Here is a 72089-nt window from a genome sequence, read left to right as displayed (position 1 = left end):
ACAAAGTACTGGTTAGTTCTGGCTATTGTTAGATGGTTCCATTATCTGTTTGGGTGGAAATCAGTCATACGTAAGAAATAAATCTGAATTTGCTAGTATCTCACAACAGATAATACCACAGGGGCCTTGACCAAGAGAAGCCAAATCGCATGTAAAAGTTACTGAATATAAACCATCTGTGTAAAAATAAAAAGTGAGCTTGATAGACATCATTGCTGAAGCTACCCACATATGCCTGTACTATACTTACATTCTCTAAATTATAAGGGGAAAGGACTCTTCTGTTCACCTGCATGATCACATGTGTGCCCCCTGGGTAGCCTTACCTACACCTTCAGTTGTCTTTTTTTTTTTTTTACATCAGCACTATTAATGATAAACACAATTTGTGACGCAGTTTACATCTGCATTTTCGAGTCATAAAACCTGCATGTTGTCTTTTTTTACATCACCAGTATTAATGCTAAACACAATTTGTGAATCAATTTAATTTGCATTTTCGTGTCATAAAATCTGTATAGCTTTATAACTATACAGAACTAAATAAGCAAAAAAAAAAAAAAAAGGGGGGGGGGCAAAAAGTCTAGTAATCATTATATTTCTCACATCAATATTTCTAATGGGTGGACACACTACTTTTTAGGTCTGAAATACGAACTGTCCCAGTCCATTTTGCATCAATTTTTCAGTCTTGCCGAAAATAAAACATTGCTAATAGTTTTAAAAACTGAATATTTGATCCAGAGTGTCTCAAGCACTTTTACATTTCAGACTAAAAAGTAATGTGTTCAACTTTTAGAAATATTAATGCGAAAAATATAATGGTTACCATTTTAATGTTAACAATAATACAACAACAGACCTTGTTCACAAATATGCAGTCTTGTTATATCAGTCTTGCTACTTTAAAATTTTTAACATGAAGGCACATTTTAGCAATGGCATTCCTATCAGGTAAGTTTTCCTTTTGGATCCACCTGATGGTGTTGTCTAGCACTTCATCCCGTACAAATGTCAGTTTATCACACCTTAATGACAGCAGGTATTCGAATACCCCCATCAGTTGTTGTTACACTAGCCTTTGTTATATATTCTTGATGGAGAACGTTGCGTGTTATTTACAATTTAATAAAACTTGAAGCTTTGCAAATACGGGAGTGCAACTAGCTGCTCTAAAAATGCGGTAGGGGCTTTATTTAAAGCCAGGTGAATATCTACTGCATTCTTGTGTGCGTTTGTCATGTTGGCGAAAAAAAAAATATCACAGCGAGAAAACATGCTGTATGTCACTTTGTTTTCATTTTGTTTACTGCCTATAAACTTCCTACAAAAGATTTCTGTGAAGGAAACACGTCTGAACTAACTGCATGGTTTTGGTTATCAATGGACTGAGCTTACAGTTACTGGTGTCTACTTAGCATTCAGGCTATCCAGGAAGAAGCACTATTCCACTTAAAGCACATCATACTTCTAAACTTTATTCTTCTTCTTGCTCTGCATACCTTTCCGGTGATCATTGCTTTCTATATTGTTAGAAAAGGACAAAAGCAGCAAATGATCACTTTACAATTGCTAAGCAAATTTTTATTTCTACGTACAATTGTCAGCAAGTTTCAGAAGCCATCTTTTTTTGGTTTCTGCTTCATTTGAACAGATCGTTTATGCTTGCTTGTGTATTTCTTTATCTTTACCTGTCTGTTGGGGGGAAATCTTCAAATTAATGGCAAAAGGATTGGTCATTTCAATAGTAAACTGCAGAAAGTTGAAAGTATCCTTTTCTGGTTAGGGAAAGAAGCACACGGTGTTGGTGCAAGTTACATCTTTAAAAACTGCACAGAAGTATTATAAAAGACTATCCCACTAAGCGGTGTGTTCGAGGAAGCCATAACCACCCAATTATACATAACGAGTTAATTGGAAGTATAGCATTTTTAAGCTGCATTTAATGGTTTATTTGTTTGTATCTGTAATTTGTTTTCAAAGGAAAAAAAAAAAACAAAGTTTGACAAACATTGCAATAATTACATCACTCTTTAATGTCTGTGCTCCGTGTGGTAACTTGGGCATACCTCGACACATTTGGAGAAAGGCATACCTTATATACTTTTCCGACCACATTAGACATAGTAGATGCATGCAGTCCTGAATGTCTATAGACTTGCCTTAAATAAGCAATATCCTTAAGGTGTGTGTGTGTGTGTGTGTGTGTGTGTGTGTGTGTGTATGTTAGTCGTGGGAGGAGGTCACTGAGGTCTGAGCACAATAAATTCTGGATACACCCTTTGCACATATAAACTGTAATTTCAATTTTGTTAGACATTATTTTGTGCTAGGCACTAATAAAATGAATCGTGGCCCTTAGGAATTGTAATGCATCTTACGTATAGCGCAAAATTTAAAGCTTCTAATAAACCTGAGCAAAATGTTTCACTATTTTTTGCTATTGAACTGCAGAACAGTCATGCAAATGAGACACTACCATATATCAAATTTGCTCCACAAGGTAGTGACACAAAGTATTAAAAGGAGCGCGTTATTATTATTATTATTATTATTATTATTATTATTACTTTGTTGTTGATTCAAACTGACCTCTTAAAGACAATCTGTATAAATACAGAAGACCAACAAATTATTAAGTTTGCTTCTGAGAGCGCCGAAGATTAAGGCTACCAAATGTATCTTGCAGTCCTGTGTTTGATCCCTTCAGTCACCATTTGCCGACAATGTAATTTTAAGCAATTCGGTTTGTTAAACAGAACACCCGGGCCCCAATCCATTTAATAAAGCATATAAATAACAATAGAGTGGAATGTGGAGCGTATTTTACTGTTTTGACGTAGGTAAAACCGCAACAAAAAAGAACAACGGATCCAGGTTAGGTACTGGGTCTCACACGATCTTCAAATCTGAAAGTACTATGGTAAGAAGTTATAAAACTAAGTGTGCGAGCGTGTATTTGTCTGTCTGTCTCTCAACCTTTCAGCGCAAGAATTCTGGATAAATCAAAATTTATAGTGGGACAAAGTGTCAAAACTGGGGACAGAATACAAACTTGGAAAGTTTAAGGAGTGCACATGCATGTTGTCCATTGTTGATGTTATTTAGGGCTAGTTTTTTCAACAACGTGTTAAATTATTCATACCTTAGCAGACAACGTGTTTCAAATGAAGAAGTTGAAGTGGCTTTCTTGTAAACTTACAACGTTATTCATGTGGTAAGGTATACCCTCTTTTCATCACAATTACTACACAACAGTTCTGCTGAATGTAACATTGGTTTGAACAAATGCGAAGTCATAATAGGTATACAAACCTTCTGAATAAAGCCCCAAGATAAGATAAAATATCTACATATCGTACTACAAGGACACGGTTTATGAACAAACTCGTTATGTTCAAAATTGTTTATTTCATTATGATTTCATATCACATACACAATATAAACTTACTGTTTCTAGAAGCTAGTTCTAGATAACAGCAACCAATACATTCATACGTTTTAACACACACAACTACGTTCAGTTTTATTAAAACAACAGACAATTTTCGAGCTTTGCATCAACAAGTATAACAAGACATTTAGGTATATATTCAGTGCATATAATCCTAATCTACGTTGTAAGCACATTAAAATAACACAATACTGTGCGTTCAACTAGGCAGTTTCAGTTGTTGGGATTTTTTTCAAGAAAATAAGCAGCAACATACAACAAAACCGCATTACCAATACTTTCAAAGTACTACTCCTTCTATAGGTAGTGAAAGATAGATCTAATTTCCCTTTTGTTGTGCTACGCAGTAGCCTTCATCACGTCCCATCTGTAACACTTAAGTTCAGAACACATAAGGTATCAAGTACATTTATGCCCCATGCTATTTGGGGGTTTATTGCAGATTCCCATTTAGGTAGTTCTTTAGACTGTTGAATGCTAACATGAAATGAAAATTATTAAAGAGTTTCAGGACAAAAAATCGTGCTACAATGTTATTTAAATGAGTCAGTTCCTTGTATTTAAACTGTATACAGAACAATATAGCAAATGAACTGTTTACTGCACAGACCCTTAAGAAGTTCGATTTGTATCTGACACGCAGATTATGTAACATGTGGTAGTGGAAAACAGAAACTGAACAATCTAGTGTGTGCAAATGTGTATTAGTGGGCTGCTTTTATTCAATCACATACTGAGACAGGTGTATTTTGCGAAACAAAAGTGGATCTACTACACTTATTGTGTTGATCTTTGTTTTCCTCTTAATCATTTCTATATAACAAGTTTTATAATACATCACTTGGTAATGCAATCAAAAACGTGCATTTAAAAATGCTTCTTCTTCTAGTGCTGAAATGTTTCTCAGTTGTGCAACACAAAACCATCTAAACACACATTTTCAAAAAGTCAGAAAGCGCAGAATTTTGAGACATTAGTTATACGTTATAAAAGGAAGTTAGATGGATTTAAGTAGGAATGTACAAAAGTCATACAGGTGCTGTTTAAGGAAACTTGTTTACGCTGTCCATTGACATGGTACTAAGTATCCTTCTGCAGGGTACCGAATGGTGGGAGACATCATTGTGGCATGATCCATTTGCCAAAAGAAACACATCGACTGCAAGTTATGGTGAAAGGTCACTTGAACCTAGCATTTGAATCTGACTTGACAGATTTGTAAGTGAGACGCCAGTGATAAGCTGTAAAACTGAAAGAACGTCATAAAAACCTCGCTTTAATCCTTTGCCATAAAATGAGACATGGAGGGGGAATCTCATTCCTTTTTGTCTTCTTTTTCTTCGTCTTTCTCTTCCTCGTCGTTTCCTTCCTCCTCTGTTTTCTCTTCTTCCCCCCTCGCCCCCGGGAGTTTATCTTTGTTGTTTTCTTTTTTCCATTTCATCCTCCTGTTTTGAAACCAAATTTTCACCTGTCTTTCAGTTAGTCCCAGGGCGTGAGAAACCTCAATTCGGCGCTTCCTCGTTAGGTAAGGGTTGAAAAGGAACTCCTTCTCCAACTCTAGAGTCTGATACCTGCTGTAAGTCTGTCTGCCACTGCGCCTTCCTGGAGCTATAACATAATTACACAACAGTTATATGTTTAAATTAATACACACTATTGATTTTGTGTGTGTGTGTGTGTGTGTGTGTGTGTGTGTGTGTGTGTGTGTGTGTGTGTGTGTTAAACAGGGACGCATTGTAATGTAATATATATATATATATATATATCTATATATATATAACTTTAAAGAAAACCCTGCCAAGCCAGGAGTAACTTATTTAAGCACTCTTCGGTGGACCGTACAACTAATACTAGGATTCTCGGCCACGCTAGGAATTAGAGACTTGAGTGTGTAATTCTGAAGAATGAAGTTTCCTTTAAATAGTCAGTCCGACTTAAAAAATAAAGGATACCTACACTGCTGATCCAAGAAAGCACTATTTCCAGGTCTATATAAAACAGCTTATTTATGTGTAACACAAAAAAGTAGATAATTTAACTGCACTTCGAATATTCTTAACGGTCAGTAAATTAAGAAGTATTATGGGTTTTGCTCTAGTCTGATACAAATCATGAGACCCACATAGCCAGTTATGCCATGTTTTCTGTAGAGGTGCTACATTTGCTCAATTAAACTTTACCTAAACATCTATTCAAGTAGATGTGCATATTTAAATATCGGTTTAGCTAAAATAACTACAAGGAGTGGGACTGTTTTCTTTCTAAATGAACTCAACTTTTTTTTACAGATTGAAACATCAAAATTCACATCTGGCGTGACTTGTCAGTAGTACTTTGGACTTAAATGCTCAACTCTTTGATCAAATGCTCTATAGGCAACTTCAAATGTTAACTGGACGGTTAATTTCAATGAAAGACTTTAGGAGAAAATACAACACACAAATAAGCAGTCAGCCACTCTTTAATGGATATAATAACAATTTTAGTGTCTTAAACAGTGTATCACCGTTTTGTTTTTGTGCCTAGTGTAGCAAAATGTGGTTGTTTTGACAACTGGTGTGTGTGTGTGTGTGTGTTAAGTGGCATGTTTGTTGTTGTTCTAAACTTATACAATAAAACCATTAGAGAACAGTACATTTAACTGAATTTTGCGTATGTTTGTTGGTCAAATTAATTACAAAAGACTCCTACAGTTGCTTTTGACTGCTTACTGTAGATAGAAACAAGTCATGAACAAATAGTAGAGTAGCAACTATTTGTGTGTTTCTTTTGGGAGGAGAACAACAAATGAAACAAGAACTAGTCAGTGTATACATATAACTTAAATATCTCCAGTGTATTGCAAATATATATATATAAAATGACTCCTAACCGTGAGGTCGCATCCAAGGAAACAGAAGACTAGGCGACGAATTTTGATTTAAATGGCCTTGTCCCTCGCTAGCATTACTGCTGGAAGACGATTTACAGTCAGGATATTGCACCACGCTCGCCTCTTGCTGGGAACCATAAAGCGATTGCCTCGGCATTGCTTCATATCCATAAAATTTAGAGGCGTCCCCGTGGCACGTCAGGGCACATGGATTCTGCTGATATCCCGAGTTTGAAAGGGTGGACGTTCCATGGTGGAAGAACTCCTGAACGTGGTGGGAAGGGTGCTGAAAGCTTGGGGCAGCAGTGCCTGGACCATAAACAAGAGCATGGCTTCTGCTGACGCTTTGTGGGAATCTGCAATCGTAGTACGTTGGTTCCAGGGACTCGCCGCTTTTGTACTTGGAAAACAGAGGATTGACAAAATAGGAACTCATTGTTGTCGAATAGCAAAGTATTTGGTGCTAAAGAAACTCGGTTACAAAGTCTCCCTGGACAGTCCCTGAGCTCGGTGACACTCAGATGTGGTTCATGGTGTCTGAATGTAGTGCTATAAGGTTGGTGGGGTTGCTGGATTGTCTTGCTTCAGTCGATAGGTAGAGCTCTCTCACAGTTTCCTCCCTGTTTCTTCCTTTAACACCACAGGCAAATTCTTCAAAATCCCGGCGGTGTTCCTTTCACACACGATTTGTACTCATCAGTCCAGAAACCCTAGACAGACTTGCAAAGTGTAGCAATGATTTGGGGGGGATTTTAGATGAAGGGTACGCAGAAAACCAGCCTTCAGACAAAAATATTAAATGAACGGGGGAGGGTTATGAAAGGTGCGCATTAATCTATTCAGCCTCTTCACTTATTTAAGAAATACATGCGCCATCAGGTTAGGCTGCAGGTAACTCGGCAGGTAGATGAACCGAGAAATACGACAATAAAACCCACAGAACCCCGGTTATTACTAATAAAAAAGGAAATGCCTGCTCCTTAGGTCGACGGTAACAACACATACCCGGTGACGTCATTCTTTTTACTGCTCTCCGTATCACGTTTGGCTACGTGCTTGTCACGACCTGGCAGCACATTCATTGAAACCAGCGGCAGTAAAGATTCCAAAAGAAAAAGTACAAAATAAAAACATTCTATACTTGGGCTATTTTTCCCAGGTTTCTTATGTATTTTTTTCCTTTTAGTCATGCATTTGGGTATGTGTTTTTGTTCATGACCTTTCCTGATGTTAATGTCCTTCGCCTTATTGGTTATGTTACAGTGTACGGCAGCAGTATGAACTCTGTACGTAGCCAAAATAATATCACTCACAGAACACAATTAGTTAACTTGTTGCTTATCTATAACTTTATTTAACATATATTGTTTTTCTAAAATTGAACATACCTTCGTGTTAAAAAAAGAATCAATGCATATATACAGTACTAACTGCGTTTCATCTTCGTATATATACATTTCATGTGCACCCTCCTATGTAAAAGTATTTGTATTGTATTATTTACTGCTGTCATAGACGACTGCCTTATCTGTACTGACATCGATATGTAAAAATGCCATTATAGTAATCCAGTCCTAAGAGCGCGTATTGTACAGTTTAAATGGTACATAAGTTACACTTCTCCACAAATCACGAATGCCCCCGAGTTATATGCAAGGTGCTTTGGAATCTTGTTTTATTCATCCTTAAGAAAACACACACACACACACACACACACACACACACACACACACACACACACACACACACAATGCAAGTATTCCAGTGCCTAAAGAGAACTGCAGTTAGGTTGCGGCCTGTATATCCGAAAGTAAGACAGATGAAACATTTGTCCAAGGGAGCTCGTGTTGACTATAAATGTGAACATGTATTAATATGCTATAAAGCCACATATTTGGGGCATCCACATACCCCGTCAGAGCAACTAGTATTCTGATGTTCAGACTGAATTACAAAACATTAACCACACGTTAAAGTACTGTGCTAGGTATCCCATACACATCGATTGTTCTCTTCTCCGTGTGCTTTCTGTCTAAATTACTGATGGATAAGTGCAATTTTTCTTTTTATCACATATTTACGAATTTACATATTTATGCATGTCTTGCTGCGCATGTCAAATACAACAACAGTGTACTGGGCATACTCAGTGGACTCAAGTGAGTACATTTTTCCTGAGCAATTTCTTTATTACTCAAAAACACAGACCTGTCCAAACTAGGTCTACTGTAAAGAGCTATATAAAACATGCTTATCTGGTGGAAATGCACTTCTAAAACTAGCCATTTTATGGGTGCAATTGGCAACAATTAAAAACATCGTGTCCCTTTCTCAAGTGTATGGGAACATTATTTGAAGTCTGAGTGCATTTTTAAGCAATACATTGCAGATTACTTTTCTGCGGGGCAAGGATGACAGAAACAGCATGAGGTTTGAGAATAAAATACAAATGTATGATTATACCACTGGCATGCATCACTAAAGATAATTTAATTAATTTTATAACAAATGTTAGACATAATTGAATATGTTATAAAACCAAAATGAGTACCAAAATAATAGCTACCCATCAGCCTGAAAATGCTCGCATTATTTCTTCTCAGTAATTTTGAACATTATATTGTTTGAACCGTGTATATCGATTTTAATAGAAGCAAGCAACATGCAATAATCGAATAATTTATTTTCAAATATTCATACGAGATCACATTAAGTATTACTAACTTGAAAGTTAAACCAGCCAGCAGTTATTAATTCAAGGGGGTCATAGTCGTGTAAACGTTAGCTGTTACGTCATATAACCCGCAGTCATTAACACTAACCATAAAAACGCACAGTTAAATACAATCACTTTTTATTTAATTGTGAAGAATATTTTATGCTCTGATTTAGTGTTTCTTTTACATGTTAATAGTATTATAATGACTTGCTTGCTTTGCAATGGTTACAACTTTGTAAAGCTTGCTTTGCAATGGTTACCGCTTTATTTATGTCGTGCGCAAGAGTGCGTGTGCTGTTAGTCCTATGGACTACAAGAAATGGAAGCATAATTTACCTGGGGTGATAAAACTGGCAGTTGTGCATGATGCTTGCCTGTATATGCATTATTTTTATAAGCATTGTTTTTATGGATGCATAATAGCTAGTAACCTCGAATACTATTATTTTTCTATGTATTATTTATTCTATTATTTTATCTATTCTAGTCTTTTTTTTCTGGCAGTCTTCGTGATTATTATTATTATTATTATTATTATTATTATTATTATTATTATTATTATTGTTGTTGTTGTTATCATTCACATCATTATTACTATCCCGTGTGCTATATGAGAAAGTGTAAAACGGTTTGTGCATTGCTGAATCGCTTCCAATTTAAGGTCCAATAAATGGAAGAAAAACATATCTCTATAAATTTTTACGACAGTGTAAATGTAAAAGGAGACAGTAAATTCAGCGTCCTCTCTTAACGTTACTCCTCTGGTTTGGAGTGCCCTGATAAAATGACAGCATGAAACGGGACTGACAATAGTCTAACATTGAACAACAGTGCCACCTTGCGACGACTTACTAGCACTGCATTCCTTTAGGCTTGGCTCCTACTGAAGTTTTATTCCCTTTGGAAAGAAATATGGTCAACTGCATCAGTAATCTGTTTTTAACATAGTTCTGCTATTCTGTTTATTTGTTTGAAAGACACATTGCTATATGTCTATATGTCTGTCTATCTGCCTGTCCGTCTATCTGTTTTTGTTAGCTGGCCTACGAACACGGATCCATTTGGACTCTTTACACTTTCAGCCACGAAGAAAATAAATACAACATAAAAAGTCAAAAACATACAGTGTGACAAAAACAAAAAACAAATTTAATAGAAAATAACATGCGTATTCACTTTTTGTGTCATTTTTAATTATATTGTTTGTATTTCTTGTAGCATTTCTGTCATATTTTTAAACTTTTACAAAACGTGCGATTTTATTACTGATCAGGAGAAGCTGTTGCCCACCCACACACACACACACACACACACACACACACACACACACACAAAAATGCTGCTTGGGTGACACTACAGTCTCCTACAAAAAGTACTGCTGTTATTAATAATTCTACTAATATAATGCTAACGACTTAGAAATGTATTGACTTGTAGATGTAAATTGTTATATTTATCGAAGTTTCCATCTGATTATAAAACATAACACTCTGCATACCTCTCAACCTCTTAGCACAAGAAATCTGGACAACGCCTAAAATAATGAGGGGACAAAGGCCAAAAATAGGGACACATTTTAAATGTTGCTCTTATAAACTTAGAGAATTGCTATAATAATAAGCTTTCTGTTAGCATATATTTTCTGAAGGATGTGGTCTTTATTTTTATTATTATTTAAGGACTTCAGTTCTCAGTGATTTGCCAGAAAGCTAACAGATTTATGAGGAACAGACCAAAAATATGAGACAAAACTACGGACATTCTGCGAAAATCTGGACAATTGAGGGGTATGAGTAATTCTGGTAGCTTCCTACTTCCGTAAACCCGTAAATGTGTGCTTAACTACTGAAAAGTGTTGACGATACCTAGGCCTTGATAAGCCAAATCCTAGTAAACGGGCTTGTTTTACTATTTATGTTATGTGCGTATATATGTATGTATGTATGTATGTATGTATGTATGTATTTGTGGGTTTAGAGAATATTTCTAGTTGACACAATACATAACACGTCAAATAGCCTTACTGAGAGAACGCAAGTGAAATCCATAGGTTCTCAAGTCTCTTGACACAGTGAGTGAGCTTCCCTGAAACAATTAAAAAAGGGAAGGAGGAATTTTTGACTCTCCTCTTGGTGTAGAAAAATAACTTTCAGCATCCCTTTAAATAAAATGCACGTGCTACTCTGCATTGGCCTGACAGAGCCCTCCAACACACACACATAACTAAAGAAATAATATTTCGCTTTCTGCATTATTTTGCCTTGTTAAGTCAGAGTCAAACATATACATACCCATTGCATTATATTGTTCTGCATTTAGCCGTGATCCACACAAAAAAATATTACAAAATAGTCAAAATGTTTTTAAGTAGACGTATATAAACTTGGCTTGGGCCTCTCCTGAAACAGGCCCGGTCCTCCCGGGGAAAGCTGTCCTCATAATTTGAGAAACGTTCCTTTAATGAAACAAACTTTATCCAGTAATAACTTAATTGATTAAAATTGACACCAAAATGTTTGTCTACCTTATCTCTGGGTTTATATGCGTTTCGTCTTTATAACAATTTGTAAAATAAGTGGAGTATAAGAGTATGCCGTCTTTCTTTTGTCTAGCCTCCTGTTCATTTACAGATTCAAGAGCAAAATGAACTACCATGAGATATCAACTTGAGTGACATCACATGCACATGGTCATACTTTCACTAAACAAAGTGTTTAAGTGATACAACTTTTGAATAACGGATTAAAAAAATAATAACCGTACATTATTTATTTATTTAACTATTTTAATCTGCTTACAGGACAGTTCCAACGCTTTTAAGACAACAGTCACACTTTAACAGAACAGATTCAAAGTATGAAGCTTCTTGCACATTTGAAACCATAAAACAATTAAGGACAGACGTCTAGCCTGCATCATAGTTCTGTGTTGTTCAGTGTATTCATCGGAACAGAAGCGAGACAAACAAGGGCTGTAAAACCCTACAATTTCTGTTGCGGAAATGCACCTACAGACGGAATTTAAAGCACTAACTTCCTATGCCTTTTATGTTACGATACAAAAGACAGTTATAACGCAGTAAAATCAAAGCTAATGGTTCCTGTTTGGAGGAATGCATCTGCACCAGATAAAAGTTAACTACTTTCATTGAGAATCAGTGTTAAACACCGAAAAGTGCTTTCTCCATGCAACTTTTTAGACTCTAGCATTTTTCCAGAATTTAAGAGTACATATTGCATGTATGCATCCATCAAAACTGAATTTATTATATTGGTAATACGAAAATCACAACAGGATAAAACATCTCATTAGTGTATCACAGCAATGCAAAGTACCCACACAACACTAAATGGGAACAGGGACCATACAGTTTACTGAATTATCAAATTCGTACTCGTGAGGTCTTTCTAAAAAGGTATCTGAAACTATCTTGAAGCTGAATGTGTGTGTGTGTGTGTTTTGTTTTGTTTATGAAACGTATCTAATTAACTTGCTACAAAAAAGGTGAAAATAATGTACGGGGAGTATATTTTAATATCACTAGACCCCAATATAGAAAATTAGCATTCCTTCCTTGGTGCGAATTAATTTTTGTTGTTTACAGTTATCATTACAGAAACAAGGACCCCGGAAATATTTTGCTACATCAATTACCTTTAGGGCAAAATGCGTGCTGTGCATAGGTTACAAATGAAACATAATTTCAGAGGTCTTAATCGACTTAACTTCCTTAGTAAACAAAGCATGCAGTCATCTTCTTGTGAAATTAACTCCTTGGTAAGTGTAATTTGTATTATGTAGCTACTTGATTTTAGATAGATATAGATAGATAGATAGATAGATAGATAGATAGATAGATAGATAGATAGATAGGTAGATAGATAGATATGTCTAATACTATGTCTATCTATCTATCTATCTATCTATCTATCTATCTATCTATCTATCTATCTATCCATCTAGTACATATTTTCATAAATTTTATATATATATATATATATATATATATATATATATATATATATATATATATATATATATATATATACACACTGTATCTTGCTTGTGCACCAGTGATAACGGGTAATGTGGTGATGGCAGCATTTTGTAAAATTAATCATTTTATTCGTTTTTTATTTCCTTGTTTCTTTTACAACTGTAATAAAACCATTCATTCTTACTACCAGGGACTTGTGTGCAAATTTTACATTTGTATAATCGTATACAGTTATGTAGAGTTTGCAGTCGTTAAAATCAATCCAGCTTAACGGATTTACTTCGTATTGCTCCCCAATACTGATATTAAACCACACAGTGTATGCATTTCTTGGGATGTCGAAATATTCGTGTGTATGTGGACATACAATAGGTGGTGATGCAGAACTTTATATTTTCTATTTACAGTCTGTAGCTATAGTGCATTTTTAATTATGTTTCTATGCTACAAGCAGAACAGTACCTGCAAGTTGTTACAACTTTATAAACCGTAGTATCTTTAAAAAATAAGCAGGTTTATGAGTGATAATAATTTTAAAAAAGCACATTTAAAAAACGACTGCTTCCGTTCTCATCTTTCCTTGTTGTGTTAGTACAGCGTGGGTCTGTTTGCCTGCTTCTTTCTCTGTATTTAACTAGGTGTGTGTGAAACATTTATTCTATTTTGCTATTAGTCTAAAAGAGAGCACAAATTCACACTGGCAAAAAGACAGTTCATATTAAATTTTACAAGAAAGCTCATTTGTTTTCAATATACGTAAACATTGCCAGTAATAAATATTTCCATCAAATGGGTACACCAACTGCTATATGTTGGTTCTGTCGCCATGTTTCCTAATTGTTGTCTACTTGCATCGACAGTTTTGCAAATAATTGAAAGATACACACACACACACACACACACACACACACACACACACACACACACACACGTTTGACATTTTATGACAAATCGTCTTTGACTACAAGTAACTTGTATGGATCTTGGGCCTGAATATCTGATGATTTGGAAGATATGCATGCCATTTAAGTACTACCACGCATTTGTAAAGAAACACCTCTTCACCACTCCATTTGTTTTTAGAATTTATTTTAAATTTTAATTGTCGACGTTTTCCACGAAGTTAACTTAATATATCTCACTTTTTACATTTCCAGAAGCATAAAAACTTTACAGATTTGCACCAGATGGAATCAATTGGCTTGTTGAGTTCTGAAATGAATGGACACTTGAGTATACTGTTGGTTGCACGGGGTATACTTAAATAGAATGCCTACTAAAACACCATAAAATTAAGACAGTTGCAATTTGACCAATAAATGTATGCAAGACTACTGTACACTGAAACTATGTACAAGACACTTTGACAACATTCACCCTTCACTCTTTCCTCTCTCTCTCTCACTCTCTCTCTCTCTACCGCACGCACTGCCTGACGCTCATTTTATTGGAAATACAGACCAAGAAAAAAGATAAGGAAGGGGAAAAAACAAAACAGGGGACAATCATAACTTAAGGAATAAAACATAAAAAATAAAAGTTCAAGTACTGTCTCAAAGGGCAAAACTTGCATTTAAAAGGCGTGTGCTCTCAAATGCGGTTGTGTTTAACACCCTAGTAAATGGGAACTGCACATTCAGTGTCTGTCGTTTTCCTCGGAGAAGGTTGAGTCCCTTCCTTGTTCTTTTCCATTCCGTGTATTTTTTACTGCTGGTCTTTGTCATTTTTCTCTTTATTCATTTTCTTCATTTTCATTCTTCGGTTCTGAAACCAGATTTTGACTTGGCGTTCGGTGAGGTTAAGGACCCTAGCCACTTCATATCTGCGGTCCCTTGTAAGGTACATGTTGAACAGAAATTCTTTTTCAAGTTCCAAGGTCTGGTACTTAGTATAAGGGCATCTCTTCTTCCTGGTAGAGCGGGCATGGATCCAATTTGCAACAGGGTTGCCTAAAAAGGGGGAAAGTGCACCATCAGTCATTTAGTTGATACTATTATAAACAATACTGTACTTCAGTAAAAGCCCCATTAGATATAAATAATAGAATACTGCATGCACTGTGAATTGTATCTAACAGACGAAGCAACGAAACTACGGAGAAACCCTGCCTCAACTAGTTATCCTAATCTAAGTTTTTTTCTGTATTTCTATGCCCAATGTTAAAATAATTTGGTAAAAAGCACGTAACAGTATAGACGGTAGGGAGAAACGCACCTAACATTTTATCTCCACTGTCATAGGCCCATATTGCAATTGAAGGATGGCCCGTAATTAAGTAATATGGCAAGCAATGCTACTGTAATTGAAAATAGTAGTCATAGTAGTAGTTGTAGTTATAGCTAAACTGGTCTAACAAATTGAATTCACAAATTTTAAAGATACGCATAATTACAACTTTTAGAATTTTTGATACTTAAGTATTAATCACAATCCAAAATGTACACTTCTATAACATTTATTTGCAATTAAACTGTGGAGGCTATATTGTATTACTTTTCTTGTTTGCCTACATTTGTTGCACATTTCAGTATATACTTTAGCAAGCAATGTTACTGAAATTAAAACCCAAATTATTTTCAAATAAATCCATACTTTTTCAAATCATTAATTTCTATAGGATGAAGTACTTAGACAAATAGGTGGATAGATAGATAGGCAGATCCAGACAAATGTGTGTGTGTGTGTGTGTGTGTGTGTGTGTGTGTGAGTGTGTGCGCACAAATATATAGTTACGCACACACACACACACACACACACACACAGATGCGTGTGTCTGTTTGTATTGTGTTAATCGATATTTATATATCTATCGTTTGTGTATGTAAACATTTATAAATATACGTGCACACATACACAGCAGACACGCACGTGTGCGTGCGTACACATGCAAACATACATATATGTACATACACGCATACACAAACACTGTGTGTGTGGACGTACACATACACACACACACACACACACACACACACACATATATATATATATATATATATATATATATATATATATATGTGTGTGTGTGTGTGTGCGTGTGTGTGTGTGTACATGCACACGCATACACACGTGTGTTTGTGTGTGTGGGGGGGGCGCATTGGCTATGTGGTGTGTAATATCTGTCTTTGTATGTTTTTTGAGTGGGGGTATAAGGATAGATAGACAGACTGACAGATAGAAATAGACGTGTGTGTGTCCGTGTGGCATAATTACCCCTGGAAATTATTCGAACAATTAAGCAAGATGCTAAGTGACAAGGCTTGTTTCGATTTTTATTCAGTAGTGTTAATTAATTCCCATTATCTACTTTAAAACGCTAAGTCAAGCACTGTCTCCTTTTTACCATCAGTTTAACTGTTCAAAATTATTTAAAATTCTCATTTTATCCTGCATCTGATCCTAACTACATAAACTCTTTATACTGGAGGTTATATTCAAATTGCTACATGTGTTATATAACCCAAATGAGTCATTTAAAAGTTTATTCTGCAAATACATTGTTAAATAAAATGCAGTTATCATTAAGGTGACGTTGCTTGAATGTTTATAAAAACTAAACTCAAGGCTACTAAAGCAAGTTATTCTACCACAGCAGTAAGAGTGCCTACACTTTTCAGGACTGAACTGTATACAACTGAAATTATTAATACCACCCCCTACGCACACAGACACACATATGTGCGCATACACACACACACACACTGTCACACATACATGCAATATTGTTTTCTACTTTTGTTCTGTTGCAGTGTTTTACAAGCATTTTAGGACACCCGTACATTCTTTCTTAGGGGAGGCCCTGCAATGAATTCGAAAAAGAAAGGCAATTTCATTTTATTGAGTACTAGAGGCTATAATCCTCTGGTTGTAAACAGGAATGACTTCAACTTACTCGGGTCTAATTCCGTCTTTTCTTCTTTGTGTTTGCTGGAAGCTACGGATTCTGATTCCGGGGAGGGGATGCTTTGAGGTGTCCTGTCTCTGATATCACCCGGAGAACCGTACATGTAGTCTGCAGGATAGCCGCGTCCATCTGAGGTACTGCACTCCGGTCTTCTAACGGGGAAAGTGTCAGGTTTTAGCCCATAGTGCCTGGTGTTTGCTGGAAAGCCAGGAAAGGAGACCGCGCCTGTGATGGGCTCCAACCAGGAGCGCATATATCTGGCATCTGTTCCTATGTGAGGCTGATGGGTGTATGGATGGTAAACCACTGAAGACTGAGAATGCACAGGAGCCCAAGAAGTGGTAAAAACTGCTGGCTTTGTTGCAAAACTGCAGGAAGGAAAATCTGTACAGTCCGGTACTAGTCCGGAAGGTCGGGTCGCTGCAGGGTGAGACCCAGTGGCTGGGAACCTGGTAGCCAGCATCTCTTCGTTTTCATGACTTATCAACGAATCCACATAGTAGTTGCTTATAGGACCAGAAGTCGACATTGTTTCCCCTCTTTTACATTCATAAGATTATTGTATGAACTGTATGTGTACTTTTTATCTGCTCATAGAACAATCAAGGCAGGTAATTATTTTTTCAGCCTTTCTCTGTGCGACATTGGCTGCAGCTACTCACGTGACTATATTTACCCCAAAATACACCAAGGATCAATGCGCAGGTCTTCTTGGATAACACTTGATAAAATATTTTTCACAAAGCAGGATCTCTCTAGTGAATAATTAAAGGATGGTAGCAAGTTCCAGATTATTAGGGAAGCACCTTATTTTTACAGCCATAAATATTCAACCTTTGGGAACAAGGTATATTTAGGGTGTAAAAGGAACTATTTCCCGACGTAATTTATCTCTGTCTCTCAACGCCTTTTCTTCGGTTTTGGATGTTATTATGAGTCGCTAACTGCGTTAAACTGACAAGCTACACAGAAAAGAAACAATTCATAGTGAAGTAACTTTGCTTATCCAGTTAAAAATCTCGCTCTATATATGTGTGTGTGTCTTTACTTTCGGAATACGTACAGAAACGTTTATTTCATATCATACATAAGGTGACAAGAAAGAACGTTGTTAATAACTATTTGCTCTACAAACTGCTACATTCTTACACAAGCTGGGAATAACCTTGTAAACCTGAGAGTTAGATTATCAAAAGAAATGAGAATTCCGGCCCTCTTTCACAGTTATATTAGGCGAGTGTCCACGGATGTTTTTATATCCGTCAATAAAATTTTTACGAGAGCCATTTGATTGTTCATAAATGTGTCGTTTTGAACAACAACGGGGTTTCCAGTGCAACAGGACTTGATTGGTGGGTTTCTTTCTAGCAGTGTATTAACAAATGAGTATGGTGTAATAACTAGAAAAAAACAATACTGTTTTGTCCACGGTACTGTATTTTAAATCTGTGGTGCAACGTGAGTTATCATAACTTATTTTAAAGGAAAAGCGCGAATGTCTATACCTGCTTTGTTTGTTTAACAGATTAAGCACTGTATAGTAAACATTAAAAACAAGTAGTATTACTGCAAAGCTTTCTGCTGTGCATTCCTTTCATATAAAGTAGAATTGGCATTCTTAAATTATTTAATGTTATTGATTTATAAAGCAAAATTGTTGGTTAATGCTGCTGATAAACAATGCGACTTAACATCACCTACCTTACTTTTCCTGCTACTTTGTGATTATTTTACAACACTTTTTAAGGAAAACAAAGACACGAAGATGATAATAATGATGATGGCAAAGCTGACTTCCTGATTGACAGGTTTTGCATTTAACATTGCATTGCACGTTGAGTTACAAGTGTTGCACACTGCCTGTAGCACGTAATTATGCATGTGTGTAAAGTAAACACGACTGTCAAAATAATCACATTACCTTTCATTGTAAAAATGGTGATGAAATATAACAGCAATTGCACATGGTCTCAACTTTATTTTGATCACAACAAGTCAAATAATCTCGGTCAGGCTTGGGTGTCCCCATTATAAAGTGGCTCGGTGTATTAAAGTGGGAAGTTGCTGATGTTAATTATTGTTTGGTCTTAATTTGCTGTTGCTTATTTGGACATTTTAGGTAGAAAGTTAAGGACAGTACCATGGGACACATTTTAAAATTATTGCTATAAGGTTTCAAGTTGTGACCCTCGTGTCTCTCTCTCTCTCTCTGACACACACGCACACACACACACACACAATCCTCTCCACGACCAATATTATTCATACACGACTCACTTACATAAGTAGTCCACAATTAACTTGTAGTTAAAGCATATCCTAAAAAGATGCTCTTCTGCATCCCAAACAGATAATATTTCATGACTGAACAAACTTTAGTGGATAACTACATTGTTTTTCCACAGTTATCAAAAATAACTGTCCTATAGCTGGTGCAGGCACATAAGCAGAACAGCTACATGGTATGAAATTGAACATATTACTTTTCGTTCTGCCCGGGTTGATTCACATTCAGAAAATATCCTTTGATTATTGAATTATTGCTATGTACAGATAACTGTTATTGCTTTCTCTTACAGTAGGCAAATATCATCACCATCACCACCGAAACCCTGGTCTTGTACACTGCAGTTAAAAAACAATGTAGCACCCAAACTCACTCCCTCTCTCTCTGTTACACACTCACTCTTTCTTTGTGTGTGTGTGTGTGTGTGTGTGTGTGTGTGTGTGTGTGTATTGTTTTCTCTATCTTTATATTACTTACACACACACACACACACACACACACACACACACACACACACACACAACAAGTTACACCTGTGTGAGAAGTGTAGTACCGTAGTAAGTTTCATATATTTAACTTAAAAATTATGACAGCATTTGCAGGATAAAAGGCCTAAACAAAAAGCATGGATTGTTGGTTCAACACAGTCCATCTCTAGCTATCCTAAGGTCTGAGTGTTACATCTTTTACAAAGTGGATAGACAGGTAGTTAGTCAGAAAGTTAGAAGTAAATCCACTCAGACAAGTCAAGCATGAGTACTGGTCTAGCAGTGATATTCCTCCCACTGAAACATGTATAACATCGCTTTGAAATATTTATTTCTGTACAAGTTAGGAAAGCTCCATTGCCTCTCTCATTCAATTGTCAAGATGGTACCGTTTACTGTGATTTTATTCAAAATGCTTTTCTGCAGCCAAGACAATTTTCAGATATAATTATTTTGATTTCATAAGGCATATAAACAGAAGCATAGAAAATGCAATTAAGATTATGTGTTATGATTTCATTTTTTACATTTTTTGTGAAATTATTATATTACTGTTTAGACTAAATTAAATCATTCCACTAACCCAGATATGCTGAACTTCCACACTTATTATCAGAATTCCATAACAAGAAAACAAATGGGTGAAATTAGACTGGAGAAAAACAAGTCGAAGGTGGCACAAATGGAACCCATTGTATACAGATGCACAATTTTATATGTTCCCTTTTATATTGAAAGGATGTGTTTCCGTTTTAAATGCCATTAAGTTCTTAATTTTTTAGCGACACTTTTAATTCAATTTCATTACAAAGCATTATTTGCCTGACTTACATTTTATCTGTTCAGTTACTAACACAGGGTATTCTTTACTCTTTGCACAGCACTAGCAAAAGTCATAATGTTTCACAATGTCATTTTGATTATACAATGCTAGTATATGTTCACGCAGTTATGAAGTGATGAAATCTTAAGTTAGTCAAATGAAGTACTCGGAGAAACATTTTTTATTTTAATTGATTTTTTTAACAAAATGATACTTGTTTAAAATTTGTTTTCTCGAGAAAAGGCCATGAACGCTCTCCTTCAGTGCATTCATGCGGTGGGGGATAACTACTGTTTCTTGGGAGCATTATGTCTTAATTATAGTTGTGTATAATGCCGCAAATTACCATGTTGTAGTGTTTTGGTAAGGTCTTCTCGTGCTATTAATATATACATATCTCTGTGCCAAACAGACTCGATTATCTACAGTTTAATCAAGTGACAGAAGAATGTCACTGTATTCTCAAATCCGATTTTAAGGTATGTTCAGATCATCTGCTGTTATGGAGTAAATACGTGTTTGGAGTCTGATATTTTTTATGTTAATGCACTTAAAATTTTATAGTTTAAAATAAGGGTCTTATGTTTATGTTGTTGCTCTTGCAATTTTACAGTCTAAAACAAGGGTCTTACCGTTTTGCTTGCACTTAACAAAGTAATGTTGACAGCAAGGTATTTAGAATTGAACACTGAAGACACACTATTTTGGTAATTGTACATGTTTAAAAACATTAGTAAGAGGTGAAACACACTGGGTGCTCAACTCAGAGAATCAATATTCCAGTTCTTTTGCCGAGAGCAATGCCAGTTAATCTATATCTTTTTGCAGTTGACAAACTGTTCAAAGTAACCATCTGTTGTGCCACCTAGAAATATAACTAGTTTATAAAATACTCCGCGTTATTTTTAACGAGCTTACGAAGGTATATTGAATAAGATGGCCAAAATGATAGGAGCAAATTAGTATCCCATGTATATATTAGGTACTGTGAAGCTTACTTTACATGGGAAATCACCATAGCAATATATATATATATATATATATATATATATATATATATATATATATATATATATATATATATATATAGTGTCACTATTTTAAAAATCTTACGAGCGTAGGTCCACTAAGGTAGCCAAAGCCATAGAAACAAAAAATCGATATTTTGAGTCATGCTTTAACCCTGTATACACACACAGGTGTGTGTGTGTGTGTGTGTGTGTGTGTGTGTGTGTGTGTGTGTGTGTGTGTGTGTGTGTGTGTAAAATACTTAATTTACATTGAAAATTATCACGTCGAAAGAAAAATGAATTAGTCTGCACGACACTTTAATACTATTGTTACAAGTGTCTTGTTTGTTTCTGTTTTACATGCAATGTAGGCCTATACAGCAAAACAACATGCTGGGAAGTGGTTGCTTATAGAGTGCTACTGCATATTGACGTTTTAATGAGAATTGCATCTAGTTATACCTTCCCTTATTAAAAAGAATTAAGAAAACAGACTTAGTCACATAAGATGGTGTCAAACAGTACACCGCTATAAATAGATAGTTAAATATCAATAACAGATTTTTCCTTTTATCAAAGAAGCATTAACAGGTAACGTAAACCACATAGATGCATTGTGTAATTCAGAAGATTATGCTCACATCTAAAAGACAGACCGAAAATGCAACTGCACAGATGTAGTAAACCGAGGAATTAAAGTGGTATCCGCAAGTTGCTATGATTAAAAGAAGGGAGACTAAAGTTGATTTGGCAGGGGCCTGGTTCTGTGGCAGACATAAGCCAACACTAATACTTTATTTAGCTGCTAGCTGCTTCATTGCCGTGTTTCAATAGCCAAGTTCGACTAACAGACAGTTAGACCTACACACTCTTTGGCAGGCTGTTTAGTTATTCAGAGGAAACCGTTTTATATTCTCTATGCAAAGTGTGTTACAATGCTTTACTTAAATCACCTAAATGCTACTATTCATACAGGGAGTTCTCAACTTTGTTTAATTAAAAAAAACGAATAAAGCATTACTCTTCACTAATTCTTATATTGTAATTTTAAATTAGAGATAAGAGATGATATGGTAAAAACATTTGTGCGTACTCATTTTTGAACTCGTTTCAAACAAAACATCGTTTACTCAAGAATTTGTCTGTAAAGCAACACTGCCTTTAAATAACGTGTTAGTATTTCAGAGTCACATATCAAATGGAGCAGTTTGACAAAGGAGAACGTTGGGTCATTATTAATAATTTAGGATTATTCGGTGTTACCGGTTTGCTTACATTATATCCTTTGTCTTCACTACTATAACACGACTAAATGTTTGCAGTTTTAGTAAGTCAGTGTTTAGGTCGAACATCGTCTATCTTTCTAATTTACTTCATCCATGATGTCATTTTTTTGTTTAAGTAGATCGTCGTAATAACTATTATGTGGTTCTCTACGTATCCTTTGCACAAAAAGTGTGGAAACGTGAAATGTGTATGTTTTGTTATATTTCCATTGAATTGTCTAATGCAGTTTATCTTTATTTCTAGCGTAAGTGATTGGGAAGTTGCTATTTTGCTGCACTTTTTTTTAATTCCTGTAACACGATGAGTTATTTTCTACTCATTTTATTAAACGTCTGTAGTCCCATGAATTGAAAGATTATTGCACGGACTTTGTTTTTCCGCCAGCTTTGTTTATTAATGACAGGGAACTCTCTGGGACTACAGCAAAACGGACCTTCCAAGGAGGACAATCCCGGTCAACACACGTAAGTTGTGAATGTGCTTCCCCATCACCACTGGTTCCCTAACAATAATTCTAATGAGACAATAAAAATGTTACCTAGTTAACCAGCTGCAGGACAAAGTACACTTTGCTATGTGTTTCTTTTTATTCTGACAACACAATATCGACTGCCAAATGAACACAGAAAAATATTCCTCATTTTATGCTTTCAATTCGATATTTCTTTTTTAAGCATCAAGAAGAGGTTTGCATAAGCATTTTAAAGTTGTAACACGTAATATACAGTAGCAAACAAACAACAACAAGAAAATGTTCCAGCAATCGTTACATTCTCTGAACCTGATATTGTAAAAAGTTTCGCACATTACTCTTTCAGCGTGTATATAAACGACACCCTTAATTAATAGATACATAAATGCACACATAAGTACATACATGAACACATAACTGAATGATATATAGACAATACGCAAATAGATAAAAACGTAAAGAAGTAAAGCAGTTGCTTAATTTTCCAGGCAACATACTGAACATACTGCATAGAAAATAAAAATGTGCAGAAAAGGGTCAGTAGACCAGCTCACCCACCAGGGTAACAACTTGGGGAAAAAAGAAAAAAAGAAACAAAGCAAGAAAGAAAGAAAGAACGATTCTCTTAACACAATGTTATGTTTGTGATGTTCATTCAGACTTAACCCGTTTATAAATTAACCATCTCTTAACGTAGAAACATTTGGATTCAGTGACAAAAACGTGCGCTTCCATATCACTGCATTTTCTCACTAGTTGTTTACTGCGTGAGTTTTTGTTTGAAAACAGACAACTCTCCCCATATATATATATATATATATATATATATATATATATATATATATATATATATATATATATATATACACACACACACACACACACACACACACACACACACACATATATATATATATATACATACAACATATATATATCTATATATAAATATAGATATATATACACACACACACACACACACACACACACACACACACACACACACACACACACACATATATATATATATATATTGTTCAACATATGTATGCAGATACACTAAGTCACCCATGCTATAAGAGTATACATCTGTGTTGTGCAACTAAGAAAGAATAGAAATAATCATAGACTCCATTAAAACAGACAGGTGTTTTTTACATATGTATCGCCTCGTTACATTTGCTTAGTTTTAAAATTGTTATTCAAATATTTACAAACAACAGCAACCACAACAACAAACAATGATGTTTCTTTAAGTAACGTGTTCTTCAGCTCATAACAACTTTACTCTCTTTATAGCAAAACATCGCTCTAGCTACCTTGGGTTCAAGATGTTAAGGCATTCACTTATATTTTCTTATCTTGGGAAAACGTTATATAGCAGAAGAATTATTAACAATCCGTCTAGTGAGAGCGTCCCCATTCACTTAATTCATTTTGTTAATTCTCTATATACATTTCAGCACAAATAATGTTAAAACTTCAAACCTAAAGGACAGATTGTAGGAAAGTTCAAAATGAAGAGACATTATTTCCAAAGCCAGCTCTATTTCTCAGCCTTATCGAACTCTTATTTTATCAAGTCGCACATCGTTTCAACGGCAACGATTCATTAACTTCATCTCAATCCTCCTGCCGAATACCGTACAAGTTATATGTCTAACAATCAATGTTATTAAATATTTAATAAATAAACACACACACAATGGGCCAAAATGGTCATCTATTTTCAGGATATTCGGATTTCAAAAGTAACAACGACTACATCATTTACAGGTAAGTAGCTTCAAAATAAATAAATTAATGGCAGAGGCTGCACATAAGTAATACGTTCGGCTTGTTGATAAAAAGATAACAGAACATGAAAAAATGAACAAGAACGTTATAATGATTGACTTTATGTTTAGTTTGCTGAATAGACAGACTACTGTTTTCATTCATGCGTCGTACTCTGATTATTGCTATTACCTTGTAAACGGTCTCAGTTAAAAATCCAAATAACATAACACAAAAATAACTCACAAATACAAAGCCTTCTTTTATAGACGGGAAGATCTGCTCTCTAACGTAGTAGAATCGCAAACTATTTATACCAGCAGTTATCCTGATATTACAATATTACGTTAACTCCTCTAGACTGAAAGTAACTGCGATTTACCATACAGTTACATTATGTTCTGTTGCTATAGCAATCCTTAAACTTCATCCATCTGTTAGATTTTTGTATTATTATTATTATTATTATTATTATTATTATTATTATTATTATTATTATTATTATTATCTGTACTTGGCTAAGAAAAACTACATCTCTCATCCTTGGTTATCTTAGGCCAAGACCAGTGGCAAACTACAAATGCAGCCACGCAATAGGTACAGTTTCAATATTTCATTATATAACTTCAAATTCAATTGGACACGATGACGCAAGTAATGTATCTGCTGTAGAGAGTGCTGTACTAGTCTGAGAAATTGTGAACATACCATGAACAATATGAACAAGGCTGTTTATCTTCCTCATAGGATTTCAAGGCCTTATAATATGGCATAGACACTGAGAAACCTCTATGTAATATTAATGGAAGTTAAAATCTTTATACTGCGAGTGCGAAGACTTAAAATGCACAACCACTCCTGACACACAACTTTGATTATGATAAAGTCTGATACTACTACTGCTAAGAACAAAAACAACGTAGCTCTCAATAACTCCTGAATCAAGGGCAAATCCAGAAATAATCAGGACCATTTTTTAAAATATTAGCAATATAAACGTAACACGTTTATTTATTTTAATTATTTAAAAATAATTACATTTTTAAAATAAAATAAGTCTATAATGTTTATTAATTTATCAAGTGTAACCTACCACCTTTTCTCTCCAAATCCTGTTTTAGGAGGGAGCGGGGAAGAGCAAATTTTATAGCCAAAATCAAAAATGTCTCTGAAACCAGGGGCAATTGAGAGTTGAGAGATATGGAGCATAATAATAATAATAATAATAATAATAATAATAATACATTTGATTTCTGTAATTCTAAGTCTGTAGGTGAGCACAAAGTGTGCGTGCATACCTGTGCGAGAGCATCATATGGGTTTCTTTGTTGAAAATGTTTAGGCGATCACTTTCATTATGCTGGGGGGAGGCTTTTAGCATATGAGTAGCATCCTTATTTCAGTTGCACACTATTCAGCTTTGAAAGCAATATTTTTGCCAAGACTTCCTGTCAAAGACAAAGGGAATGCTTTATATGCTCAACAATAAAATTATCAGTATATACGATTTTGAAGTAGTTAGTGAAATATGAGGGGAACGCTTTTGTCCATTACAAATTAATATAATGTTGCATACAATTTATACAGTGAGGTATGCTGTTTTATTAGAACCAGCATATGCTAATAGTCGAGCCTTTGAATATGTTGGTAAATATGTGTGTGTCTCAATGTTTGCTCATAATCAATAAATTATATATATATATATATATATATATATATATATATATATATATATATTTTGAACAGCCAAGCTGAAACCCATGCATATCAATAAATACTATAAAAATAAATTTGACTTTAACTCGTTGAATTCAGCATAGAGATATAAGTACAAGACAAAGACAGGAAAATGTCCCACTACCAGCTTATATCTTTGAGTGTGTCAGTTATACAGCATACAGCCTTCATTCCATGGTCAGGTCCAGTGTCCTCTGGATTTAGTAAATAATACATAGTCCTTAGAACAGATAATGCAACGTCAAGGGATATTATTCCGACATTAACAAAATTAGGTTTAATCTGTTTTCACTTTACTACACATTTATCTAAACACCAACTTTATTTTTAATCACACATTCATCAAGTCTGAAAAAAAGGCAGGCTGACATTCATCAAGTCTGAAAAAAGTAGGCTGATGTCCGACTTAAACTGTGAAATGGTGTGTGTGTGTGTGTGTGTGTGTGTGTGTGTGTGTGTGTGTAGATACATATAGATAAGTGTGAATATATATATATATATATATATATATATATATATATATATATATATATATACATAAACACACGCACACACACACACACACACACACACACACACACACACACACACACACATTTTTTAACCGGATGGGTTGAGTACAGAAACCATTTTCATCTACCACCCGTGCCATCAGACTACGTAATAGGTATTGCACTTTACAATGCACGCAACTCGTATGTACATACAATATTAGTATACAAAGGATAACGCGGATTCCGTTCTTTCTGTTGTAAAACATTTGTGTACAATACCGGTATACAATATTGATGAAGTTTTTCTTGCTGCAATACTTAGCGACAAGATCAGAGCTTTGCTTAGTATAGAGGGCGAAGTGTAATTAAAATAATGGTGGTGGGAAGTAAAACAGAGGCATGCACTTATTTCACTTAATTAAGATAACTAAACATTGACAAAGTGAGTGAGTTTGTATCTCCTGTTCTCGATGCGGCATTACTCAGAAGTTAAAATATATTAACTTTACCGGTAAACATGCAGAAACAAAAGATTTAACTAAGTTCAGACGTAAATTAACAATGAAATATATTACATTATGTGAGCCATTCGACTTATATAGAAGTTAACTTGAAGACATGGTCTATTTTCATTACGTTTCATTAAGTCTGGAACACGGTGCAAACAATATTTCAGGGACGTGGCAATGCGCAAAACACAATTCTTGCTTTACTAGGTTACCAGAGCAATGTGTATACTGAAACACAAGGAGCCTCTTCATGTTCCCAGTTATATGCAATTACATGCACGTTACTGTGCATGGAAAAAAGTTTGTGTGCGTGTGTGTGTGTGTGTGTGTGTGAGAGAGAGAGAGAGAGAGAGAGAGAGTAAATCACACCTCTCAACTGTACAGATTTTCGCAGAATACCCAAATTTTTGCCTCATATTTTTCGTCCGTTTTTCATAAAATTGTGATTTTTTTTTTGGCAAATTAGTGGCAAATCGTTAAAGATTGAAGTTAGAAAATAATGACAGGCATTTGAGTTTCAGACTTCATAACCTTCAGAAAATTTGTGCTAATGCAAAACCTGTTAGTCTATCAATTTTCTAAGTTTGTAAAAGTAATATTTAAAGTGTCCCTATTTTTGAGCCTTTGTCCCACTTTTATTTACAACTTTGTCCAGATATTGTTTGTGTGTGTGTGTTCATCAAAGAACAAATGAACCACTTTATATTTACTCAGATGTTTCAACACACACACACACATACACACACACACACACACACACACACACATCCAATCTGCCCTCGTGTAAGTCATTATTCCAGAGCTTTCATTTCTTTTGATTTTGATTATACTTCTTAAAACGCGGATCCAATGTCTTATCCATGTCAGCAGGGAATGCAAACATCTTTTTTGCTCTTTCCTAACTTTAGCTCTCCGCGTCTTTTGTGGAGTCCTGTTTTGGAAATAAGAGCAAACTGACAAACCCTAAGCAGACTCTTTAACTTACAGCTGGAGCCAGGAGAATATACAGAAATTTTTTTTTTGCACTCACAGCTTGCAGTCTCAAGCTCATATTGTGTCCAGACCCAAATTTACATTTTAACACCAACATTTTATTAATAATAAACACCTAGTGTGATGATTTATATAAAGGTTTTCGGATTGTAATATTGATCTAATAATAGCATTATACAGTATTAAACAAAACAAACAAAAAAATAGAAATAAAGAACGAGAAAATATGCACATCTCTTATACTGTTTCCTCTGCACACATTGTATTCAACGGTTAAAATACTGCTTTACATGAATACTCTAAGCCAGTTCCTCTCTGGTCTAATTTGCAGGTATGTAGGTAGTGAACGTTTTCTAATCATCTAGCCTTTCTGGGGCGCAGTGTTTCTGAGAGATTACCCAGCTGAATACAATGAGTACGGCAACCAAATCCCCGCACAACCCCCAACACATTTTCTTTATTATTACATGAATCAGCTTTTAAAATAACAGGCAGCAATATTGTATTGTGTGGTGCTATTTATTTAGAGAAAAGTGGTTCTGAAATTTAAATACAAAATGTATCTTGCTGAACTCATTCGTGAAGTACCATCATCACCACTACTGTTGTCAGTATCACAGTCATCATTGCAAAACTGTTGTAGTGTTTTCAGGAGTATAAATAATGATTCTTACTGGATGATATGACTGCTGCATGGAAATTACGTGATGACATATTATTTTACAGTGTCTTTTTATTAACTTTATGTGAAGTATCATGACTGTACATTCAAATAGCATACATAGATCATATTGAAAGACCTGTTTATGTGCACAGTATACATTTCACATTATTTTGCTTGCATCGTAGTGCTTGTTTTACATTAACTCAATGCTATTCTTAATGACAGGGGACAACGAGCAAAGGAAGAATTTTTGTATGACGGCGATCAAAATTTGATATTTAAAAAGAGCTGCCACTTTGTAAAAATAACATATGCATGACACTAATATATTATCACTTCCAACTATCAGTTAATCCCCTGACACTTTTGTCCATGCGCATAACCTCATTAAAATACGATAGGTAACAATACGGCTATACTTTCTTCAGATGAATTTGATTTTCAACTCTGTAATCAACTATACTTTTATTATTTTCCATCAGGTCTAACGGATAACATACTGCACTTTAGAATTATAATCTAATTGTGGCAGTCCGTTACTCAAAACACTATAAAAATATAGTAAAAATGCTCAACTATCACATTTCCGAGTTTTGCATTCACTTCTGTGTAAATGTTATTGTATCCATCAATGCTACTAAAATTATCGGTCTGATATACTCTACAAAGGATGCCTTTTGCAGCATCTACCACAACAATTAAATTAGGAAAAGCTGTTAGTACTTCGTAGAAAACAAGTAGTAAAGTCAAATACTCTGTTAACGTCCTTTTGTAGTGCTCCCCAACACACCACACCCAAACAGGGTTACTGGATTTAGAAACACTATCACTCTATCTGTCTGTCTATCTGTCTGTCTATCTATCTATCAATCAATATATCTATCTACCTATATATCTATCTATCTATATATCTATCTATCCATCTATCTCTCTATTTCTCTGTGCGCGCGCGTGCGGTATTGTTGCATTGTTTTTCAGATTCATAGAGCCAATCAAACATAAAAGTTACATATTTTAATAGACTTTAGTTTGTTTTCATTTCAATGGTAGGTTGATCAACATTTTACTTTGCTTAATAATGAAACCACGTTACAGGCGCCGCGCGCGCACACACAAACACACACACACACACACACACACACACACACACACACACACACACACACTACATCATCTCTCTTTCATCTCTTTCAAGGAAAGTGGTTCATCTGTAAAGCAGCTAGTACAACCAGCAGATAAATTTAACAGAATCGTTGCCTTGATGAAGACGAACTGACGTAATTAAGGCAGTTTCTTGTTGCCGAGTTAAAAGCCAATCCCAACAACATGAAACTACCTAAACCACAGATCAGCTGCATGAATGAGTGGGAAATCCAGACACGGTGCCAGGAAAGAGAGTCTCCCTTCACTGTTTTTATACATACATACATGTTGCCTTCCTCCACATGATTAGACCAGCTTAGTTATCCAGGTAGTGCACTGCATTTTCTTAAGATATTATTTTAGCTCCGCTATATCAAGTTACGTTTTCTTAACCTTCCTCTAACAAAAGACTACCCTATTAAAATAAAAGCAAAATGCATATGTGGTTCTTAATAGTCCACGTCGTAAAACCGGAGGAAAACCCCTATTCCTGTGATGATCTAAAATCACCACACATCACAGCATATAAGAGCATTATTCGAGTTTCAACTCTATTGACAGCACTTTAAATTTGTCTACCTAAATGTCTGACAGCTAGCTTATTTCAGCAGGTGAATGAGCCAATGCTTCTAAAACACAATCCGTTAAGTGTTTTCATTTATGGAGTACCAAATACAGAGTACCAACAGGAACTATTATTAAGTAGTAACCATAAAAACTTTAAATCCCTGAAATGGCTGAAGAGATACCATTTTCACTTAGGGTGAAATCAACACTTGTAGCTTACCTTTCCATTGTTTTCTGTATGTATTTCCTTTCTTCTTCTCTTAGGAAGTCGCATCATCTCTATTTGTTTATCCTCTTTGAACGATGTGCCTTTTTATCCCACAAAGAGGTAGTATAAGTCGACCTGTCATACAGGGAAAAAGCCACAGAAATGAGGAGTGCATCCACAGATTGCCGATTCATCTCTGCCTGCCTTCTTTCCTCCACAGTCACCTTTAAATGCATCTTTTACTGCTGCAGCACATTATATTTGCAGATCATAAAATCCACCTCCAGCGCTTACCAAGACTGTCCTGACATTACTGTTTTATGACCTTGACTTATTGTGGTCACCTGGATAATATTTAAATCAACGTTATGGTCTCTCACGTACATTGAACCCGTCAGGATTCTCGTTTTCAAAGCTGTTTAGAATGAATTTAAAGCAGTTAGAAAGAAAAGTGGGGCTAGGAAAACGAAGGACATCTTAATGTTACACTGGACTAAACGAAATTTATTTTGTTCCTTCACAAAGCAAGCTACATGCAAAGTATAGTTTACAGGACATACTTTAAAACCGACAAGAAAATGAATTTAATAATATATCACATTCTCTAGTATGTTGGCCAGCACATAGTGTATATGTAGCATTAACTAATGGTATAGTATTACATTCAATATTTGCATTCCGTACTGTGTGAATAATACTTCTATTAATTTACAGATCAACTTGGAATTAAATGCGCCTTCGTTTCTTTCTATAATACATTGCGTACATAATATAATTTAGCATTAAAGGACGTTTAAGACTCAGTCCCTTCTCTTAAAAGAATTTATAAAAGTCCGTATAGTTCATTTAACACGTAAATAACTTAATTCTATCAGTCAGTTAGACACTTCTACTTTCTCTTTCTTTTTTAACGAAACTGTAGAATACTCTCATGCCATATCAATGCACATTTGCACTATACAATGGGTATACATTTTATAAGTGTCTGCAAATGAGAGGTCTGAGGTCTTTAGTATTTTGGATGTGGATTTGCATTAAATAAATGTAGGATGTTTGTGAGACGTTGCATTCATGTAAAAGAGAAACTAGACGTTAGCTCTCTGATACGATTTTCTCTGTTCATTTTCTTGAGTTTCATTCTTCGATTCTGAAACCAGATCTTGACTTGTCTGTCTGTCAAGTTGATACTCTTGCTTATCTCCAGGCGGCGCTCCCGAGTCAAGTACATATTGAATAAAAACTCCTTCTCCAATTCGAGCGTTTGGTGTTTGGAATAAGGACATCTTTTCTTTCTGCCGCTTTTTGCAATCATCCAGTTTCCAGTAGCGTTTTCCGATTTGATTTCTTCTGTTGAAAGACGATGAAAGAGAGGTTAGGGCATAGATTAAAGACAACTATTCGCTTTTAACAATAATGCTCTATAGTACTGACTGATAGTCTGTTGTTCATTCGTCTTAGTTAAAAATGTTTGCAAAAATTAGTGCAAAATCAAATTGTGACAGATCGCGTGGGCAATATTACATTTACTTCTAGATGAATTTTCATTGTTACATCAACAATTTTGATTGATAGTTGCATCACTGATCTCCTACATATTATGCCATGTGAATGATGTAAGCAAAAACACTAGCTGCTTACTAAACAGATAATAATATGAAATGCATTAATTTCAAATTGAAGCACCGGGATTTGAACATGCCTCTTCAAAGGTCTAGACATAATTTAAACTCTGATATGAGTGTGGTACTAAAGTCATCAAAGAGTAAATAGAACAAAGAAGACACCAATTAGATACTCCGCAATGCTCAGCAGTTTTAAAATCATGTTGTTGCAAATTTCCAGTTACCACAATACAGTTATACACAACACAGCAAGGCTCCAGTTACACATAATAGAAACTATCCGTAAAAGTCCAGAAGCAACAAATTTTCAAACATTTCCACAAATATTGAGATATTATTTGCACTCCACTACATGGTTCTAACAACTACCCTTCAAGAATCAGGGTGAAAGCCATAAGATAATAAGGGACAAAGGCTCCAAACCAGAAACAGTTTTTTAAATATTGCTTTAATTACTTTAAAAAAAGTTAATAGAACAATGCTTTCTGAACAATAAAAATCACGGCAATCTAATTTCTGGCACTGCTGACAGACTATAATACTCAGTGACTTACCAGAAAAATATTATGTGGGCCAGGGGAAAATATGAGGTAAAATCAGGATGTCTGTAGAAAGAAATTACACTTTCAGTCAAAAATGTCTTGTTCATAAAAAGCTAAACTGTGCCAAATTTCTGCACCATGAATGTTTTTACTAAGCAAACTTTTAATGTGAGAAGATAGCTATTACAGACATACAAACAAGGATATAGAGTAATGTTTTACAAAGGCAACATATAGTAATATGCCAAAGAGAACATCTGAGAAGCAATAATGTGGCTAAGCTTCGGAAGTCAACTCCGTACTTAGTATTCTTAAAATATGTACATTGCACTGTGTGTGTGCGTGTGTATATTAGCAAATACATGTATAATTGTTAATGTACATTACTTAATATCTGTACCTGTGTATTACTAAATGTCTATTTAAAATGTTTGTAACACGCTGGAGGTTTCTAACCGAGTCTCCACTGAAAACTGTTTTTTTATTGACCTCACTGGGGCAAACACGGTAAACAAAAGCAAAATAAAAATAAATAAAACAAAATTGTTAATATTCAATGAACTGTGAATCTCACGTTGCAAAGAAATTGGTTGGAATATATGAATCTCAGGCTGCAAAGAAATTAGTTATAAATATGGTTAGATGTTTGCAGTCAATCAGGGTTTGAATGCTTACTGACTCAGACAGAATAGAAAATTGACAAACTGAAATATTCTTAAAATTCTGATTCATATTATTTTTGCTTATGATTGAAACGCAAAGTAATCGCTTCACTTTACTTACAAAAAGGTATTGTAAGAACAATTCTGCAGTGTAGTAGATGCATTTTAATTACATTTGTCTGAGTATATGCAAAAATATTATACATCGCCAAGCAGGATCAGACAGGCAGACCCACACTCGTACACATCCATATCTGCAACTTTCCAACTTTCAAGCAATATCTATGTAGAACTCTACACACACACACACACACACACACACACACATATATCACACAAGCGCAAAAAAAAAAAAGAATATAAATGCCACATAACTATGCAACAACAGTAAACAAGTAAAATCCAGTAAGATAAGGATGGTGAACTACATTATCTTGCGGTACTGCATTAGGATTGCTGCACAGTTACCTGCTGTTATTTTAATGATTTCTTTTCATCTGCACATTTTCCTTTCACAAGCTGCAACTTTATGTTGCTGGTGTTTATCTTGTTTATTTCAAGGATCTTTAAATATTTTGATTTTTGTAGACATACAGGACACTGTTGAGAAAGTACCCCTGTTGTCTAGTCCACTTACCCGTTCAAAATAAATAAATTGTGTGTGTGTGTGCTTACGCGCGCGGTCTACAGATGTCTAGTTATTGAGATAGATAAACAGACAGACAGATACCTAGATAGATATACAGATATATAGGTGCCTACATGAATGTTTTCATAGATGAAAATGAAGGACACGGACCCGTTCGTCTCCAGGATCAGTTTTCTTTACCTTGCTCTGAGTACCAGGCGAAGCTACGGCTCCTTCACACAAGTATTTCATTGATTAAGCTGGTAGGTAAATAATGAATAAATGAATATGTGTGTGTGTGTGTGTGTGTGTGTGTGTGTGTGTGTGTGTGTGTGTGTGTGTGTGTGAGAGAGAGAGAGATACATTAATGGGATAGTTGTTGAGCTAAAAGGTCTCAATCTTCAGTCAACTAAATGTGGAAGGAATGTTGTTCGCAAAATGTGGAAAAAAGGCAGTATGCAACATTTAGCTAAACTATGGACTACATGACGTTTATATGAGTTGTTTAGAGTTGTGTATGCTTACAAAAAAGTTAATGGAACCGTATGTTGCAATATTATTTGCCATGTGTTTCTTAAAAAAAAAATAATAACACAGAGTGACAATTCTCCACGGAGCAAATAAACGTTGTGCAGCAAAACGAGGAAATATCAAAACCGAAGAACATTTCTGCCATTTAATATACACAAGCATAGAGTATCTAAGCCCATTTAAACAGTATCCCTTAACACATATTCTCGATTGTATTTTTGAGTATGTGTTATATATATTGCTACAATGTGTGGATCTACAGTGTAACAGATGATTAGTGAAAATTAATTAAAAGTCACAAGAAGAAAGGAAGGAAAAGGAAGAAAGAAAGAAAGAAAGAAAGAAAGAAAGAAAGAAAGAAAGAAAGAAAGAAAGAAAGAAAGAAAGAAAGAAAATTTCATCAAAATGATGTAAGACTAACAGCTGGAAGCAGAGGAAGCGCAGCCGCCAGAATCTAACCCACAGCTCTACGATGTGTCTCCCATTATAAAAAGAACAAGAAAACAAGTTTTTGCTTTGAAATATTTTTATAATTAATTTGTAAAGATTACGAAGACGAGATTAGAAGTAATTATTTTAAAAAGAAACAGCATCTGTATGTGCATGTTTGGGGGTGATATGCGCGCGCGCGCGCGTGTGTGTGTGTGTGTGTGTGTGTGTGTGTGTGTGTGTGAGAGAGAGAGAGAGAGAGAGAGAGAGAGAGACTGACAGTGTGTTTTAGTTCAAGAGTAACATCGATTATCTTTACCTTTTTTACAAAGTAATTTCAGAAAAGAGAAAAAAGGGTTGCTTTTGCAATTTCTCGAATGCAATAGAAACTGCTATAAACTAATAAAAATAAAAAATGGACCAAACAAAACCACAGTGGTTGCTTAAGATTTCGTTAATGTATTAACTTACGCAATGTTAAAAATGCTGAGCATGTCAATTTCAACCTGCTTTTGGGGTTTCAGGCAAAAACATGCACGTTCATTTATTTCTTTTAATGGGTAGACAGAAAGCTAGGACGACAATGATCATCACAGATAGAAGTGGGGCATCAGAGTTCGCTTACTGCTCAGCTTAGACTCTTCTGAGAGTCAACATCAAGCTCAGTTCTAAGAGATTATACGATTGTTGTTATGTAAAACGACCCTGCGAGTGTGCGCGCGCACCAAAATGTTTTGTACATCTTCCTCTTTTACGTAGATTATAACGTGTGGACAATATTTTGCGTCTATTTGTATATTTTTGAAATGTTTGAAACGTTGCGCCTAGCACATCACACTTTAAACTGCACTTCTGCTGTAGGCATTTCTTCTTAAAATAAACAAATATAAAACTAAAAAAATGCATTACAAAAACAGAATGGTCAGATTGTAACGAAATAAAAGTAAAATTATTTAGATATGCAGAATATAGAAACACATGCTTCCTGCTTTTGGGAGAACTACCAAAACAATATGCTCATAATCAGTTAATGGAGAAACTTGTATTTCATCTCATATCTACTATTTATGATGCAGTTAGCTTACTTTAGTGTGTGTTATGTGCAAGGAATCTATTTTAATTAAAATCCTGGGTATACTTCCAGGAAGATTTTCTCTGTTGAAAACATAATTTCATTTTTGAGTGCCCTATGTCTCTGATAATAAATACATTTATACTGTAAATAAATTTATGTTGTATACAAATACGCCATTTTGTAGTCTTTTAACTCTGAATAGCTGTACAAAAAAACTAGAAAGGTAAATAAAAAAATCTAACGCACTAGTGTAAAATTATTACACCACAAAGACCACATTATTACTGTTGCATTAAACTTTATCTTACCTATTTTGTATTTTCTTTCTTTATTTATTTATTTCTTGTTACTCATTAGTATCCCAGATAATCATGGCAGTAGTTGTAGCCTGATTATAGTATAGTTACTTTGAATTATTGCTCCTCATTATGGGTGTTATAATCTTTTTTCCTTAATGTACACTGTAATTTTACCGCGTGTTATATGCTGTGTATTGCCGTGAATGTATCATTTTGTTTGCTATATGGCCCAGGAAGTTGCTGAAAATGGTCTTGTACCAACCTACCTACCTTTTAACAAACAATAAATAGACAGATGAATAGCTAGACGACAGATAGATAGATAGATAAATAAACAAATAAATAAATAAAATTATTCATATTTATTATACTCAACAAACCTTCCCTAAAACAATTCTATAAACACTGCTGTAAAAATACTATCCTAGTTCAACAGGATGACTCGACCCTAATCTGCTCTGCCAAATATCTTTCTAAACTTCAACACCTTACACAACAATCCTTCTTATCGATTGAAACACGCCTAAACAATTCACAACTACTTCTAAACCCTACAAAAACAAATGAATGGATGGATGGATGGATGGACGGACGAACGAACGAACGAACAAACAAACAAAAAAACAAACAAATAAATAAATTACTACTCTTCATCCTGAAACACAGCCCTGCCAAAGCAACACTATTCAGTAACACAACCCTGCCAAAACAACACTATTCAGTACAGTCTCTGCCAACAGCACCAAGACAGAACAAGTAAACCAACACAAAATTACTGGGTTTCATCCTATACGACTATTTGAAATTCGATCACTATGTATCACTAAGTTAAAGAAAAAAAATCATGCAAAACTAGATACATTATATAGAGTAAAACCAACCTCACTGGTATAGCCAGAAGACGTGTAGCCACTACTTTCTTACTGCTATCTATCTGTCCTCTATGCTGCTCTAATCTCCACTAACCTTCAGTTTTCACAGTTGTCCAAATTTCAGCAATGTTATAATAAAATAGAGAAATGTGCAGTAAACTATAACGACAGAACACAATTATATCTACCGGTCAGAAAACTAAACTGTTTAGGACTATCAGTCACGCGTCTTTCTTAGTTAAGTACAAGACTACGATTTCTCCATAAGCCAGACAGTTATCCAGCCTTTAGCAACTTAATATAACAATACCCCAAATAGAATTTTACCTGTAAATAAAAATCATTAACCACTATAACCAAATCATCTAATACTATAAGTGACAGTCTGTGTTCAACTAGTGTAACTAAATTATGGAACCATATTCCACTACCACTGAAATCCATTCAGAATGCAAACTCATTTGAAACACAACTAAAACTTAACCTTCAATGGATCTACTCCTGTACATCTCCTGGATAAATGCAACTGTTATTTTCAGCTTGCCATATTGTCAAACCATTTCTCTTCATTCAGAATCCTATGACCCAAAACCAGTCTCCCCCAATACATGAATAGATTTATTAGCATCTTCCGGCTGTACACATTATTTTGTGATACTGCTCACCTCTCACTTCTATACTTCTGATATAAACCTCATGATAATTGTTAGATTAAGGTCAGTCTTTTCAATTATATATATATATATATATATATATATATATATATATATATATATATATATATGAAACACATTTTCCCCTTATCTCTATGTCTTTGAATTTCTAAACGCTAATCACCTGAACTATTAGATACACCTCCTCAAATGTTCAGTGTTTCAACATTTGCTTTTGCATAAGCATCTTTTATACTGTAAGAGTTGTCTCTTTTTTTCATATGAATATAGTCTAATTAGCAAATGTATGTGTAACTACCGATGTGTATTATTTTAGTGTCTGCTCGTGATATTGGCTGTCTGTTTAAAAAAAATGTTTGTAATATGGTGGTGTTTTTATTTCCTGGCGTCATCTGAAATAAGGTTTCTAACTAAACCCAGTTTAATAAACTCGGTAAACAAAAGGGAAAGAAAGAAAGAAAGAAAGAAAGAAAGAAAGAAAGAAAGAAAGAAAGAAAGAAAGAAAGAAAGGAAGGAAGAAAAATAAATATTGCTTCAAGTTCATTGAATACTCCTTTGATGCGTAGTTATAACACTATGTAAAACTATACTCTCGGTGCGATATTTACAGATGGTTACATTTTGATAATCTTGAAGGGGTGAGCAGTGGCAGGTAAATGTCACTGAAATTGTATACAAACATCATATGTTGACATTTTGCCAACAACCAAAAATAAAAAAGTGCAGAACTCTCCAAACATAGCCCTGTAGACATAAAAAATATATAGACACTCTTTATTTTCAGCTGCTGTCCCCACAATCATAAATGAAACATGTCTGTGGTATCCTGCTTGTCAGTTGTACACATCTTCATTGCTAACATAACTTTATAACATTTTACATGTTGGGGATTTTGTAAGTGATAATGCATCTGGAGATGATCAGAAAAAAAAATGTCCTCACCCAACTACGCACACACACAAGGTGAAAATCAGAACTATGCAAGACTAAACAAATGAATACAGAAACACACACAGGTTCTGTTATCCTAAAAGCTTAAACGCTTGGTCTGAAGAACAGAGAAGTCCAGTTTCAACACCAGATCAGTTATTAATAAATATATCTGACAGGAAATCATAACTGTGTTTGTAAACTTCTGACCAAGTATATATCGTTTAAGGGAAAAAATCTGCTTCCATCATCTTTACTGCATATGTGGGATCGCAGAATGTAGCCAACGATTACTTGTTAATTCTCCTTAAATTTTAAGCTGTTTGTATCGCTATGTATTTTCTCTGCTGTTTTCCAGCATCCACCGTAAACAGACAAGTTGGCAGATACATGGATAGATACAGAGATGGACACAATGTAAATATAGCTGCAGACCAGTTAGGGATATAGATATATGGGTGAATAAGCATGAAGAAAAGAGATAGAGGTAAACAGAGAATTGAGAAATCATTCAGAAGGTGTGATATTGGTGGTTTGGGTGTGTGTGTGTCTGTCTGTGTGTGTGTGTCTGTGTGTGTGTGTGTGTGTGGGGGGGGGGGGGTTAAGGGTTATTATGCAACAAAATTCATCAAAGTATAACAAACGTGTATGTCTGAAAGCAGAAAAAAAGTTTAGGTAATCATTTTATTGCACAGATTTTGAGAAAAAGCACAGACATATATATTCCGGTCACATTATATATAGATATATACTTACACACTGAGAGAAAGAGAAAGAAGAATACACATAGATAGTTTTAGACAAAATTATTTATGCATCGTGCTGTGGCATTTATATTTTTTCTTCGTTGCTCGTAATACAGCAATACTGCATTTTATGCATCTATCTATCTGTTTACGTGTGTGTATGCACATATATATAGATATATATATATATATATATATATATATATATATGTACACATACATATATATATATATATATATATATATATATATATATATATATACATATATATATATATATATAGAGAGAGAGAAAGAGCAAGACGAACAAACATACAGAGCTTTAGACAAAAAAATTACTTATGCATTGTGCGTGACATTTATATTTTTTCTTCGTTACTCACAGTGCATTTTATCTATTTATGTATCTATATATACATGTATATATCTAATGTGTACATAAATGTATCGCAGTCACATCTACATGGAAGGAGACAAGACGGGCAAAATAAATAGGTATAGACGTGTGGCTTGCTACGCATATACACACAACACACGCATTTGTAGCTCACTACTGTGTGCGTGTAAATATACATGGGCATACGTACACACATTCACACACACACACTATATATATATATATATATATATATATATATATATATATATATATATATATATATATATATATATATATATATATATATACGATATATCTCTCCGTATTTAAATCCAGACATTCCTGCAGCAGGTTTTGCTTCTCCGCTAAATATCAAAATAACGCTTTTTAAAACCTGTAAAGTCTTTATTAGTGTATTTTGGTATTTAACACGGCTATGATTTGCAGTGTTTTATTTCTTACGCTTGTGAATTACCTAGTTAGCACTTTAGGGCGTTGATTCTGATGCCTTCTGCTTAAATTAGTTTTGGTGAAAGTATTTTGTATTTGTTTCACCTTGCTAAACAATGTCTAAGAATTGTAAACACTGCAAATGTCATTAATGTATTTCAAAATGCTGTATGTGGCTTGGCTTTGCAACATTATACTTTATACCGACAATATCTGCCATGGCTTTAATCACGAATGAAAAGCGTAAAATAGTCCTAAGGCCGGTTCACTAACCAGTACAGGTCAATAACAATAGGTGTGTGTGTTTATGGGTATATGTGAGAGTGTATCTAAATAAATACTGCATATGTATATATATATATATATATATATATATATATATATATATATATATATATATATATATATATATTTGTACATGGGGTAGGGTGTTACATTAGCAATGATTATCATCTAGAGCCAAGGTCCGTCTGTTTCATAGGCGATCTGCAAGAAAGTGTTGTTGCCCAACAAGGTTCATCAAAATAAAACAGTCACTATATGAACATAGAACAAGAAACAAAAGAATATGTGCGAACACACACACACTTTAATACATTTAAACACACATATATGGCGTATTTAAAATGCATGCATTTTATTTACTAAGTAGTCCTCTTTTAGCAGAAACAGTCCTAATTCTACACCCTTTATTTGTTTTTGCTCCGTATATATTATTAGAAGAAAAGTGTCACTCATACGCATGCTGTTATATTTTTTATAGTATGGAAGTGAAATACGCATCTTAAAACGAAAGAGGAAATAAACTTTGCAGTTTTAAACTTTGAAGCTGTGACAGTTCCTTTAGAATATTTGGTTCATGGGCTTCCTGTGTCGTTGTCCTCAATATGCGACTATAAAGTTGTTGTCAGACTGTTCATGCCGCTCAGTTTAGAATATTTACAACGTGTTTGTGTGTCTGTGTGTGTGCTTATTATATTACAGTATGTGAACATCACTTCACAGTCTGCATACAAGGAAGTAGCAGTAATGTTTACATTATTGTACATTTTAAATGTCTGTTAGCATTTTAATACATTTTACAGATTTTCACCAAATCTGGAAGAGTATAATGACAAATGGAAGAGTTTATTTATTTGTGCGCATTTTATACTGCATAATATATTGAAATAATAACTTTATAACTTGACAAGGTTTGTGTAACTCACTTCACAAAGTTTATTTAGTATTAATAAAGTGCTGATATTAAAAAGAAATAAATAAACAAAAAATAAGTGAGCAAGAATTTGAAAAAAAATGTATGACATGTTTACTGTTTTGCGTTATTTTCTAAAACACAAATGCCTCCCTTTGTATTGTTATTTTTACATTATTTTTAAAAAAACTTTGTATTTTCTTTCAGATATCACTTTTTTATGAGTTGGCGACTGTTCCATTTACAGGCTCACTGATACTTCTGTCCATATAGGTATTCACATCACCATCTACTTTTATTTCATGTATTCATTAATGATGCTGTTAAGCAAGTCTACTTTGCGTGAGCCTTTCTGTATAAAGCATCATGCTATTAGAATGACAGTTATCTTCGGGATGTGTACTATATTTGAAATGCGCCTTACCTTTGCTTTCGATGTCAGAGTTGTCAGTGCTTGTATCAGTATTTTTACTCAGCTCCTTTGCTTCCCGGTGTGTTATTTTTCGTGCTGCGGTGTTTTCTTCTGCCTTTATCTCAGACTTCTTTGCTTGGTTGCTAGCCTTATCCTCCTCCTCTGTAAAACTCTCTTTAGCCGGTAACGGATGCTGTGTGGGCTCGTTACTTCCAATAAGGCTGCCTCCCTGAGTAAAACTTGCTTCATATTCATTTATATTGTTACATGCCTGTCCCTTTTCAACCGAATAACCCTGACTCGCTCGGAAATAGCTGGGAACTGGAACTTCTTGATCAGAACAGGACTCCGACATCAGTCTGGGGTACAAGTTTACTTCTGCGGTGCTTTTGGCCTTTTTATCCGAAGTATACATACAACAGACATTTTCTTCCTTCACATTTGTAGGGAAAGAACAAGAGGGCAGCTGCCTGGCAACAGGTTGATCAAATCTGTAGGCATTTTTTGGATCGCTCCAAGTCCCTAGCTGGGATAAATAAGGTGAGTACGTATTCAGTGTAATGGATGCATTATTTGTCTCTTCTCTCTTTGAAAGAGTCGGTATGTGTCCACAATTCCTCATCATTCCACAGCCGAAATCCACCCCTGGCTGCATATACATTCCTGTGTTAGAAGGATAATTTTCACTTCTGCAGGTACTAGTCAAGGGGTCCATCAAATACGAATTGGCAGTCACATTGTTGGGACATGACATTTTCAGACAGGGTTTAAAGAAGATAACGGCAGCAAGAAGCTGACATCTTTTTAGGACAAATATCGGCAACATAATTATCTACACTTCGGCGCGACCACGTGACTTCTAGGCCAATGAGAACTGAAAATGGACTTGATGATTCAGACGCCAGGGACGTCACAAGGGTCAAGTTGTCGGGAGACCGAAGACAACTTGCAGAGCAACAGCGACATCTACCAAACTTTTTGGGGTACGGAATCGCTAGATTCAAGCTGAACAAAGAAGGCCATATTCATCTTTGTTTACCAACGAACCAGTGTGGGCTCAGAGAAAAGAGGTAACATAGACCTAAAGCAAACAAAGTCAAATTCAAACCGAGTTAAGCCATCTTGTTTCAAATTCTTTAACATCATATAGCTTTCCTTATTACTCGCTGAACTCTCGTCTTCAATACCTTAATCCCCTTGACTTTATCATTATGGGGGCTGGGGGCAACATTTCTATTTCGCAATAAAAGTAAAGCAAGAGAAAAACTCGTCTTTAAAACTACATTCAACTGTTAGCTCTCTACATGATAAACTGAGTTGTTTTTTTTTTTTTTTTTTGGGGGGGGGGGATTATCTTGTTGGAAAAATTTCTGTTACAATGTCATTTATTTCGAATTATGTGATAGCATTTCTGCTGCCGCATCATTGATTTAGTTATCCTCAGTTGTCAGCGTTTAATTTTCACTTTCTTAAACTTTCGTGCGCGCGCGTTTGTGTACGGGTGTGCACACTTGCTGATGGTTCCTCTTAGGGCATATTGGTAATTACAAGTCGAAACTGATTTAATAAACCGGATCACTACATTTCGTACTTTTTTGTTGTTGTTGACTGGTTCTTTTAGTGTATTTGGTTGAAAGGATCACACCATACTGATTCAACGGCATGGTTATATTTGCACAAAATGGTTTTGAGCAACTTCATGTTAAGTTTCTCTGCTAAACTCTAGGATGTTGTGGAAGTCTTCCAAACCTCATTAACTTCACTGAGATAAACCCATAGTTAGTTCATTACTGAGGCATTTGTGTGTCCGCATTTAAGGTGTCTACTTTGTCAAGCCACAATCAGAAACAACCGTGCTGTATTTAGACGGGTATTTTTATTTGTCGTTTGTATCGAAAGGAAAGCTACTACTTCTGCTTCTGCGACTTCTGTTTTAAGCGAACGTGAGACTGTTAATATTTAATATAGTTTTGAAACTGTCAAACTACTTCATTGCGCCATTCAAAAAATCATATTCTGCCATTTATCTGTAAGTATAGTCGCTACAAACTTCTCATGTGGTGTGAGCCTGGAGTAATGTTAATTTACTGGGCAATATCAGCAGACGCTTCAGTGCAAAAACAATTCTGTACGTCGGAAACTGCTGTCCTTATGTTACACCGGCAGTTATTTTATTTTTTAGGAAGCACTGCCTTTCCCCCCTTTTAATGGCATAATTTATATTTCATAAGAGCTACCTAATAATATTAAGAATCACTGCGTATATTTTTAACTGAATATAAATGCAAGACCATTTTGGTTTATGGGAATTGTTTTATTATTAAATAAGGGAGCTACAGGAGGCAATTTAAATAAAAAAAAGTTTACTTCTGAAATGTATTTAGGTGTATTCGTTTGATTTTCACCATTAGGCTTACTTAAGTTTCGATTACTATTGTCTGAAATCTGTGTCTAAATCTAAGTTCATATATGTACTAATACTTTAAGTTATTAAAACATGCCAGAGGAACGGATATTCAAAATATTCTTTTAGCTTTGCATATTCATAAAACATAAGGTTTTATTTCTAATCATATGGGCGCATTTACTGTCTTTCATAATTCTTCAGTACCACTGCTGTCTAATAGTATTTTCTCCAATTAACATACTTTTTATTATTGTTTGTTAAACTACAATCGACATGTTTAGACTTTGAGCACTATAATTATTTATAAGTTTTCCTTAAATTAAATGAGTTACAAGTAAGAATGTCTTGATTTACACTTTTGATAAGATATTTTTGAGGAATCTGCATAACTTTGAGCACTTTGAAAGGTACATTGCTGTTGGAAGATTCAATGGCAAAAGATAATAGACTTTGACAGTGACCAAGCAATAGGCGAGACAATTCCCTGTTTGCTGAAGCTCATCAAGTTCCTTCTGGGTAGCATAAACTTCGAACTCTATCGGCTGCAGACAGGAAAAAAGACCATCTTGAAAAAAAAAATCTTTACGTAGCTTAACTGCTGACATCCTTTTCAGCTAGTTAAATATTTGATTATATTGAAGAACACGATAAAGATCAAAGTCATATAGCTGGTAGAGTGGAGAGGATTTTGAAAGCACGTTACGCAATGTAACTTCAATGGGCTTACGATATTGAATGCATATTTACACTGAACCAATAGAACGTATAAATGTGTGTATTTCACTAGAATGTTTGGACTTAGTAATGCATTATAGACGGTTATTACAAAGATAGTTGTTTTTAATGCAAATAACGGGTAGCTATAACGTGTAAAACTGCAGTTCTGAATCACCAAAGCTAAATGAAGTTGAAATGAATTGCAATTAGTAACATATTCCAAAAATAGTAGAAAAATGAAAGCAACAGAAATGATGGAGGAGTCATACTTCGTGTGTACTTAATATAATACTGTTGTTTATGTTTATCTGATTAACATTATTTTGTATTCATGTGAGTTTTTACATTTTTTTAAAATAAAACTGTACATTAGCGTGTACTTACATTTTAGTTTGCATTTCTATTAAAAAGTAAATATATAAAAATGTTTTCATAAAACGTGAATACACCATACAGACAAATGACAAGGAGACATTATGTTTGTGCATATAAACTTACCTTATATAAATGCTTGATATAAAATGTCACATAACCAAAAGATGACGACTCCTTGCGAGGAAAAGGGTTACTATACGGTCGTCTAAATGAGTGTTGTCCCGTTAAGAAAATAGTTATTTTGTGGCAAAAGAAGCATGAGTAAACCCGAAACAGAACTGTTAAGTATATAGAAGTAGAGAATGGCAAAAGTGTTCTAGCAAGTGAGTTTTTTTTTATTTTTTGCTTAAGTGAAGTTTACTCAATAATGTACTGACACTGAGCTGCACAGGGTATGAGCAATGTGGTCCCTTATATAATGCAAACGATGCCAATTTATTTCTCAGCAGAGCTGAGTAAAACAACAACGATAAATTCACAAATACTGTCGCAATGCGATGTCAGTATATTGGATAGTAGCACAAAGTGCAAAAATGGTAAAGTAAGTGTCACAAATATAAATGCAATAAGTTTGTGTATATACCTATATATATTCTTTAAACCACTATCCATTATTTTCATTGTCGTTTTTTTTCCACTAGTCTGAAATCAACAAGACGACCTTCATCAGTAGGTGAGCTCTGTGGAATATAAGAGATATAGAAGAATATTGTGTATATCGCAGAAATGTTTCCTGTGTATGAAGAACGACTTAAACGTGTGTCTGGAAAGTTGTGCAGATATTTTGAAGTTCTGTTCTGTTCGTGGAAGTTGTCTAATTTGTGTCATCTCTGCATTTTACGTATTATAAATATTTAATAACAATAAAATAAAAACTAAACAAAGAATGCAAAACAGCGATCGAGTTTTCATTTAATAAATACAAGTGAGTCGAGAAGTTTAAGTAACATACATTGTTCGTTATTGACAGAATATGTAACAACACGCATATACACACATACAGAGATAAAGGCGAGAGCGTGCGCGCGCGCACATACATTGAAACTCAGAATTTTGCTACCTCTGTAAGTTATTATTGTTGTTGTTGTTGTTGCTATTTTAAGAAACAGAATTGTGTTATGGACACCCATGGCCCATACAAGGGTTGTTTGCAAATGAACTACTGACAGTTGGATATTGAAGGCAATGTTCGAACACATATACATCCAGAAGATTTGGTATTTTATATCATTCCCAGAGGGAGTCCTTCCTTTCTTTCTTTTTTTGACATTGAATCTTTATTAAGGATAAACATGATTTAGAGGTTATTTACAAAAACATTTTCAAGATATAGCATAATTATTACACAGTGTACCACAAGCAAAAGAAAAAATCTGTCTCGGTAATAATTACATTCTTTGAAAATTATATTTCTGAACGTTTCACACATGACTGTATTTTAACTAAAAGAGAATGGTTGCGTTGCAAGCTTACGGTTACAATTTAGTATCGGAAAATATTAACACAATAAATTAGCTAACTAACTTGTATCACACAGTGTGCCTTGAAATTTGATGCAAAGGCAGGCTATTGAAGATGGCCATAGTTTTATTGAAATCTCCTTCAGATGTACCAGATAATGTTTTGAACTACATGAAGACAGCTATCACAATTAAAATTGTTACGTTTATTAAACAATTAAAAAAATAAAAAATGATGTCTTAATCTTATCTCTATTATTTGTATTCATACAAGTGATGCGCACTTCTGAAGGCAGAGTACAAGTTCATTGAGCGGAGTTAGTGCAGTGTTTGGTTTCAAGTTCTAGTATGACTCGCACAAGTTATTTATATAACTGAAATAAGCAAATGTATAATATATTAGTAATTTTAAAAATACAGTATAAATTACTACAGGACCTTTTTGACTGTACTATATGATATGTTATTAGAACGATGCTGTAACTTGAAAATGCCTATGTGAATCACTTCACGAATTTTATAATTATTAAACTGCTGAGGTTAAAAGCTTTTGGTGCTCTATAATGGTTTGCCAGAATGACTCTGTAACTTGAATGTATTTGTACTAACCTTTAGTTACCCCTAAAGAGTTGATGCAAAAGTATACTCAGTAAAACAAAACGAGGAACTGTAATACGCATTTTAAAAATACGCCTTGAGGTCGAAGAGCAAACTTAGTTTTTAGATTAATGTTTAAATGACTAAAACATTTGTTTCTGAAATGTAAGTGTTGAAAGAAATCTTGACAAACACTAAAATAATGAGGGGACAATGACCCCAAATATAGGGATAGACTTTAAATATTGATTTTATAAACTTAGAAAATTGTGTGAATAACATAATTTGTGTTAGCATGCATTTTCAGAAGGATATGAAGTCTGAAACTCAAAAGTTTGTCTTCATTTAATGAGTCCAATCCTCACTGATCTGAGAGAAAAACGCAACTTTTACGAGGAACAAACCGAAAATAATAAGGTAATGATCTGGACATTTTGCGAAAATCTAAGTGAAGTATGTGTCCCGCATTTCTCACAACCAAAGAGACCAGGATATATGCAACTACTTTAAAACATAGCAGGGCTTCTAACTCCACAACCAAAAACACCAGTGTTCAACAATTTGCTCAGATTTCTCGGGGAGTTATGTGGTTCAGTGAGTTTATTACATTTTGCTGACATTAACTTTATTTTGTTGCAATACTAAAAAGTAAACTCATCTAAAAACTACACATAAAATGTGGAGATATAATGTCAAGTAGAAAAGACACATTAGAATAGCCAATCACACATCATTATTAATTTGTGTAATTGATGGCTAATTTTAATTAGATGGAAATGGACATGCATTTGATATTCGTTTTAAGAGCCATTCTTATGTAATCGCAGACATGCAAACATCAAGGGTGATATATGTCACATTCTTTAAGCTAAAATGTATTTATTCTGTAGTAACTGGATTTTCCATCTACCTAACGCGACATTTTGTAAAAAAAAATGTCACTACCCTTCATTCATGTTGATTTGAAAGAATGCAACTGTAACTGGAACTTTCTTCATTGTGATCGTGCAATACTATATAATATGATATTAGAGTGATGTAACTTGAAAATGCTTTTTAAAATACATCCACAATTTTAGTTTATCATTAATAAAGTGTTGATTAAAATTTAGTTTCCATTTTTAATAAAGTGATTCACAAGATCTTTGATGCGCGCCACCTATCAAACTGATTAGCCACGACCTTTGATCTTAAAATATAAATAAATCTAAGCTTGATGCTTTATATTAAATAGAAAATGTCACAAATTGGTAAGCAAATTTTAATGATCAGACTGGATATAGCAATGAAGAGTTGAATGCCAGTGTAACTACCCTCACTTTCAAGGTATTTCAGTGTGGAAGTCAACCTTTTCTTTGAATTAATTTAGTAAGGGTCTGTTTAATCAAAAATTCTAAAAAGAGTCAAGCTGGTCGTGATGGTTTGTTCAGAATTATGCATAGATACTGTAGCCATATTGTGGATATGTCTTGTATCAAAAAGAGAATGTCGTTGTGTTTAATTTAACCAATAAATATACAGTTACAAAGACTGCAGCGAACAAATACGTAGTATACTTTGATTACACTTTTGATGCACTTGAATACAGGTTCATACGTTTTTAATAAATATGTCATTATCTAGACATCCGACGATGTGAACATGGATTCTCGATGATTGTCTCTGTTCATATGACCTGCGAGTCCATGTGCAAAAATGGGGAAAAATGAGATTATAAATGGCTGGATGAACCTACGCTGAAAATGAGGATATGCTCCCATTTCACACACACGTCCCACTACAGTTTTTTTTTTACTATGTGGTTAAACAAAACAGACACGTTCATCACTAAAATAACAATATTTCATAAAGAGGTATTGCTTAAAGTTTATTTGCTGGTACCATTTGTTTGTTAGTCACACCGAACTATTTCACCTTTTAGAAACTGAAGGTGGCAGTGATCCGGCAGCCCTTCTAGTACTGCACTGCATACCTATTGAAGTATTATGGAAAGCACCCAGCAAGACAGACCTGACATACCTGCAGTGATTTTCAATAGTTTACAAAGCGGTTATTTGAAGTCATTTGCCTTCACGTGCACAGTTTTTGTGTTGAGCCTATAATAATACAGTACTATGATTCGAGAAAAAATGTCTAACACCATTCAATGCAAATCAGACAAGTGATGAAAACCTGATAGACCCATACCCAAGTAACAGTATCAGAAAAATGAGTATTTCAACAACTGGTCCAGAAATTTGAAAATAAATAGACGATGAACGTTTGGCTGATGAATCCTACCAAGGATCGTGAACGTGCATTATATTTATGCCCTCAATTATTTATTTATTCCGTTGCTCTTCAGCAAGATGCTTAAGATGATTTCAACTACAGTGTTTTCCAAGAATTTAAAAATTCCATCATAGTTACGTGCCAAAATAGTATAGACATATGCTGCAAGCATCAACATGTTATTTTTCTACAATTCAAACACTTTATTTAATTATTTATTTTAAACGTGAAGTAGTAGCCAAGGCTGAATTACTACATGCAATATTAATTAGGATGAGCTCCAGGACATAAATATATGTAAAGCTGCTGTTAGTTTCCCAACATAATATTGCGATGAGTACTGGAAAAAATGCACCGTTTTTTATGCAGTTTTATTACTGAAAGGTTAAAGGTTATGGACTTGACATTATTGAAGTTCAAATACAACACACACACACAAACACACGTACTGTGTGTGTTTGTGTGTGTGTGTGTGAGTATGAGAGAGAGAGAGATTGCGTGCGTGTGTGCTCTGTAAGGAGTTTGTAGAATCAGAAACATTTTAAACAGAAGCAACATTTTTTTCTAATACTAGTTAGGTAGCTTATGTTGCTTCTGCTTCATCATTAACATTTCACTTTATGTTTATGTATTAATATCATAGGTCATGTTTATAATCACTGAATTATTGTTTACATTTTAATATTCATGAGTTTAGTATGCTTATTATATACTTTGCCTCCTGCCATCTGATCCATTCTGAAGAAGTTCCGATACTGAATAAAGGAACGAAAGCTTAAAGTATTATTGTGGGCTACGTTTCTTCTTTTATTTAGGTTGTTTAAAGTTTTATTTTGGTATCAGAAGTTTTATATGCAAATAAATAAAATTGTTAACCATACTACACGGTCACTTTCTTTTTATTACATGTAAAACAAACAAACAACAAAAAAAAAAAAAACATAAAAAATGAAAGTCTAGTCGTTGTCACTGACTTGCGGGCTAGATCCTGTAATTGTATTTCTTTCTTATGGTGTTAAGACATGCGCAGCAACTTCTGTAGCTCCAAAGAACTCAAACTGGTAGTGAAAGTTAAAGTAACTAGTAAGCCTTTTTTGTTTGCTGTTTACAGCGGAAGTTCGCTTTTCAGTCAGAGCAACTAAGAAAACTTTGGCCGTTTAGTGGTACTGCTTTTATGACTGTGTCTAGACAGACCCTTTCATCATGAAGGGGAAAAACAATTACGTTTGTCACTTACTAATTTGCTCTTCTTCATTACTGTTCTTGTATCCACGTGAACTACTAGGAAAACATCGGAAATAATACCTCGAACGCAAAACAGTGTAAATGCCCACAACACCCAATTGTTTTAAACTAGCACGATATAGAAATACTTCATTACTGGATAGTAGTATCGTGACACATTCCAGTCTGGAGATTAACAAATAATTAACCTGTAAGTTGTTTATTTACAGAAAACTGCAGATTTGCCTACCACACGATTATTCAGTAGTTAGTAGATGTCGTGGCCTTAGTATGTGCTCCTTACACTTTCTTTATACTGGTTTTCTCTTCATGCCGACCTGTTATTTCTGAATCTTTCTTCCCATGCTGCAGACTAGGCGCCTACAACAAATCTAATTATATGTGTGAAAATCTAATTATGTATGTGCAACATTTTAATTTTTAAGTCCAACCACGTGTTATAGTCAGACTGCAATAGCTCCATTTATTAAAGGAAAATAAACTTACATGATAAATATACAGTGCAACTTCAACACCAGATTTTCAAACTATAGTTAGGTCCTGTATGAGCAACTTACTCCAGTCTCTTCCACGTTATCTTTCTTCCTTCCTTCCACTTATATACCATGTTGCATTACAACTTCATTATGGATAAGCGTACATAGTGAGAACTTTGCTTTAAGTATTTTTGCTTCCTTACTGTACACTAACGTGGGTACACTGGTCGTGTGAGTAAAAATGTATTTACATGTAACAAAACTGGGGATGGAGGTTCTAGCCGCTGCGATACCCATCTAACACCGTGTTATACGTATCAGGTGCCAGTTAACCCATAATCGATACGGGGAAACACATGACTTTAATGCATAAAGACCGTTTTGACCAGACTCTTAGCTTTATTTGTATCGCTTAATTTTCTCTGGAAGAACAAGCGTTAATTAATTTCACATTTTTGAAAGTCAGTTTTATTGGAATTATCGTTTCCCAGTTCTTAAACTGAAAGTACTCTTGTTTCTCCACACATCAGCTAACAAGGTTCACCTAACTCAAATCATACTTTTTAAAACACCTGGCTAAGACAAGACAGTAATGCCAGCACGCATATCATGTTTGCTTTCTCAGCTTATATTCCATCCCATGTAAACATGCCAGACTCCGTGCGAAATCATTTGCATTATATATACATTATCAAGATAATTTTATTATCACTTAAAGTGCTACTAAAATAATTGCCTAAAATTGGCCAGCATAAATGACCATCATATCATAACTGACATGTATTGTCACAATGAATGCATTTCCAACTCTCAATCTCTCAACTGCATTAGTCAACCTCATGAAACAAGTTATACTCCTAAGAATGTAGACGTAGGTCAGGTTTCTTTAAGGTATGAATTGTTATTTTAATAAGTGAAATAACAATGTAAACATTTATAGCATTGCATTTTATAAAACGAACAGCTTACAGCTCAAGAAATGTTTCACATTTTCGCAAAGAACATTAAATAAGAGACAGAACCACGATCGTTGCAGCCCTAGTTTGATCAAGGAGTGCTAAACTTCGCATTAATACTGTCCAAACAAAAACGGCAAATTCAGTCGTCTGCCACTGCTGGCTCTTAGTCCTTTAGGACAATACGCATAAAGTCTTTCCGCTTTCATTTTCATCAGTACATACATTATATTATATAGATATATATATATATATACATGGATATATACAAATATCTGCAGTATCTGTGCATAATTATCAGTGTTCACAATAAAGGGTTTCCAGAAAAATACTGCAGGCGGTCTCTGCTGAGTTTTTTTTCTTTCATTCTTCTGTTTTGAAACCATATTTTAACCTGTCGGTCGGTGAGGTTCAGCATTCTTGACAGCTGCAGACGTTTTTCTTTGTTTATATATACGTTGAAGAAAAACTCCCTTTCCAATTCTCTGATTTGGAATTTGGAATATGGACACCTCTTCTTCCTTGTACGTGGGATGCCTTATAGAAAAAAGGGCACAATAAATAGGCTATAATTTCTGCTGTACGAGTTTGTTGGTATAACATACAAGACAGCGTTAACTTTTATCCTACAAGTGCCATATTGCATTATGAACGAAAATCTTTAACTTTTATTTCACATATGGCTGGATTCAAAGCTAACTGAACACAAACCAGAAACTATTATTCGATAAAAGCAATGGATAAAAAATCGAATACCCAAGGGTCCTTCGCTTCTTGATATACATTTACCACATTCCATGCATTCATCCACTCACTTGCAACAGCATTCTGAAAAGATGTGTACCAACTTACCTTACAATCATGTGACTATTGTTTATAAACACCTCAAAGCCCAAGAATCACTAGATTGTTTCAACATCCACCCCCACTGCCTTAATTTCTTTCAGCCATTAGTTAATACAATTACAGTAGTATAAATAGACTGCTTATTTTATTAGGACAAAGAAGTCCAGCGATATGATATCACACATTTCTGTAATGTTATGTGTGTAAGACTGACTTCGATTCAAAGAAATGTGCATACTTCTTTCAACTCAGATATTACGTAGCTTGTATTGTAGTGAAATAACTTATATTACTATGGTTAACTAAATGAACGTAGCATACTCTCAAACCCTCAAGGTCACTACTTGCAGGTTTCATTACGCTCACTACCTCTAATTATGTAAGACATTGGTTAATATAACTGTGTTACACCTTACATTTACGAAAGGGAATTATGTACTAGCATAAAGAGATCTGTGATTATTTTATGAAGTTGAAACAGTCCAGTGGTACAATGACACCATACACTTCTGGAATGCAATGAATGTTAAGACTTCATTGTCAAGGAACAGTGGAAGAAGCACGCTACTGTACACCCCTTATACCTAATGCATAGCTCTTATCTGAGCAGAACTATTAGCACAATCATTATTTCTAATATCTAAGACAGGTCTTGTCTCGTTTATGTGAATTAAGTGGACATTGCTCTTTCTGCAATCGCCCTTACACCATGTTGCTCTATGAGGACAAACCAAGGACTAAGTAAAAGTTGGTAAGAAATTAAGTATATACAAGTCTACTGCCATACCACGAAGCCAATGTGCTACTCTTACATTACTGGACCCTGTATGTCAGAGGAATCAAAGATATATCGATTGATATGTAAACAAGCAGACAGGTAGCTAGCTATCTAGACAGGCAGGCAGATGGATAGATAGACATACAGACAGACGGCTGCCCAATTTTGAGTGCTAAGTGATAATGCCTGCATTTAGATACAGAAAACAAATTTGCTTAGCAGAAGATTTATCAAAAAGGTGTGACAACTTAAATCAAGGTAAACAAATAAAATTATGAAAGTAAACAGAAAAAGCCACAGTCAAAAAGCATACGTTTTGCATTTCACACTCACACGTCTCATCAAAACTCTTCTGGTGGTGTATTTTAATGACATTTAATGAGGAAGCTAAAGAACAAGCTCTTTGTTTACCCCTAAGGATTTACCCTCCATGGTCCAAGAAACTCATCCCTTAAATGCGCCAATGCAAGTTCACGATCAAAGTAAACAATTTTTTCACAATAGACTGCTTTAAAACTTTCACAGACTCTAAAATACTCTCTGTGTATATAATAGCATCACCCATTTTCTCAAAGCCTTTCCCGTCGTAAAAATTCTTCTGGTTGGAAGAAAGAGCTTTGTAGGTAACAATAAAATCCTTTCAATGCTTATAAAACTCCACATAAAATCTAACCGACAAGTGTTGGTTCAATCCCTTAACCCTTCCAGTGACTGCTCTACCTACTGGAGCTGTTGGTTTTGGTGCCTTCCTTATTGATAGAAGAAGACGAAGCAGATGATCCCGGGTTCGTATTTTCCTCTTCATCTTCCGGGTCTTTCTCCCGGTCTCCTCCAGGTGACAGTATGCTTGACTGGGGTGCTGAGCTGAGCTTTCCCTCACTCTTGTGGGCGCAGTTTTCTGACTGACTCTCAGTCCCGCAATAAGCATTTTCGAAAAAACGATCAAACCCTTGAGGGAGGACGCTATTTTTGCTCATGCTAGAATAAAAGCCAGCGGATGGATGGTTGGCGCTGGGATGGTGGTGGCTGTATACGCTTTCACTTTTCATTAGCATTTCGGTCATGGTGGAAGGCGGGATGCACTCTCTGTGCATTAAGTCCTCCGCAGCATAGCAGGACGCGTAATTGCTTCTATGGTGCCATTTGCTTGATGGGTCTAAGCCGTATGAGACTTCTCGGACTGGCTGAACTTGAGACAGATTTGTGGAGTAAGGGTAGGTGATTTGGCGAGATGGGGCCTGTGGCAAGAACGATGACACTGTTGAAAATTCAGGGACGTAATAGGTGCAGCTAGGGAGGTAGATATTGGAAGCGCAGGCGGCTCTCTCTCCAAAGTCTGTATTCCTTTCCTTACGCGACTGAGAGCAGAAGTTTCCCAGATTCACTGAGTTAAACATCTTTCTCCGCTTCGTGCTGTATAGATAGACCTTTTGGATCCGATCAGCAGAGGGGGACAAATTTGGGAAGGCAGAATGACGCGCTATTCGTCTTAGTCACCCTAAGAGCACGTGATCTAAAGTAGATATTGTCATATATCATTTTGGAGCACTTAGATGCGTAGGAGTGGTTCGGGTAGGCAAGATCTCAGAGGTTCAAGCGATTGGTTTCAAAACACCGCAGAAACGTTATGAAAATCATTTGCAGATCTGGACTTATTTTCTAAGGACCCTCCCCTTATATGTAATCATTACGAGAAAGCAATATCTGAGCTGCCTTTGAAGTTTCCTTCTAGACTTAATTCCCTTTTAGGTATGGGGTGGGGATAGGTGCTGCTTTAAAAAACGTTTATTCCTATAAGCAATGAATGTTTAATAAGTGGACTCAAATCAGCTCGATTACTTTTCTTCTATCCAACAAGTAGAACATGTTCATTTTTGTCGGATCTATGCTATGTTGTATCTACACGTGCTAAGGTCATCAAGCTAACTCTGCGTATAACCCTAAATGGCATCTTCGTTCTTCTGTGCACAGTTAAGAAAAGATGAAAATATATCAAAGTGCATACTACCCGATTTAAAACCAATTTAGGGAGTCTCAATTATCATGTCTGCACTGTGACATTAAAAATCAAGGTAAAACGAGTTTCTGGTTAATGTCATCAACTTGACAGTTGTTTTGTTTTATTTAATAAACGCTACATGCATCCCAGAAATAAACAATGGGATACTATTTACTACGCTGCATTTTAGTCGCATTTCTCGTTTTTGTGCAAACACACACTTAAAAAAAAAAAAAAAAAAAAAAAAACAGTAAAGTGCATTGCGTACTGATTTTCAGAGCAATGAAAAAATAGCATACCAATTTAAATAGTTCATATGGGTATCTGTGTGGAAATACGTTGAAAAATATGTAGTAGCTCTTTGAAAAGTAATGGGATATTATCAAACAGTGTGCAACATCAGTGTTGACAATCGTAATTTGCGACAATGTAAAAAGATTTACATTAACAGACGTGTTTTGGAATTTCAAACCAATGTACTGTCGCGAATGTTAAATTATGCACTCGTCTTAACTTATACCTCATCCATTAGGTTTAACTCGGTGCATTTAATTAAAAAGCATGTACATCGAACTGCAGTGTAATACAGTACAGTACAGTAGACGAGTTTGCTTACTGTCCTCAGGTGCTTTGTCTTCCATTTCATTATATTAATTATTACATATTAAATACTAAAAATCACACAAGTATCTGGAATGAAAGGCAGACAGATAATGCTTATTAGACAGAAAGTGTACTGTCAGTTATAATTTGGAATGACACTCAAAAGTATCCACACATATTCCACTCTAAAATTTAAACTGGTGTACACACACACACCTAAAGGTCTGTAACTGGACTTGTCTTTGCACATATAAGTCACTTATCATTACTAGTGTGTATCCCCATTTCACTTTAGCTATTGCTTCTAAGATTGTTTTTCAGCATACAGGTAATCATGGTACATGGTTTTCTTTTACTTTCTGCTGTTGCAACAGCACGTCACGTGATACCGTTTTGTTGTACTACCTCTATCTAAACTGAATATGTAACCTTTAGCAAACGTAAATTTCAATTAAAGCAAAATCTGGGTTAATTCTAAATTACACAGCAGACAAGAGTAGGAAATACTTTTTGCAGTTCACCCCAGCAAAGTAAATCCATAATGATATTCGTTTTAACCACCGCCTTTGGGTCAGGCAACTGCAGTTTACATACTCTTTATTCTCTTTGCATTTCAGTACTGAGTGCGGAATTCAGGCAAAACACATCAACAAATTACCGTAATACATGCACATGGTATCCTACCAGTCAGTTAAAGTTCAATAATTTTCAGTGATGCAATCTCAGTTGATTATATGGTTTACGAATAAAAAATGTAAACAAGTTACTTGGCTCCGTGAAGTGTTTTGTTAATACGACTTATTGGCTATCAAGAAGGTGCTCACAAAGTCTCACACTATCAGAAAACAAGGACCAAGTGCAAGTCAAAACAGCAGTCTTTGATTTTTGGATCCTGTATCAGGTTAATTTCGTTGTCCTTTCCCGTTAACTTATGCAAACATATATTTAGTGATGGATCATTTAAAAGGAATGATGGATATTTGCCCCCCAGGCAAGTATCCCTTCGTGTCTCAATAAAATGATCATACAGGCTCGTGTGAGAATAGGTGGATAGACAGACAAATAAATAGACAGATAGATAGATAGACAGACAGACAGATAGTCATTAGAGAACTGGCAGCTTTGTACTGATGGACTAAGATGCATTTTAAATGTATAAAACAATTTACACATATGTTTTATTACTTTATATGTTCTTTTCGACTTTTCTTTAAAACAACTTTTTAATAAAATTTCCGAGGAAATGGTGTGGGGCTAAGTGGAAGAAGACTGAATATGTGTTACATGTATTAAGAAAATTTACCCCAAAAGAAAAACAGTTGATTTAATGCATTTTGCTTTACAGATTCTTAATAATAATATTTCTTTTACACACTCTTCCTGGCAAACTTTTTATAGAGCTATTTTTGGTAAAATGTTATAAATTTATTAATGAAAAGCAAACATTTTATACAGTTACAGCATATTTACTAACGCCGTTAGATATTGCTAATTATTATACTATTCTCCGTCCTCTTTTGTTAACAGAATGAAAATCAACTCCTAAATCAGAGAGGAAACGAGTATTTTAATAATGTTATCAATTTACAAAAAAAAAAAAAAAAATCGGAAACGTTCATGCTTTTATCGTCATTCCACTTTACATACATTGCTATTTTAATATACAAATTAAATAACCCTTTACTTTTACTTGTTTTTTCTTTGTTTTCATAAATGTACTTCATTGAGACTGTATTCTTAACACTTGCACTTAACGTAGTCATCATATATATGTGCTGGTCCCTTTTTGATCGTTTAATGTTAATTCTTCAACAAACATTGAGCTGAATTTCCACCAGTACTGACTAGAAATACTGATGTTGATCTCATGTACTCAACAGCAACATTCTCTGTCCTGATAAAAAGCCGATGTAATTTAGTATTTGTAAATGATTCTGCTCTCTATTTAAAAATAATAAAAAATAATAATAAAAATGCAGTTTGCAAAATATTCTTAAGTTGTAAGTACAGGACTGTATAACAGTACAAGCATCTACCACGTTCCAGTGCAATTGTTAACACACGAAATTAACTAGACACAACTTTTAATTTGTCAGTTTTTAGAACACCATTGTAAGGCGGAATCCATATGCGTTTCTCGGAAAATGAGAAACTCTTACTTATTATAAATGTGCAAGCAATTAATCAGTTCTCTGATAACGGTACAATAATGTGTCTTACGGGATACCTTTGAATAAGAAAAAATAAATTGATTAAAAAAAGCGTACATTCAAACTTTTCAAAACATGTTCTTCTGTTAATGGTTTCCTTTGATAATAACTTTCTTTTGACACTAATACCTCAAACGTTTTAGAAATGTTAACGGACATTACTTTGTAAGGGAGTTTTAAATCCAAAAGCCTTGTTCCTGAATTTCCATCTATAAACTACAAATAAACAAGCTGGTTGGGGGCAGGGTAGCACTTGAATTTGACCATTAAAACTCATTTCTGTCAACCGGAAAGAAACTGCTGAAGGACACAGCGTCTGATTCCTCTGTTTTTTAGCAAAAGGGGTGGGGGCGATAATGACCTGTGTGCAAATTTGGGTAAAGAATATAGAACAATAGCTCAAGAAATCTATTGAGGCAGCAAGGATTCTCCCGCAAAGCTACTATAAAGTGAATGTAATGTGTTCCTATATGCTGTCAACGTATTTTCTCCAGCATGGGATAAAAAGCCAAATATAATCAGGGGAAAAGCTCAATTTCAAGAGCAATTTTAAATGTTGGTGCTACTCACATAGAATAAAATACGAAAACATAAAGTACCTGCGTTTTATAAAGTAAATTTGCAGCTGTAATGATTGTCATATTATTGTAGACTAGTATAATCCACAAGCTTTTCCCAAAAAAATTGCAAGAGGAGAAGTAGAGTGGAAAATGTTGAGTCAAAATCAGGAACTTCCCTGAAAAGCAGGGATTGTTGAGACTTCATACTCATGTCAGTAAAAAGTGCAAATCAGAATCTAAAGCAGTGCGTGCGTGTGTGTGTGTCGAACTCCAATTAAGCTGGAGGCAACTTTTCTGGAACACTCTCTCTCTCTCTCTGGAGACATACCTCTCAACTGTCCCCATTTTACAAAATGTCGCTGATTTTGCCACATATTTTTGCCCAATTCCTCGTAAAATTTTATTTTCTGGTGTATGTCATGGAGGATTAGACAGTCAGTCAGTCATGAATGCCATATATTACACATTCTTACTTCTTATCACTATGGAAATGCATGGTGATGCGATATCCTGTTGTCCTGTTAACATTTAAGTGTAAAAATGTCCTTGATTTTGGGCCTTTGCCCCACCAGTATTTTGATTTACCCACAATTCCTAGCAAATAAACTGAGATGTATGAATGGAGACATTGAGCATATAATACATTATATACAAAGAAATTGCATTTTGCTGACATAACTTGGAAAATGTACAGCAATATGGACGAACAGTGTTAGCGCTCCTTAACTATGTGCCCTCGTATATACTATCACGATCTAATTCACCATTCTGCTACCGACGGGAGGCTGTTATATATATTATTTACAGCTATTACAGTGAGTGGAAGATGAACACAAAATCTGTACATTTAAAAGTGAAACACCAATACTGAACACAGTTTTCCTTCAACTCCCTTTATCAGAAAACTGCATTGTAATATCAACAATCTTGGTCACGATCTATATTTTAATAATGCAATTGCATCGATTTACATTTAGGCACATTGGTACTAAAGCTGGAGTCTCAACAAATTTTACATTTTCGAAAATGTGTTTCATCATGACTTTTATTTTCTAAACACAAATACTTAAAAATAGTCATCATACACATACCTAGCCCATTTGCTCCGATAGATATACGCCATCTTCTCAACTTTACCACAGCAATCATGCACACAATAAAGACACAACTACTCTTTCCCTGAAGTTTGTTTAATGGTTACTAAATATTTCGGTGGGTTTTGTCTCGACCTCCGACTCCACTTGGTCTCATTAAGTGCTCACTGCCACTTCAATACCATCTCCACCACAGTGATCTTAAAATGTTGAGTTACTTTCACGGCTAAAACAGTTGTGAGTGTTTATGCATTGATTGCAAATAGTTTATCTTGCACACATTATTTTTCACCATCAGTTGGATATTTTTGCGATACTGTACATTAAATGCTCTTTCCCTAGAAGGTTTCAGTCACGTTCTATTTAGGTTAGTGTAAGAAATTGCAGTGATTTGTTCAAACAAAATTATGCGTGATGCGGCTTACTTGGAACACGTTGCAGGGGGTCAAACCCTTATACACAGTACAGCCCTATGTTAGGATTAAAATTGTGTAGACAAATTGCATAAAATTGATAATGGTGATAAGAGCAGAAATGATAATACAGACATCAAAGGTAGAAATACATAGCATCAGTTATAGGCCAGTCAATAATCTGTGAACAATTCGGCTAAAATAAAAGCCTACACATAAGACGCTTGAGGCAGAAAAAAAGGGGAAAATGACCAGTATGTCAAACTGATAAAAATTGTAAAGGTCAGTTAGGTGAAACATTTCTGCTGGAAATCACAACGTTTCGGTAAGAGGAATAAAGTAGAACAGAAGCGAGAAAGGTTATCAGTAAAGGCAATCTATGTTCGGAGAGCGTTTTAAAACCAATAAATAATAGAGTACAATCATACACAATGAGCAACTGTACACCATTCCATATCTAAACTATATCACCTTAACATAAACTATTTTGTTGAATTGCTTTTGAATCGGACGGGTCATCAGACTGTTGGAAGTCTTGGTTACTCCAACATTCATGGACACTATGAACCCTCTGTACAAATGTTTTCAGTTTGGTTAATACCGGTATAGTTTGTTGATTCATTTTTGTTGCTAAATATTTTGATGTGTTTTCTGATTTGTCTTTACTGATTTAATGTACAGTTGCTGTTTTTTTTTAATTCTTTGCTTGAATAATTTCTAATAAACATACGTATTACATCTTTCACGCCGTTGTCTTACATTGGAACGCTTACATGTGACTCCCATTTTTTCTTTTTGATATTATAATTATTTATGTTAATCAGGATAGCACAACGAGAATACTCATTTAAGTCGTATTAGGCTATGTGTCCAGGGAGACTGGAAAAGAATAGTAATGATGCTAACAGTTTCTTTATATATGGTCATACGTTTAAACTAGTGAGATTGGATTATTAAAAATATATACATAAAGGCGCTGAGAAAAGGCAACTTGCATTGAGCCTTTTTGTGCTTAGCAGATAGGCAGAAAGAAATCACGAAAGACTATGACTGCGATGTTATCTCCTTTTCAATACCTTATTCATCATCTGTTGTCAACTAATCGAGTCAGTAATCATAGACCTACCATCTATGTACCTATTATATCCACCTACTTGTTTGGTTGCTTCTGTTACCTTTATAGAAATGCATACACGTACCGTGCACGCTAGACATATGTTTACACAAAAACTTGAAAATAGCTTTCATCTTTTGTGCCCCCCAATTAGGAATCAACACCCAAAAATACAGGTGGCTAAATATAAAATTTGGAGATTTGCTCTGCTAGCTGGTAAACGAGTCCACCGATTTAGCCTGCTATACAAATGCAAATGGTTACCTATACAGAGTAGAGCAACCCTTTTACTTAGTATCTTGACATTCAAACTACTCAATTTAGGGTACCGCTCCTCTTAGAAAAACGCCGTCAATAAAACAGCCAAATTACAACCTAAGAAGGACACCTGATTACACTTTCTTGTTAGACCACAGTTCAACACAGCTATAGATAAGAAGTCCTTTCGCAAACTTGGTCCAGTCCATACCTCTGAACTGTCCAGATTTTCACAAAATGTCCAGATATTTGTCTCATATTTCATACTTTTTGGTCTTTTCCTCATAACATTTGTTTTCCTGCAAAGCATTGAGAGCTGAAGTCGGGAATAAAGGGGTTGTGGATGGATGGACTGAGACATGAAGTCACTAAATAATTACAGGGATTTGAGTTTCAGACTTTTCCAACACAAAATGAATTATTCTATTAACATTCTGAGCTTATAGGAGCAATATTTAAAATATGTCATTATTTTTGGAGTTTTTGGCTTTGTTCAGATTATTTAACACAGAGGTTGAAAGGTATGGACTCTAGCCACTTGGAATCCTCTCCAAAGTGAAATATGGTCACAAAATGAACTTGTGGCATTCAAATTTAGATTCAAGAGACACCTGTAATGCAAATGTTTTACTGACAGTAAATAGCAATACTAAACTCACCAGAAGCTCAAAACAATTATATTCTCAGGCCGCTGCTATAATTCTCCCTTCAAAATGAAATACAAAGCACTGGCCACTGTGAAAATGTAACCATAAAGCCTTATAATTGTCTGCTAAAAACATACTTCCTCCACCTCAGCTTGTATACTTATTAAACCTACAAAAGCTGTATTCCTAAATGTTACTGTGTTAGCAAATTTAACATTATATGCAACAACGCTTTTAAGTTCACCGTATAATATTAATTCATTGCGTAAAATATCTGTGTAGTACCTTTCTGATTCACTGTATGACCTCAATTCACTGTACAAAATATTTCTGCTGTTTTGTTTTTCTGTTCTATTTGCTCTGTCAAGAGCCCGGCTAGCATACCTCTCGATGCGCAGACACTGAAAATAGGTACAAATGTCCTTGAATAGTAGGTACCTTCATCCCCAAAACTGGACATCTAGTTAGCATAAATATGAATACCAAATAGCATACAGGTCTTCCCGTTTCCCGTATGAAAGTGGGATACTACTCTGAAACACACGTTTAAAAAACAGAGAGTGACAAGTGATGGCAAAATATAATCAAGTTAGCTAAGAAACAATGTAAACTCTGTAGACCCAGATGGACAGTATGGCAAAATTTTACTACATAATGTCATTTATTTTGCTTCTGGAAAGGGAAGATGTAATATGTGCGCCGTCCTTTTTTTAAATTATTGGTGCCACTAGTATGTTTGTCGTATAGTGTGATTTTTCTGCGTACTAGACATCTTAAAAATCATGTGTGATGAGGGGGAGGGGTCAGAAAATTGGATGAAGGGGTAAATCAAATCTGAAAATAAGGATATGCCTTCAGAAATACTTATATTATGGAGGGGCAAATCAGTGATAACAATGGTACGTTCCTCTAGCAGTACTGGTACAATACATACATTTTATTTGCAGTTATCCAATATTAAACCTCTCAGCAGTCCCTAATGCTCAGGGATTTTAGCTCAAAATTTTGCTCCAACCCTTCTAATCCCAGCTAAAATTAGAGATTTCAAGAGAAACTGTATGAATTACACCTACTATATAATGAGAATAGTCAGAGTTATATACTTTTTTACTTCAGAAAATGCTTGTTAAACCATGTAATTCTGTTCACCTTTGAAGTCGGTAGTACCAATATTTTAATGTGGCCCTGTAAGTCCCTGATTATTTCTGGAGTTAGAACTACGCCTTCATAAGTTTCTATTTAGTGGGATTCTTACAGTAGAATAGTATTAATAACCATCTGCTCCATAAACTTGGGTAAACAGCAACGGTAGGATTCTACGGCCTTCCAATGTTAGGAGCGCTTTAAAATCATCAGGACTGGGAAAAGAATACGCGTACGTATATGTGTTGTCTTCTTGTCCTAGGGTGCAGGCATATTGCTGGAGTTGTGAGTTGCAGACATAATATTATTTTTCGCTTTAAATGTTTGTGGTGCATACAATACATATCGCAAAGCAAACGCAAAACACAAATACACTTTGTTAAACACTGACATTCTATTCCATTCTAATGGCAGTGCACATTTTCCCTTTTTAACATCTAATCTTTAACAAGACAGAAATATGTTGGTCCATGTTTACTCAACACTTCCAATTTGTAGCGTAATTCTAAAATATCATTATATAGTATTAAATAATGAAAATGTTCCGGTTATCACTATAGTCTTTTAAAACAATACTTCTAAAAATACACAAAAATACGAATTTATCTTAGATGTAAGTACGTATCAGTTGTATTTAAATTAATTAGATTATGGGTGGACTACACAATGAAAGGCAAGTTTCTGCACATTTGTTTAAAACAATCACACTGTTTTGTTAGAAACTATTCGACACAGTTTTCAATGTCAGCCGGATATCTTATTATATCAAGCGGTTATGTACTGAATCAAGACAATGATAAATTCTTTAATGTAGCATGGGTGTGAGCAAACTAATGACACGTTATTTTGCTCTTGATTCACTCTTTCGGTCAACAGATCTATTGTGGATAATTGCAGAAGACGCTGAAATGTTGTGCTGTTTTACAGCATAAAACGCAACCTAATACCTGTTTCAAAATGTCAGATTTGATACTGTCAAAAAGGGGACCCTGTGTTCCAGTCCTATCTGTAAAATGAACGAAAGAATGAATAATAAACACTTCTGATAAAATGATCACTATATTTGATGTACTGTGATTTAAGATGAAAGAAACATTCCGAACTTGAACGGATTCACACCGAGGGTCTTAACGCCAATTTCAGAATAACCAAACTAATGGCTGTCAGTTCGATACTATTGTAGACAAGTCACATGCTGAATATATATTTCTTCACAGGTTTTCAGATACTGAATTCATGTAACCACGGACGGAGCAAATCACTGATGCAATATAGGAGACAGAGTTAGAACAATCTATCCTCCAATTTTACCATTTTTTATAGATTGTTATCGATGTGTACCACATAGCCACACAAACTGAGTAATACACAACCCCAGCATTCAGAATTATGTTACTGCATACACTCATCAGTATAACAAATATTTCTTATAAAACGATGGCCCAGGTATGACTTTCTTTTAGAACTACCTAATTCTAAACACCACTACTACTTCTTGCAAAGCAAGGTCAATTTACTATCACATCACACAAACATTTCTCAGTTTCTTAGTGCAATAAATCTGGATAAAGCCTAAATTAACAGGGGTACAAAATACCTCCTAAAATAGAGACATATTTTATAGTGCTCTTATAAACTTAGAAAGTTGCTAGAATAACAGGATTTGAGTTAAGGATGCCTTTCCTGAATGATATGAAATCTGAAATTGAAACGAGTGTCATCATTTAGTGATTTCAATCCTCTGTGATTTGCCAGAAAACCACACATTTTATGAGGAACAGTCCAAAAATATGAGACAAAAATCTGGACAGTTGAACCGCACGACAAGCACACACTTCCTTGAAATGCACCCCGATTCAAAACATTAAAACCATTCTCCTAACAATTTTCTAAAATACTAGAGCCCTTAATTTCGACTTAAAATATAATTGAATTGAAAGAATAGGATTATTATGGGAGATTTTGTTCTTTTCCCTTTTTAATACCGTGTAATATACTATACCATGAGCATGCTTCCCTTACAAAACATGTTTACAGTTAATATAGTGCTGTTGTTAAACTATATATGAAAAGGTCTCAACCAAAATGTATTGCTAACATTATTTACTTTTAAATTCCATTTCACCTATTATTCTTACAATGTTAGCATTTACACTTTAAAGTGAAACAGCTTTCAACCAGTCAAGGATAAATTTCAACAGAATCAAGGGCAAATCCAGAAAAATCATGGACACTTTGAACTATTAACTTGTCACATTGGCAAAATAAGAGAATGTCAATTAATATACATTTTCTGAAGTAAAAGAAGGCCATAACTCTTAATTATTGCCACGATTTATTGAGAACAATTCACAACCCTTTCTCCAAAACTCACCAGTTTAGGAGGGATTATGAGGGACGGAGTTAAAATGTGAGTCAAAACCAGGGATGTCCCTGAAAATCAGGGACAGTTGAGAGGTATTGCGAAACATGCCATTCCATATTAAAACTTCAGAGGGAAAATATAATAACGGTGATGCAGTAATGGAAAGTGACAGGAAGTTTCATTAAGAGAATGGAAGCACTTCCCCTTCCCCCCACATTCCAGTCACACGGACGCGCCCCGCAACAAGCGCGATGTGGCATACGCATGCGCGCGCGCGCACGCACACACACACACACACACACACACACACACACACACACACACACACACACACTTTGAAATGCGGTATGACAGAGTCATAACTCCTTATTGGTAGATGCATGAGTCGGTTGGAAAGCCTCTTGTTTACTCTGTCCTATCTAATATCTGTCTTTTATGCTATACATAAACTGCCGATCAAATTTACGTAAACACACAGATGCAGCAGCACTTTCAATATTTCACTTAAAAACAAACGTCTTTGCTATTATTACACTTGCGAATTCATTTATTTAACTTTTAATTGAAGTGGGTATTGCTCTCATTCTGTAGCTGTCAGAGTGATCCGGACAATAAGCTAATAGCCCATACGTGTACTGAAAGAAGCCACACTAAATAGTACAGTAGATGCCGAAACAGTAAACAACATCGGAAAAACTCTTCAAAGTAATTAAACGTCATACTTTTTTGTTTTGCAGATTTGTTTTTTAAATGCATGCCTTTTTTACTACATAGACAAATATCTGTAATTACGTTGTTATCCTCTGTGGACCCACCCTTAACCTTTGGTAAACATTTTTTTTTATTTTTCAGTGCATTATAACTTCGTTTTCTGTTATACTGGTCGGATTATATCAAATTTAAATGCATGAGTGCTTTTGAGATAACCGGCTAAGGCGCTCTTGGGCCTGCCATTGCTAGTGACTCCAAGCGGAGCTGAGGACTTAAACAAAACATCTGCCATATATCTATAAATATGTTGGGTTGCAAACTGCCCCGGAAAATATAGACTCAACCAGCGCCAGACATCAGTTTACATTTTTTTTATGTACGCATGTATCAGATTATGTTTCAACAATGTGGTTTATTCAGAATCAGAATGTGTCGGGTTCCTTTCCACCATATTCTGCCTTTTGTATTACAAGCTTTGTGGTGGTCTTGTTGCCTTTTTTCACACGGTATTTTAACAATAACTTTCATTGTCTTTCAGAGAACCTTAACAGCATAAGGCGAAGAATAAGTTAGGAGTCTGGTGTTCTTACCTGTTTTGCTTTAATGTCTCGATGAGAGATAGGGAGCGCACTAGGCCTTCTTGAACTTACTTTTATGACGTCCAGTTTCCTTTCCAAATCAGACAGCGTCTCTGCCATCTCTCTAAAGCCATAGTATCCGGCTTTGTGACTGCGACGGTTCTCGCTAGAAGCTTCGTAAGTTTATTACGCTCACTTGTTGTGACTTTGGTACGGACAGCCTTAACCATTCAAAAGAAAAGTGAAAAGGTATAGGGTCGTCACAAAACCAAAAGCTTAATTTATATGCCTTTCTAGTGACAGAGCTTATAAAACTGTGGACATTTGCATGCCATATAAGGTAGGATGCTAACTTGACCTTCACTTTGCAACAGCTCCCCCGCCCACCCAGACAGTTGTAAACAGCACTAGACATTAAAAGAATGCAAGGGTGGGCAATGGTATGGGGCATTTGCAAACTTTAAAACGTTCTTATTTGGTATTTACAGTGGAGAAAATGAAAGAAAAAAGAGGTAGCCAGACGAAAGTAAACAATATTTAGGCCCCAAATCAATCCAGGATGACTTGTGAATAACAGATTACGTTTACAGTCATTGATTTGAGCTGCAAATCTGCGTGTGTGGATACAAAATTATTTTGAAAACCAGCTTTGGCTACTAGCACTTCAGATGCATATTATGCCATCTAGAAATACATGCTGACATTTAAAAAGGATTGCCTTACTCTGATTTACTTTAATTTGTTTTGCTTATAGCCTCTTAAAATAATTACCTGTGTTTTATTAATCAACATATAGGTGTCACTTTGACCCTTGAACTGTGTTATTAGAGTCAATATATAAACATAATTTGGACTCTTATGAATAGACCATTATTCCATTTTGCGTTAAACTGTGTCAGTTTTCATGTCAGTAGCATTTTACTTGCCTGCAAAACGATCTAAGCTAAGATAATCAGATCGTCAAACATTGATTGTCCACATACACAATCTACAATTCACGCTTCTGCTGTTTAAGAGGAAAACGTGGACAATAGCAACCGTAAAAGACGGAGTAGTCAGGAGTTTTGTTACCGGGCTCTGTAATGAATTAATGAATGAATTAATTAATGGATGAACGAATGAATGACTATATACATGCATACTAACATGCATGCATACATACATACAGAAATAAATAAATAAACAAACACACAGTTACATTGTTTGAGAGTGTGTGTGTGTGTGTGTGGATGAAGGTGGGTAAGTTCAAAAGTACTGTTCACTTGCCAGCACACAGAAATGAATACATAGAAATGACAAAAAAAAAATGACAAATAGTAAAATAAAACAGAGATGTCATAATTATCCACACAATCTGTTGACACTTAGCCACTGAAGCAGCTTACCGTCAGTAATTACACGTGTTTGCTCTTAAAATGGGGGGTTAAATAGTGTACTGGCTGTGGATATGCTTAGCCGCTGGGTGGGAGAAGGGACAAAAACAGGCATTACAGTATTTAATAGCAAATAACGTTGCATATAAGGTGGCTCTCTATTCAACAAGCAGAAGTCAACCTAGAGACTGCTGTTTTGATGGCCTCTTATAATTTATATTTAATGAAGCTGTTTTATGTATTTATTTGTATTAAGTTCCTAATAAACACTGTGTTATACTCTTCTACTGACATGGCCAATAGCCTTTAAGTTCATGTGGATTTGTTGGCACATGTGCACATTATATATATATATATATATATATATATATATATATATATATATATATATATATATATATAAACAGTTGTCTGAGTACAGTTTTGTTTCATAGCTTTCTTGAAAAAAATATCTTTCATATCTCTAGCGATTGTTGTAGTGTTATACTGGAATATGCCCGGTTGTTGAGCGTGCTGATTTGATTACAGTGTCACTAAAGCTGTCAAATATTTTAATTCCACGTTTATATTCCACGTTCATCTCTATAATACAGTGCAGTGCATCTATGCTAACTGGATCCGGAAGCTTACCTTCAGCTAGTTATGCATTTGTCTACTTAATTTATTTCCACATTTCCCGTACTGTATTTCATTTAGTAGTTGTAAGAGCTGAATATAATTAAAATTATCTGTTAATGGGAATAAGAGATCTGAACAGTATTTCCGTGGTGTGGTATCTGCTTACTGTTAGAATGCTTCTACACTGAATCTTTGTCAATGACAAAAAAAGCCAACCTTTTAGCTACGGGTTTCAGCCTGCTTTTAATAATGTATTTGCAAATTAAACACGATTTCATAGAAGACTATGCATGCAAGATTCATGGACGATACACGATTATGTTATTTTTATCTAAATCTATGCTTTCGTCAATTGCTTCACGATCCTCCTGAATAATCACTCCCCCCTTCTGATATGGCCGCTCACCGACAGTAAAAAATGCCCCTAGGAATCGGATCAACCGTTATTATGTCCATACTTTGACGGGAAGTTTTTTTGTCACACTCAAAGCTTTCTCGTTTTCCATTATTTTAATAGTCTATTAAAGAATCGTTATTTATAATACATTGTTAAAATAAAAATAAATAATCACAGTGAAATAAATTGCCTAACTGCTAGATAGCATCAGGTTAATACACGGTACAAACGACCTAGTGTGCACCTTTTTATTCACTTTGACTAATACCTAAAACCTTTAAGGAATGCGAGGCTAGGTGCGAAGCTTTATTACTCTGTCTTCTTTAGTATAACATTTGCACTTGCAGCTGAACTTGTAGGACTCTGAAAATAGCACTGGTGTTGTTTAACAAAGGCACCAAGATATCCAGCCTAATATCTTCACACACATTGGTTCAATCACATTTTCCAAACTCGTATTTTATTGAAATTTCCAAACAAACAACAGTAAGGGAGGTTGTAAAACCCACCCTCAACCTATAACTCTCCATCTTCCATCTCAAAAATGTGCAACACACTACATCTCATAATTAGAAACAAATGGTGCAAAATGTGGAACACTTGCTAATAGCTTTCTAATAATTTAAACTAGGAAGGTCATATGATGGTTAAATTGTGTCACATTATATATATATATATATATATATATATATATATATATATATATATATATATATATATAAAATGCGTTCTTTGATGAAGTAATATGATTCAGTATTATTTAGCGTGGAACCCATGGATATTAGTTAAGAAAAGTTAGTAACACAGAAGATGTGACACTCTTTCAATGTGGAAAAGAGAGGAACGCGGACCTTTTAAAATTCAGAATGAGGAACGTTCCCTATAAAGATTTACAGGTGAGAGGTATGCTAGACACAAATACAACACGTCTAATTAAAACAGGTCAAGAAACAGAAGTACCAAATTAAGAGTACAAATAACTCTCATATTTGCTCAAATATAATTATATGTTATAAAAACTTTTCTCA

The 72089-nt window shown here is 34.9% G+C and overlaps 4 protein-coding genes across 4 annotated transcripts; all 4 read right to left on the bottom strand.

Annotated features, from left to right (window-relative positions):
- Window positions 1–3410: 3410 nt before the first annotated feature.
- HOXC8 (homeobox C8) lies at window positions 3411–7358 on the bottom strand. Its single transcript, XM_044083945.1, has 2 exons — window positions 6327–7358; window positions 3411–5062 (listed from the first exon to the last, which is right to left on the bottom strand). The coding sequence occupies exons 1-2, from the start codon at window positions 6760–6762 to the stop codon at window positions 4770–4772; spliced, it is 729 nt and encodes a 242-aa protein (XP_043939880.1). The 5' UTR covers window positions 6763–7358; the 3' UTR covers window positions 3411–4769.
- A 6756-nt stretch (window positions 7359–14114) lies between these two features.
- On the bottom strand, window positions 14115–17735 carry HOXC9 (homeobox C9). The gene is made up of 2 exons (XM_044083941.1): window positions 16935–17735; window positions 14115–14991 (listed from the first exon to the last, which is right to left on the bottom strand). The coding sequence occupies exons 1-2, from the start codon at window positions 17473–17475 to the stop codon at window positions 14747–14749; spliced, it is 786 nt and encodes a 261-aa protein (XP_043939876.1). The 5' UTR covers window positions 17476–17735; the 3' UTR covers window positions 14115–14746.
- A 14152-nt stretch (window positions 17736–31887) lies between these two features.
- HOXC10 (homeobox C10) lies at window positions 31888–43699 on the bottom strand. Its single transcript, XM_044083939.1, has 2 exons — window positions 42863–43699; window positions 31888–32751 (listed from the first exon to the last, which is right to left on the bottom strand). Exons 1-2 carry the CDS (start codon window positions 43674–43676, stop codon window positions 32474–32476), a joined length of 1092 nt encoding a protein of 363 aa, XP_043939874.1. The 5' UTR covers window positions 43677–43699; the 3' UTR covers window positions 31888–32473.
- Window positions 43700–53285: 9586 nt separating this feature from the next.
- On the bottom strand, window positions 53286–56558 carry HOXC11 (homeobox C11). Its single transcript, XM_044083940.1, has 2 exons — window positions 55703–56558; window positions 53286–53891 (listed from the first exon to the last, which is right to left on the bottom strand). The coding sequence occupies exons 1-2, from the start codon at window positions 56373–56375 to the stop codon at window positions 53659–53661; spliced, it is 906 nt and encodes a 301-aa protein (XP_043939875.1). The 5' UTR covers window positions 56376–56558; the 3' UTR covers window positions 53286–53658.
- Between the last annotated feature and the right edge of the window lie 15531 nt (window positions 56559–72089).

Source organism: Protopterus annectens, chromosome 9.part0 (genome assembly GCF_019279795.1).
Source record: "Protopterus annectens isolate FY-2018-M chromosome 9.part0, PAN1.0, whole genome shotgun sequence".
NCBI lineage: Eukaryota > Metazoa > Chordata > Ceratodontiformes > Protopteridae > Protopterus > Protopterus annectens.
This window is presented reverse-complemented; position numbering and strand designations above follow the sequence as displayed.

What these genes read in the sequence shown, in the direction of transcription:
- HOXC10 (XM_044083939.1), bottom strand. Translation starts at nt 43,676, where the DNA reads ATGTTGCCGATATTTGTCCTAAAAAGATGTCAGCTTCTTGCTGCCGTT. An exon ending in CTCTGACATCGAAAGCAAAG is followed by an intron (nt 32,752 to 42,862) that starts GTAAGGCGCATT and finishes GTCTTTCAACAG; the next exon opens with AAGAAATCAAATCGGAAAAC.
- HOXC11 (XM_044083940.1), bottom strand. Translation starts at nt 56,375, where the DNA reads ATGTTTAACTCAGTGAATCTGGGAAACTTCTGCTCTCAGTCGCGTAAG. An exon ending in CACCAAAACCAACAGCTCCA is followed by an intron (nt 53,892 to 55,702) that starts GTAGGTAGAGCA and finishes TTTTTCTATAAG; the next exon opens with GCATCCCACGTACAAGGAAG.
- HOXC9 (XM_044083941.1), bottom strand. Translation starts at nt 17,475, where the DNA reads ATGTCGACTTCTGGTCCTATAAGCAACTACTATGTGGATTCGTTGATA. An exon ending in AAAGACGGAATTAGACCCGA is followed by an intron (nt 14,992 to 16,934) that starts GTAAGTTGAAGT and finishes CCCCCTTTTTAG; the next exon opens with GCAACCCTGTTGCAAATTGG.
- HOXC8 (XM_044083945.1), bottom strand. Translation starts at nt 6,762, where the DNA reads ATGAGTTCCTATTTTGTCAATCCTCTGTTTTCCAAGTACAAAAGCGGC. An exon ending in TCCTTGGATGCGACCTCACG is followed by an intron (nt 5,063 to 6,326) that starts GTTAGGAGTCAT and finishes ATTATGTTATAG; the next exon opens with CTCCAGGAAGGCGCAGTGGC.